Here is a 71689-nt window from a genome sequence, read left to right as displayed (position 1 = left end):
GTTCCTGGCCGCGAAAGGATGAAGACTCACTATATATTTCCTCCTCCGGCATGTTGCTGTCGTAGACTGCCGCGAACCGCCACCTTCTCCAGCGAGCCCTTCGCCGGAAAACCTCTAGAATTCTCCCAAAATTTTCAGAATCCTTCTTTACTCACCCATAAACTTTTTTAAGGTGATCTAGCAAAGGTTTGGTGAAGAAATTCAAAGAACTAAGGTTGGGAAAATGATGAAGTTTGAGGGTGGTGATGGTTCAGCTATGATGGCTAACGCTTTTCAGCCATGGAAGAGAAAGAACGATGGAGAGAGCTTTACTGGTTGTTCCATGGTGATGGTGAGGAAGAAGATGAAGAAAATAAATGATATAAATAATATTTTGTTGCTAAATTTAACAATTTTCTGTGTAGCTCAACTGCTTAAGTGTGTATTTTTCCATATCAAGGTCTTGGGTTCAAATTCTCCACCCCATTTTTCTGAATTCCGATTTTCACTTAATGACGTGTCACGCCATGTAGGATGCTGGCGTGGCATTTAAAGGCCACGTCATCCATTTTTTAACGTCGGAGTGACGGAAGGGCATTCTTTTCATTTTTGAGAAACATGAAGGGTACAAACATAGACGAAAAAAAGAGTAGGGACGACATTTGCATAAACTTGATATATCAGGGGCATGAAATGCTTTTAAGCCTTTTAAAAATGGTTGTTTTTTTAGAAATTTATGAATATTTGTCACATCGTTTTCCATATATACCCTCGTTTAATATTATGTTTCACATCTATCACCTTCAATTTTCACCTATCACAATTCTTATCAATCACTTAACCAATAATTATTATTCTCTATTTAATATGCCTTATTTTTAAATAAGGGTGTTTTAGTCAAATTTTATATCAATAAACGAGCTTTTAAGCTATGTGCATTACCTTAAGCAACAATCACTTTGGATTGAAGGGAGTATTTTAGTATCTGTTGTGCCTTTAATCATGGTTGTCTACATTTTAGCTAAGGTAGTTTTATGTGTGCCAAGATGTGGGACCAGATGTTGTAACATCGTGTCTGTGACATTTGTCCCTAAGAACGTGATGTGTGTTTGGCTGATTTAATCTAGAAGCTTTGTTGTGCTTTCGTGATTACCAAGCTAGGGTAACTGGAGAAGCTTATTTGCGCCGCTCAAGGAATATATCAAGTGTGATCAAATCGGTTTCAGGAGATTTGATTTAAAGATTAATTGTGGAAGTTTTTATCTTTTGTTCAAATCTTATGAGATCAGATTTATTGCAGATTTAAAAGATACACTTCCTGTTTTTGTGTGGACTCTTTGTTCGTTCAAGTCCATCGAAGACAAGACCTTAAGAATTGATAATTAAGAAGACCAAAACCTAACTGCATAGTGTGTTTTTTGTGTTGTGTGATTAAGGTTTTGATATTTTGAGTTCACACTTGTTCTGTAACCCTCTCAGCAACTTTATGTTCTTCTATTAGCTAAGAGTTTTTTGTGTTAGTTGTTTGATCTTGAGATTTGTCTTTGCTCTTTGTTGTAAGAGATCAATCACTATGGCAGTGATTGTGTGAGAAAGTGAGAGGGACTCTCATACTTAGGGGGAGGAATAAGTAATAACCATGGGTAGAGATAGGTAGGAAATGTAGTGAACAGGGGTTGTTCAGTTAAGACATTTGTGTACCTGATTCTCTATAATAATGAATTATCTTTCTCGGGTGAAAACCCTCCAAACGTATGTGATATTGCACCGAACTGGGTTACCAATCTCTTGTGTCTATTTTGCCTTACTGCTCTTTAACTTGCATATTTATACACTGTTATTTGCAACTTGTTGTACAAGATATCTTAGACATCGTGTAGAACATCTGTCCTACATGTGCCAGAATTTCAATATCCATTTATTTTGTGAAGAAGAGAAACATACAAATCCTCAAATGCTTGTATCATGGTTGGAAAATGTTACTTAATAACTTATTGGTTTACTTATGAAAGAATTCCTCAAATCTTAAGAAATAGGGTTTCCCTGATATGGAACCCTAAAAAAGAAGGCCAAATTTGGACCTCTCGTTTTGATCGGTGATCAACTATGATTTCTATTATTAATTTTTTTATCCCAAATTCATTAATTTATGTTAAGACTTGATTAATTAATAAATTTCAATTTAACATAATTAACCTGACCAGTAGTAACATCTTCCTCTTCTCAATCCCCTAATCTTAAGGGATTCTCGCTGCAAAGCCCTTCTTCTTGTTCCCTACCATCGAATCCCTAACAACTTCTTCCAAGTTTTCCTTCTCCCACCGTGCTCATTCCCTAGCAACCAAAATCCAAGCACTACCCTCATCGAGACCAAATTGAACCCAGATACAAACCTCACTCTGTGACCCCATTCCCCTACAATCGAACCCACCCCTCACTCACCACCCCCTCACAGAGACGAAGATTGAGAGAAGAGGACGAGATCGAGACAAAAATGATTTAGAGGAACAATAGTGAGGAGGAAAAAACAAAGGTGAGGGCTTTTTCCAGATCTGCTCGATTACGATGGGAATAATCTTTTGGGGTGGGTTAAACAACACACCAAACTGAAAATAAGCGATATTTTTGATCCGGAGCTCTTGAAGGAAGACCCAATTTGGAGATCGACCTTTTGCAACACTTGAAGGTGTCTTGTTTCCAACTGCGTTAATTTCCTTCTTTCTTTTTTTCAGATCTGTTCAATTTCAATAGGTTTTGGGGGCTATTTGAGGTTCGAAGATTTCTTTTTGAATTTCGATGATTCTGAAAATAAGTGATGTTTTTTATTCGAAGCTCTTGAAGGAAGACCCAATTTGGCGATTGACCTTTTGAAACACTTGAAGGTGTCTTGTTACCACTTGTCTTAATTTCTTTCTCTTTTTTCAGATCTATTCAATTTCTATAGATTTTGGGGGCTATTTGAGATTAGATGATTTCATTCTGAATTTGGATGATTCTGAAAATAAGTGATGTTTTCGATCCAGAGCTCTTGAAGGAAGACCCAATTGGCAATTGACCTTTTGCAACGCATGAAGGTGTGTTGTTACCACTTGTGTTAATTTCCTTTTCTTTTTTTCAGATCTGTTCAATATCTATGGATTTTGGGGGCTATTTGAGATTAGATGATTTCTTTCTGAATTTGGATGATTCTGAAAATAAGTGATGTTTTCGATCCGAAGCTCTTGAAGGAAGACCCAATTGGCGATTGACCTTCTGCAACACTTGAAGGTGTGTTGTTACCACTTGTGTTAATTTCCTTTTCTTTTTTTTTTCCAGATCTGTTCAATATCTATGGATTTTGGGGGCTATTTGAGGTTAGATGATTTCTTTCTGAATTTGGATGATTCTGAAAATAAGTGATGTTTTCGATCCGGAGCTCTTGAAGGAAGACCCAATTGGCGATTGACCTTTTACAACACTTGAAGGTGTGTTGTTACCACTTGTGTTAATTTCCTTTTCTTTTTTTTTCTGTTCAATTTCTATGGATTTTGGGGGCTATTTGAGGTTAGGTGATTTCTTTCTGAATTTGGATGATTCTGGAAGATTTTTTTACATTGAACATGTTATTTAAGAGGAAGAAATCTTCCACTTAAGAAATGCAACAATGATAATAATAACATAAATCCTTAATCAAAATAGACTTGAACTTGTTGAAGTATCATCCTTAAGCAACGATAAAAATTGACGTTGGTTGATAGAACTGGTAATTTTCCATTGAATATTATTGCTAAGAACAGTGAGATTACAACCTAGAAGCTCAATAGCAAATTGAACTGGAATCTAAGAAATACAAAGAATCTGAGATGATTTGGGGAAGAACAATGGAGATTAGGGTTTCCCTTGAGATCCCACGATCTCAACTGGTTCCACAACCAGAACAACTCCAATTTCCAGAATGACTTCACCAACAAGCTATCCCCTATTTATACTACCTAATTCTGCTAACTGTTTCTAACAACCTACAGCTGGCAACAGCTGTTTATTTAACCAACTAATACTAATTACATCTTAGGTCCCCAATCTAATTCACTTCACATTAGAACCCATTCTTCTAGAGTAGATATGCTTGAACCTATCATTGGTTCTCTGAGTTTGCTCTTCTTTTTATTCATCCTCTAGTATCGAATATGTTGAAATAATGCACTACTAATATGGTGGAAGAGATTGAGGAAAAGGATGGTGGTGATTGGTGAGTGGAAGAAGGAAGAAGAAGAGGTGGGAAAAAATAAACATAGAATAAAAAATTCCAAGTAGGATAAGTGAACTCATGGTAGACGATTATGTTGTGGCAGAAATCATGTTGAGTATGATAAATTGCAAGGGTTTCGGTCTGTCAGATCTGAAATGATGTGAAGGGTTTCAGATCTACAAGGGTGCGAAGTTTGGTACCTAGATCTGCAACGGTGATGAGAATTTGAAGGTGTTGAGTTCTAGGTGAAAAAGAAGATGATGATGTGATTCATGGGAATGAATAGATGAATTTTTTGGTTTGAGTTGTGGGGGGAAGAACATGAAAATTAAAAAAATAAACTAAATTAGTGTCCCTTAAAAAGTTTATTACAATTATTTAATTAAACTATTTTTTTAACTGAAGAGTGATACTTGGTAAAAAAGAGGGTCAAAATTGGTTCTTTAAAAAAGAGGACCACATTAGGTAGATTATAAAAAAATATCAGAAGATATTAACTATATTTTTCTGTTTTGAAATAAAACTATTAAAAACATAAAAAGAAAGAAAGGTAACACAGCAAAGTAAAACTAAATGAGGTCCCGTAGGATAACTTAAGTGGTAGGAGCTGGGGGACATATGCGTTGAGTAGAGGAAGGTCCAGGGATCAATTCCTGGTGGAAGCAATTTATCTTTCCGATGTATAAAAAAAAGTAAAACCAAATGACTATAAATTTTCATGTTGTAAAAGGATCATTGAATACATATGAAAGGTGTCTAAATTGAAAAGTGTAGAGGAGTACAGTGGCAATATCTAATCATAGAGTCACTAAGTTATTTATACTTATAAGACATTATTACTATTAGACTGTCATAAATAACTAGGTAAGTAAAGTTAAGAGAGAAAAAACTCTAAAATCTAAAAAATCAAGAAAATGAGCATATTGATAGGCAGAACTTAACCTCCTATCATTGTCACTGAAAGACAGCTGGAGATATTCTTCTCCTTATGCCAATTTGCACTGAGTTTTCTACCACATTTGACATATCTATATTAAGCAGTTGCAGATTAAGACAGCTAGCGTATAATTTTATCCATATTAATACACAGAGGAAGTTGAACGAAAAATTACAACAAAATGAAGACAATTACAGTGAGAAAAAAGAGAAAAGAGAAATCAAACTCATTGATGTGATACTCTATTTATTTCAATATATAGCATTTGTTAATTTTTCAAAATATATTTTGTTGTACAAATTCTCACAAATTACTAAACCAATAATTATCATTTTTTTCTTTAACATAATTCAACTTTAAATAAACGTATTTCAGTAAAAATCATACATCAATTAATAAAAATTTAAACTACGTGCATATTATTAAAGAACATATATTTTGAAATTGAAGGAGCATATGTTAGAAGAGTGTGTAACTGTATGATGTTGAAATAAAATTAGTAAAGCACTACACAGATTTGTTTGAGAAATTGTAAGGAACAAAAGATTTGAGTAATGATTTATGTAAACTTTACTTTCTTTTTTATCTTATTCTTACTCTTTTATCTCTCTGCATGTTCTGATATATCACATATCATATCACTAATTTCTCTATTTTTTGTTCATATTTATATCTAATGTAAGTGGAAAAGAAGTGTGAAATGGTTTTACTCATACATTCACCTTTCTTCCTGGCATTAGTGGTGAAGTTTTGTTGCATAATAAAGCACTCTACTTGCACTCCAAGCATCCATTTCTGCAGGCAATGACATCTTACCATTTTTATTGTCAAAACAGGATAAAGATTGATCAAGCAGAAGCACTCATTCTTTGCTCTATTTGCTTGCTAGCTTCAACAACACATCATCACTCATCACATGAATGAAGCATTGGAGACCATTATGGAGGTGAGGGGAGATTTCATGGTTTCACCTGCTGGTGACAGTATACCAACTCTCAGAACTGCCCATTTTATGAAGCCCATTGCTACCTCCATTGATGGAACATTTTCTGAGATTCACTCATCCTCTGTGTCACCCATGTTTCATTCCAAGTGGCCTTTGAAACTCCATTTCAATGGATGGCACCTCACTCAAAAGAAATGGGTTACTTGGGTGGATGCCCTTCATCCAAGGTATGAAGCTGTGTGGAAGAAGGTTGGCATCTTTGAAGCTATCATGAGCACTAAGTGCCACATTTTGAAAAACCTTGACTTGGTATTTGGGGTTGCAGAAAAGTGGTGTCCTGAGACAAATACCTTTGTGTTTCCATGGGGTGAGGCCACAATCACGTTGGAGGATGTGATGGTTTTGGGGGGTTACCCTGTTCTTGGGCACCCTGTTTTCACCTCACTTCAGAACCAGGAGATGAGAGAGGTAGAACAAAAATTGATTCTTGCCAAACAAGAACCTTGGAGGAGTAGAAAAACAAAGGCTTATTTATCAATTTGGATGTCTACTTTCATGAATAATGGGAGTGAAATTGAGCATGAAGCATTCCTTGCTGCTTGGTTGTCATTTTTTGTTTTTCCTCATAAAAATTTTGTGAATCAGTATGTATTCCCTATTGCTATTCTTCTTGCTAGAGGTAATCCCATTGCTTTGGCACCTGCAGTCCTGGCTAGCATATATAAGGATTTGAATCTGTTGAAAAAGAAAATGGTTGATTTGACAAAATTTCAAAATTTGCACTTGAAGTCTGATTTAAATCTTGAGTCACCCTTTTACTTAGTTCAAATTTGGGCATGGGAGAGGTTCAAAAGTTTGCAGCCACAACCCAATTTAACCAGCTGTGGAGACCCTGCATTGTTTAGGTGGCACAAGGTTAGTGCCATGAAAATTGACAATGTGAGGTTGGCACTAAACTCAGCTATGGATGATTTTCTTTGGCGTCCATATGTGAGATATGGTGGTAAGTGCAGGGCATTGTATCCAGAAAATGAAATCCAGATATCATTTGAGGTAGATTTGGATAAAGAGCTAACCTCATTTGTTATTTGCATGAGAGTTTCTGAGCTTGTTGGTTTTGACTCTACCATAATGCAATACTTTCCATATCGAGTTTCTATGCAATTTGGAATGGATCAAGATATTCCTGGTATTGTGCCTGTATTCAAAGGGACTAGAGCTACTGCATGGGAAAATTACTGCAGGCCCATTTCTCATAGGAATTTGTATTTTCCATCAAGGCTTTTTGAGGCAGATGTTACCACAAGTTATGCAAGGTGGTGGAAGCAATTAGTATTGGATGATCAGGATTTTGCTAAAAGAGTGGTGCGGAGGAAGAGAAGTGCAAGGTCATCAAAACATGGACCCCATGTAGTTAAAGCAAACATAAGTCGTAACGATGCTGATATACCACCTGAGGCTCTTCCCAAAATTGCTGGCACTGTTAAATCTTTTGATGATGGTTCAAGAAGTGTGAAGGTTGAGAATGGTGCTGATGTTCCACCTGGGTTTGCTCCCAACATTGTAGGCACTGTTAAATCTTTTGATGATGGTTCAATAAGTGTGAAGGTTGTGTATGATGCTGATGTTCCGCCTGGGTTTGCTCCCAAAGTTGTTGGCACTGTTAAATCTTTTGGTGATGGTTCAAGAATTCTGAAGGTTGAGAATGATGTTGATGTTCCACCTGGGTTTCCTCCCCAAGTTGTTGGCACTGTTAAATCTTTTGATGATGGTTCAAGAAGTGTGAAGGTTGAGAATGATGCAGATGTTCCACCTGGGTTTCTTCCCAAACTTGTCAGCAGCGAAGCAAGAGCGTCTAATGAGGGAGTAAGCCTGTCTGGGGCTCAAGGTGAAAGCCATAACTGTGAATCCGAAGTAAATGTAGTGGAGCTTAAACCGAGAGTTAGCAGATTGGAGAGGGTGATTAAAAAATTAAAGATAGCAAGGTTCGGTCACCGTTGAGAAAGTTATCTGCTCATCAAACTAAAATCCTACCTCTTGCTAGCATATGTTGCTTATTTCCTATTGTAGCTAAAACTAATGTTCAAAAAACAAATGTAAGGTAATCTTTTAGGATCTTATTGGTGGTACTTTATTTGCTTTCGCTTTACTAAACAGAATGATAGTTATTTATCTGTTCATCCTCGTACCAGTGCAACTAGGTATGTAAAACAGTGGATCTTTTGTTGCGAATTTTCATTTGTGACATGCAAGGTAGTATTTATAATCTTCTCTAGTCCTAAGATTTATTGTATCTGTTTGGAATAATATACAAGTAAGTATTAAGCTGGTTAGATGAAGAGTGGAGTTGGCTGAGATATGAAGGTTAATTTATATCAGAATGGGAAATCTGAATTCACATCAATTCTCTGATATTTCTCTTTATCAAAATAGCTATATACTTTTCAACTTGTGTGTTTCATCTTGTTGCTCAGAAGTAAATTCAATTTATGTGCCGAATTATATTGTTCCGGCTGGCGCAAAATAAGGCTAAAAGCATTACCATTTTTTTTCTTTCATGTTCCATTTTCTACCTCTTCATTTTTTCTTGTATCTGAATTTTTTGAAGCTGTTATTTGTGAAGTTCTTCTTCAATGCACATCAAGTGTATTTTGCATAAAAAACTGCCAAAACTGTGCACAATTCCATTATCTGATATTGGATTTCAGAATATGATTGGTAATTTAAAGGAAAGTTTTGTTTTTGTTTTGCTTGAAAGGGATACTTGTAGCCTTTCAAGAGATATGTGGATTGTGCAAGAGTGTAGTTCTGGTGAACTAGAGAAGTCTTGAAGCTTCTATAGTTTTGTTCTATGTTTTGAATCCCATTCTGTTAATTATTAGATTTGGAATGATGCTGACTCATGAGATTGAGCATTAAGTATATACTATGTTTGGTCTTAATTGTGTGTCTATAGAGCTGTTGTTTTATGTCTGACATAATGGTTTGGCAATGTTATATGTTTAATGATCAACATGATGGCTTGTTATTTGAAAATTTAAGAAAAAATAATTCTCTGTTTTTTCTGTGCCAAAAGATTTTCACTAAGTAAGTCATACTTCCATTCCTTCCTTCCCATCATCCTCAACATTAGGATTTAGATGATACGTTATATATCACTATAGAAAGCATTGATAGGTTCACACTCTTGTTTTTCTTACATATTATTTTCACATATTTTTCTTTTTATCTCTCTTATATTTTATCTCATCACTTATTATATCACTTATTTCTCTCTCATTTATTCATATATCTCTATTGAGGTGGAGATGTGTGAAAGGTACATTTTCAGCGATAAATGATAAACACATACTGAAAGTTCTATCATGATTATATAAAGTAGGATTATTCAATCTGCAGGGTCTCTTTAGATCAGTTTTGTGACGATTATAGAATGAGCGGAAAGGCAAAAAAGTTAAGAAAAAAAAAACTTTAATCAATAAGACCCGACCCTTTAAATATGTTATTTTTTTGTTTTTCATATTTTCTATTAGGTATTCAAATGAACTCTTCGTGAAAGTTTTATGTTCCTATTTTTTATGGAAAACAAGATATGATTATAAATAGTCAATTTGTTAATTTCTCAGATGTCACGGCTTCGTAGTAACAAACACTATTCTTTCTGAAAATGTTACGAGCTAGGGAAATAAAATTATTTACCAAATATTCTTATTTTGACCAAAGAAATTTATAAATTCTTGAACAAGATTAGAAACTAGTAGAATAATTTCTTTTTTTATATCGGAAAGATAAACTACAACTATCCAGAATTGATCATGGACCATGGATCTTCCCCTCTCCAACTTATATGTCAATCAACTCTTGTCACTTGAATTATCATTCGGAGACAATCGAATATCTTTTTTTGAAACTGAGGAAATACAATATCAAATACATCTATTGTCTTGGAGTATGCTAATTTTTTTAAAGGCGTTGCGTTCCTCCAGTCCCCTTTTAAAATGAGAGAGTTTAGAACCCTTCAGTTCATTATTTAGAATATAAATGACTAAATTGTAAATTAATTATAAAAGTTGGTTATAGAAGAAATGATGACAAATCAAGCTTAAATATGAAACTCCTCCACTTTTTTAGGTGGGTACTGGGTACTAGAGAGAGAAATTGTCTTTTTTTAAACCTCATCAAAAGTTTCTTATATTATTTATTTCTTTTTATTTTAAGGGGTATAACATTTTTTTTAAAGCTAATAGGCATAATATTGTCCTAGATTCTATTTTTTCAGGTAATCCACTCATCATACTTAGTTTTTTTTAACCAATTTATCATCACGTGAGACTAATCGCTCGTTACAATAACAAGAGTTGAGAATCAAACCTCAACCACTTGCTAAAGGACAGAGTGTTGAACCACTACGTTAACCACTTGATATCCTACTCAGATCAATCAAGGTCTGATGAGAAATTTTGATAAGAAACATTTTAATGAAGAAAAAAATTAGATACACACCAAATTCCTTTTAACGATTTGGTTAAAGCAGTGGCATTTCCTAATTAAGGTAAACTCTAATAAGACATATCCTGTATTAGTGGAATTATGTGAGAGAAGACGTGTGAAATCCTACATTGTTGTTACAGATAGATTTTCGGTAATGAGAGCCATAGTTTAACATGAATGACTCACTTTAGTTATATCTGGTTTAGCAAATTTGACCAAGTCTTCATTTCCATTCCGAACTCATAGAGAGGCCTTGAAGAAAAAACAAAGCAAAAGAAACACCACCATGCTGGATGGGAAAGATTCTCTGAACCCAGAAATCAAGTACTGTTTTGCATGGCCAATATTTGAATAATTAAGAACAACATCTTAGATAGATTTCAATGCATAAATTGTCTAGCTGTGTATAAGGTTTCTATTGCATTGGATTAAAAGGTGGAATCTGCATTCTGAGAGATTATTTGAAAAGCCAATGCAGGAAGTAGAAAATGAGTTGTTTTCCATGTTGCACGTCACAAGAGAAGATCAACAAGAAGTCATTGAAAAAGAGCATTAAGGAATACCATGAAGCAAAAGTGCTAGCCTCATTTTCCAATATCTCTTTTAAAACTGGTAAAATTTCTCATTGCTAATCTTCCTCCCAAATGTTCTATCCCTTCTGAATTGCAGGTTTCTCATCATTTTATTGTATGGTTTACAACCCAAAATTCTGCAACTTAATGGATAATGTCTTGTGCTTAAAGTTGTTTCCTTTATAAATTATTTGCATGTACTTTAAAGATTCTCTTAATATTGTGATCTAAAATGTAAATATATGTATATTTGTAAAGTCACAATAGGTTTGATCAACTCATTTTTTTGTTTGGGTGGTGCATAGGTTTTATTAACTCTAATAACAAATAGCATATAATGACAAAATGACAAGTATGCAAAATGCTAGAGTTTAGGCCTTTATAGTCTACTTCAATACATGTTTCCCTAAACCTTAACAAGTTTGGATAACAATTGCCAAGCTGCTGGTGAAAAATATGTCTGAAAGCATGTTTGGATTAGCTTATTCTTTATCAGAATCAAATCTGGCACCCCAGAAGCCACTTATAAAAAAATCTCTCCATAATTGATTTTGACTTTAGAATCCGTTTCAAAAGAAGTTAAAAACATGCACATTATAGATAAATACCAATACTGAAATTTTGAACAAACTGTAAATTGTTAGATAGCGGCAAGAGAAAGTTCATAGCAAATGAGATAGCGAAGCTTGGGAAAGGGAACATCACCTCCAAGACTTTTAGTTACCGTGAGCTCTGTGCTGCAACTCAGAACTTTAACCCTTCCAATTTGATTGGAGAAGGAGGCTTTGGGAGGGTGTACAAAGGATGCATTAAAAACACAAATCAAGTACTACCTCAACTTCACTTATTAGGAAGAAGCTTATTTAGGTTGTATTGAATGTATGCAATATTCTAATTGGTAAGTTATATGCAGGTTGTTGCTGTGAAGCAACTAGACAGGAATGGATTTCAAGGAAACAGGGAATTTCTTGTAGAGGTTTTGATTTTGAGTCTTTTGCACCACCCTAACCTTGTCAATTTGGTAGGGTATTGTGCTGAAGGTGAACAGAGGGTTTTGGTATATGAATACATGGCCAATGGCTCTTTAGAAGATCATCTACTTGGTAAGAAAATGCACTGATTATACAAAATTATTTTCCTGCAATGCATAACAACTAAAATCTAGAATTGCATCCAATTTAAGAATCCAATTTTGAATAAAAAGGAGTTATTTTAAATCAAGAGTAAGCAACAATATGACACTAACAATATAAAGTTAAAGTAATTGCTTTCTATAATTTATTTCTTGATATAGTGGCATGATAGCACCATAGAAATTTCACATTTTGAAGCATGAGTGCATGACCCTAACTTTATTTACTAATTGGAATCTAATTGTCCTAATTGTTATCTAACCAACAACAAAATGATTCTCAGAATTAACTCCTGAGAGAAAGCCCCTGGACTGGAAAACTAGGATGAAAATTGCAGAAGGTGCAGCAAAAGGACTTGAGTACTTACATGATGTGGCGAACCCGCCAGTGATATACCGCGATTTTAAAGCATCAAACATACTGTTAGATGACGACTTCAATCCAAAGCTCTCTGATTTTGGACTCGCAAAGCTTGGTCCAACTGGGGACAAAACACATGTATCCACCAGAGTGATGGGAACTTATGGCTATTGTGCTCCTGAGTATGCATCAACAGGGCAATTAACAACAAAATCAGATGTGTATAGCTTTGGAGTAGTGTTTTTGGAGATGATCACAGGAAGAAGGGTCATTGACAATTCAAGACCAACAGAAGAGCAAAATTTAGTCATTTGGGTATGTTTGGAATAGAAATGCTATCAACACTCACTTCCCAACGCTTTCCTTTTGATTGGTTGAAAGTAATGCATGATTCGCTAATGTATAAGGATCAACTCCCAAATTGATGGAGCCCTTATAGATTTCAACCAATAAAAATAGAGTATCATAAAAAGAGTGTTAAAATTGTTGATAGCACTCTTGGAAAACTTTCTTATGTACCAGAACTCATAGCATAACAACATTTCTCTCTAGAGTGAAAAATATTTCTTGTTTTCAGGCACAACCACTTCTAAGAGACAGAAAGAAATTTACACAAATGGCAGATCCATTGCTAGAAGATAACTACCCTGTAAAGGGTCTTTACCAAGCTCTAGCAGTAGCAGCAATGTGTCTCCAAGAGGAAGCAGATACACGGCCTTTGATCAGTGATGTAGTTACAGCTCTTGACTTTTTGGCAAAGAAGAAATTAGAAGGGGATGAAGAACAACATGCTAAAGAGACTTCTTCTTCTGCTCAGAATGGACATGGAAGTGAAGAAAAGGACTCTGATGGAGTAAATGATGAAGATGATGATGATGATGATGATAGCAATGATGAAGATGATGACGATGATGAAGATGATGACGATGATGAAGATGAAGATGAAAATGAGGATGAGGATGAGGATGAGGATGAGGATGAGAATGAGGATGATGAAAATGAAGCTGACAATAATAAGGGTAGCAGAGGACAATGAATGGAAGTGCAACTTCAAAGAATAACCTTCATTTTCTTTTTTTTTCTGGAAGGTTGATGAACTACCTCATGTGCTTAAAGATGGATTAGGATTCTCTCTGTAAACTTCACATGATTTATCATGTTGAAATTTTGTGTTTATCTTATTAATTAGATGAGACCCTTCAATATTTATAAAGATAGAGATAGACAAAATGTTCCACTTGACATTATCTTTACATGAGAGGATTCTAATATGTGAAAGGCTTACCAAACTCATTTTCTTTTCATGTCACGAGGGAAGATTGATTTATGAATATAATAACAATAGTAACGGATAAAAGTTCTCAATTACTATGAAAATTTAATATTATTTTTACATCAAGTCAACATTGATAGAACATAAACAAAGCATTAGGCCGAACTCTTATATGGTGTCAAAGTAAATACTCCCTTGAATATATTAAAGAGTCAACATTATCTACTCATATCTATTACATGTGAGTAGGGATAAGTCAACTCACTTAACCCCGGCAGGTGGAGCAGTGCCCATAGGGTGATTCAACTTATAAACTCGCCTATCCCATTAACCCAGTAAGCCAACCAACGCGCTGCCTTGTAACTTTTTCAATGTAATTTTTAATGTTTTTAAAGTATTTTGGGTGAGTTTCAGTGAGCAAACCCTTCAACCCGATAAAAAATAAATTTTTAATACTTTTACTTCATACTATTATTTTTTAATATTTTAATTTTATGGTGGACTGACTCAGTAGGTGAGCGACGTGAGTTGCCTACATTCAATCATTCGATCGGGTCGTGGCCTTAGGCAAGGCGATCCTTTATCCCTGTACCTCTTCGTCCTCTGCATGGAGAGATTATCAGTGATGATTCATAATTTGGTGGACTCGGGTGCTTGGCGTCCCATTCGAATCTCCCCTCAAGGTCCTCCCATTTCTCACTTGTCCTTTGCGGACGATGTGCTCCTCTTCTGTGAAGCGTCAAGGAGTCAAAATATTAGTAGTTATTAAAAGTGATATCAACATGGAGCTCGCTGGTGGGAACGCGCGAGAAATATCCGAAGTCATGGCGGTAATGGAAACCTCCAAGGCTTGATTCGACAAAATCATGTTCTCCAAACACACAGAATTCCAAGCTCTCCAAACCCACCACAAGGTCGCACAAGCCACTAGCGATGAGCGAACAAGGATATGACAAAGCCAAGCCCGAGCATCCAGGTCCTGGAAAGACGAAGCAGTCACATCAAATTGCATTAGAGACCAAATCCTCGTAGCATGGGAACAATCACGGAGGCTGTAAGACCCAAGTTTTTAGCTTAGAATAAATTAGTGAAATTTCTTATTCACGAATAATTTCGATGTAACGTGAAGTAAGGAAGCTGGATAAACGTTTATTAAATGGAATAAATGTAAGGAGACGATATTTCACGAGAAGGTTAAGGACAAGATTTGAATCGACGGAACTTATGACGCAAGCAGTATTCGCTTAAACCTAGGACAAGAACCTTAGGAAAAGATTAATTCCAAAGATCTTCCACCCTTGGAACACTATAGGAATAAATTCCAAAGATCTTCCACCCTTGGAACACTATAGGAATAAATTCCAAAAAATCTTCAGAGAAATGTTAGAACTTCTCTTAATCCTTATATAACAAGCGTTTCAAGGTGAAACCCTAGGATCTACGAACGTCCGATTCCAATCATCGGAAGTTTGCCGAAACTAAAACCCTGATAGTTCAAAACCCTAGAATCAACCGACGATGAGGACTTTTTCTATTCGGAGCTTCAAATGAAGATTCCACACGCGAACACCCATTTCTCTTGATGTTTTCAATCTTTCTTTAGAAGGAAGTTTTCTCTTCCGACATCCACTGCAAAAAGTAACTTATCGGGTAAAATAGTTTTACGCCGACTTTGCGTTAGTCACCTAAAATACAAGGAAACCTCTGTTGAGTTTTGGAATTCTGTCGCCAAAACCTATCTTAGAATTCACGGAGAATGAAGCCGGAAAAATCGTAATCACTCTTATATTTTTATCTTAACTCTATGAGTTAAATCCTCCGATATCTAGACAAATCTGTACCGGTTTACAAAATATCTATTCATCCTTATCCAATCTCTGATAAATATCTATTCATCCTTATCCAATCTCTGATAAATATCCATTCATCCTTATCCGATCTTTGATAAATATCTTCCATTTCATTCCCTATATATATGTGTAGCTTGAAGAATGAAAAACCAAAAATCTCACCCAAAAACCCACCCAAACCCGCGGCCAAGAGGAGAAGGAGGAGAAGAGTTTTTCGCCGATTCTTGCTTGATCATTCCACAGTTCGTTGCTACGCGTAGGTCTCAAGGTACTGATGCTTTTCCTTACTTCTGATCACTAATTCTGTGGCTTTTCCCTATGCTTTTCTGTGCTCTAAGTTTTGAGCTTTTTGCAAAACTATCCAAATAACTCCATCTTTCTATCTAAACTTATTCCCTGCGTGCCCCTGAGCATGTTTAGCGGATTTCATTTCGCCGATTCTCGCCGAATTGCCGCCGAATTTCAATTCTGCTCATAATACCCATTTTTGGCTAAAGTTCCAACCTTTGGGCTTAAAACCCTCGACTGAGCTTAGCGTTAGTAGGATTAGTCGTCATAATCGTCGTTGGTATCGACCCCATCTAATTGGTTTTTCGAAATTCTGATTTTGAGTTTCCGAGCTAAAAATATTGACCAAAATACCCATGCGACAATTTTCGATTCGATAATTTTTCTGAGAGTTTCCCTGGCCTAGATATCGCCTAAGAATACCTAGGAATTGATTTAAATCGAAGAAAAAGTTCGGAAACCCTATTTTACATAGTGGCCGAAACCTATTGCTTAGGGTATCATGTCCAAAAATAATTTTTGGGTCTCTATGACCTGAGCCATTGCGTAGCTCTTTCGATTGTCGAAATTTTGGCGCTGGTTTCGTGTCATTCCGAGTTATGTAGCTCGAGTTATGCTCGTTTTAGCGAACGAAGTTATGTTGTCAATTCGTGCCTTAAGAGGAACTCTGAAGCTTTAAAAGCTTTCTTTCCGGTTTCGATTAGCGTTATTAGATAGTGTTACTTCTAGTAGGGCTTGTGTTGATGATTGTGTTTCCTTGTTCTAGGTTCACAACTTCCATGCCCAACTTCTACTCACGAAGGTAAGGGTAACTCAGTTTTAGCGTGTCTTTGAGTCTTGCATGCTTTTATCGCACTGCCTGCGTTTGAGATGAAGATGTTTATATTGATTGGCATTGGATCATGATTTTTATGCTTGCAATGTTGTATGCTTGCTTATATTGACTGTTTCTGAGGCTTGTGCCAAATGTTTTCTGAAGGCTTCGGCCGAGTAAACTTATTGAGACGTGTGTCTCCGTTTTCTGAGAGGCTTCGGCCGTTTACTGGTTTCTGTCATTACTGCTTCCTAGAGGATGGAACATGTGGTTACTTTGGATTGGTCCTTGGTTGGGCTTTGTTGTTGTCTTACTTGGCATATAGGGCTTGGTCTTGAAGTGACAATGTGGTGGTGATTGTCCCACGTGATTGTCCCGTCTTTTAAGGCGTTATAAAGTGGCGGTGTGGTGGTGATTGTCCCACGTGATCGTCCCATCTTTCGGGATGTCCTTAAGTGGCAGTGTGGTGGTGATTGTCCCGTCCGTAGTGGCGTTAAGTGGCGGTGTGGTGGTGATTGTCCCACGTGATCGTCCCGTCTTGAGAGACGTTGCTGATCGATCCATTTTGGTAGTAGCATATAGTTGCATTATAGGGAACTAACACCTGACCCTATGTTGTTGGATTTTAGTTATTGGTTTATTGATATCTGAATTGATAATATACTGTTGAAGTTTTTGATATCTGATTTGATGTTATATGTTAAGTTGTTGATATATGAGTTTAGTTATGTTGCTAGTTTATTTACCATGATAGGTAATTAAATTTGAATAGCATGATTTTCTCTTTCATACATGGTAATAGCATGGAGTTAACCCTTTCTATTTGCTACTTGTTGTTTGGGCGCTTAACGCCATTAGGCGATGGAGAGCCTTCCGCTGAAGCTTAGCCGTTCGAGTTGGAGACCGTGACCGTGGGCGGTCGTGTAAAGGTGGATGAAGCAGTTGCTTCTTCCTTTTGGTGGACTATGTCCGAGTTTCTTTCCCCATCTGAAAACTCTGTTGTTTAAACTTTATCTCCGCCACTGTTCCAGTGAGCGTACTTATTTTGGAAACCTGCTTACGATATTGTATGACACTATTATTATATGTCGGGAACGGGTTGTTGAATAAAGCCTATGTTATGTATTCAATTATGTTCAGTGTTTCGAAAAGGAAAAAAATATATTGTGTTTTCTTAGGATTACGAAATAGTCCTTAGATTTTGTTAGGTAACTAATGTGACTCCTCAGTTGAGAAACCGGGGTGTTACAGAGGCAGTGAATGACAGTCTCATCCTCTACATTACAAACAGAGCAAAGTGAGGAGGCAACCATCCCATGTCGGTTACGAAGCTGGTTCGTGGGAAGAGTGGGAAGAGCTCCATGGCAAGCAAGCCAGAAAAGCACGGAACACTTGAGCAGAGCCTTTAGATTCCAGATCCAAGACCATCGAAATCCATCCTCCATTATCCCAGCATCAACCCCCAGTCTACCACGCAAGACCCAATCATACCCCGAGGCCACAGAATACTCACTGAAGAGGCATCCATTCCATCAAATTCCATCCTTGGCTCGGCGGTTCAGGCGCACGCTCATGAAGTTAACAAGGCTCACCACCTCCTCCGGAAGAAGAGTCCACAACCGATCCAGGCAGCCGCCAACCTCCACCGTCCCACACATCACAAATCTGAAGCTCTAAATCATGCACATTCTCGATGCACATTTTTATTAAGAAAAAAATGTAAATGCACTGATAATGAAATTTTTTTTACTCAGTCAATCAATCAGATTTAAAGAATGTGTCATGTCAATTAATTAAATTAAATTAAATAAATAAAAGATCAAATTTTCCACATCCTTAAAATTTAATTGGTTGACCATGCATAAGAATTACTTTTTCTATTAATCATTTGAATTAAAATGTGTTTTTTACATGATTTATTTAGAAAAATATGTATAAAAAATAAAATTTAATAAAACCCAACATTGATAGGGTTGGTTTTAGATATCATAATTTTATATCCATCTTTATAAAACCCGACCTAAATCCCCACCGCTCTTAACGAAGCTGAGGCGGTGAGATTTTTTTATTTGATAGTCAAATGTTAGTTGTTAGTAAATTAATACAAATTAAAGCATAAAAAAATTAATACAAATTATCTCTTCTTAGGGTTCGAACCCTGACATTTCACCTACAATTATCCTTAGTTCAACCATGTGAGCTTCCCACCCACTCGAGCCGGTGGGACTTGAGAGTAAAACCCGATCCCGCATGGTCCCTTTGCCATACCTACTCAGCACACCAGCTACCCCACTCACACGAATTTTTTTCCTTTAAAATATAATTTTCCTATTAAAAAAACAATATAAAGTTAAAGTACTTTGCCCTTCACAATATTATATTTTCTTCCACTTTTTGATCATTGTTCAAACTTCAAAGCTTCAAAGTTCAAAGTGGCAGGGTTTATGACCTCCACTTCCATCACCATTCTCAATCTCTCTCTATTTCCTCTCATGCTCTCACTCTTCTCTGCTTCACCACCACCACCATAACCACCACACTCACTTGTGCTTGTGTTGCAACTCAAATAAAGCCTTTTGTGTCACTGCAGCCACCAAACTGGGGAGGCTTGTAGGTGTCATTGCAGCCATGGGGGTCTCTTCCCAGAGCACCCCTTTCAGACCACCTTACTACTGCCCTTCTTGCTTCCGCTTCTCACTCTCCTCTTCCCGCCCTTTCCTTCTTCCTCTCTCTTACAGGTCCTTTTCTGCTTCATCTGGTTCACTCCACCCCAGGTTCGTTTTTCCTCCAAAGTTTTTATCTTTTGTCCATTGGGTGTTGGTTTTCGCTTGCCCCATGTCTTGAAATCATGTAATGACTCAGAAATCTTTGGTGTGATAATGGGGTTTGTTATTGAATGTTGACTTGCTTTTTTGTAATATGTCATATGTGTACACCACCATGTCTGTTGTTTTAGGAACTGTTTTGAATGCCTGGAAGAATTTGATTTACTGTGTATCACTATTCAGCTAACTATCTTGTTCTTTGCTTGATGTTTATTTGTGTCTTATGTCTGTTGTGTGTTCAGAATATTTCTTTAGTGATATGTTTGGATGAAGGATTTTGGAGGGAAAGGGATGATATTTTTATTTTTGAATTAAGAGAGTTACATAGTATTTATAAATTAATCAAGGACTAGGACATTTTTTGGTCTTGGCCAAGGTATCCTTACCGTCGGTGGCCGTGAGACTAATCTCTTGCCCTATGGTCAGCTCACTAAGCAGCGGTAGGGGGCTGGCCAAGGAGTTTTTTCCATTTACAAGAGTTGAGAATCAAACCCCGAACCACTTACTTAAGAGACGAAGTGTTGAACTACTACGCCAACCCACTTGGTTAAGGGACTGGGATATTAAGTTATGTCCTTTTGAAAATCTATCATTTTATTCTTTTTATTGTAAAAAAACTTAAATAAGTTTGAAATGAAAATTTTAGGGCTTGTTTAGATTATGAAAAAGTTTTTTGTTTTCATTTCCTGTATTCACATTTATTACAGAAACGTCAACTTGTTTTCACTTTGTTTCTACACTGAAAACAATTTTCTAGATGGCTTTATGATTTTTTGTAGCTTGATGTTTATATTGCTAACCTTTTCAAATTTGTTAGTTGCTAACTTTCAGCTAGTGATTAAAAAGTTTGATAGCAACTCAACATTGAATAGCTTTACTAGGATAAGTTCTAAACCATGAAGTAAGTGGTATGTAAATGACATGACCGAAGTTCTATCTATTGTAGTTCTATCTCTTCTGCACATTTTGTTATTTTATTTGGTTGATATTTTGCATTACTCATCAAACAAAGTGCAGGGTGAAATTGTTTTGTGTATATTGTTGACTTTTATAGTGCAGCGATCCTCTTCCTCTCTGGTTTTAAAAGGTTGAGATTGGTGACCTCTGTCTAATTCATATTGTTTAACTACAATACCACACACATGCTGATGAGGCTTTACTATTTCAATTTTTTCACTAATGATTACAGTTCCAGTTGAAAAATGTAAGGCAGACAATTAGGGGACATCTTATTGTCCTGGGATTAACTATATGTAAATGTAGATTGTGGACTATACACTATAGTGGCTAAAATGATATACTGGATAGTGGAAATGTTATATTATTATTCATGACTTTCCGAAAGTGAAAAATTGTACTATTGTACCCCACAGACCTACCAAAGGAGTTTTTTTCTTTTTTTTTTCTTCTTCTTTTGCTAGTGCATGACTGCATACATAGTCTTCTTTCCCATAGGTGCTTGTTATTTGTATTGCATCTCCAACAGGCTAGAGTGAAAAGTTCAATATGCTATTACATTTCATTGACTGGTTCCTTTCTAATCTTTGCATGATATGAGCAGCAGAAGAAAAATCCAATCAATCCAGGTTGCTAATGACGTCCTCCACAATAGCACTGGGTCTGTTAATTGTCTTCAATCTAGAGAAGTTTCATACTGTCTAAAGAGACCATCCTTTGGGTTGAATAAATTCAATGTCATGCGGCATAACCATAATTCTCCAGTACATATTTCAGCTATGAAATTTTCAACTACATCATGTAGCATGTTGGAGGAAAAAAATCAAATGACAGCAGGAGAAAATTTGAGTTCGTATTCCTATGAAAAACAAGTTAAGATGATGCGTGGTGGGGATGAATTAGGCTGGGCTATGCGTGTTAATGATTTGTCTAAAAGAAAAAAGGAAGTGTGTGCTCTGAACCCACGTTGTTCTTATCCATCTAATACAACTGCTTCTGATGATCAGAAACATGTTTCTAAGAAGAGGGGGCACAATCTTATGCTGCAGGATCTTGGTGTACCTGCATCATCTTCTGTTGAACGTTCTATATTAAACAACTCGAATGCATTGATAGACACGGAAAGAGTGAGCACCCAGTCAAATGAATCTTCATTAAATATCAGTGAAGAGAAAGTTGATGGAGTTAATGGCAATCACTGTTTGGATACGAGTACAACTACAAAAGATGCAACTAATGCAACAACTGTAACGAACGCACGGAGTGCTGATCAATCTAAACTTCGGGATAAGCTCTGTAGTATCTATGAAGACATATTGGTTGTTGATAATGTTTCTCTTGCAGAGGATGTTGCTAGGATGCTTACAGTAAATTACAGGCATCTTATTCATGCATGTGATACAGAGGTACAATTCTTGACTTTGTTAACTTGTGTTATGGTTGTGCCCTAATTGCAACATTGGACATACTTAGATCTTTTTCTATTATGTATATATCTCTGAACATGAGTTCAGTGGATTTGTCCGTTTTAACTAATACAAATTGAAATGATATAATATTCTCTTAAACATTTTCTTCTACTGTGAGCTCATTGACAGTTGTATCAGTATGAATAGCTTGGCCACTTGTATTTCACAAATGTTGAACATGTAATATCTGCCAATTTTTAATGTCTTGAAAGGTGGCCAAGATAGATGTCAAAAAAGAAACACCAGTAGATCATGGGGAAATCATATGCTTCAGTATTTATTCGGGTCCAGAAGCTGATTTTGGAGGTGGAAAGTCCTGTATCTGGGTAGATGTTCTTGATGGTGGAGGCAGAGAGATATTAAATAAGTTTGCTGAATTTTTTCAAGATCCGTCCATAAAAAAGGTAAACTTTTCTTTCTTCTGACCCTTCCTTTTGTTTTTGCAATCCTATCTATTAACTTCATGTGTAGCACATCTTAAGGGTCTGTTTGGTTTAGATTTTGATAGAATTGATTTTGTTTGGATGGTAAAATGAAATCACCCTTGAAGTATAAATTACTAGTATGCTTTTGAAAATTGTGTTAGCATGGTAGTCAAAATCACAAGTTTACGTGTAGGAGCAGATGATTGTACAACTTTTGTTTCTGATCCCATTCACACAATGGATCATTTCTTGGTAGGATTGTGTGGGATTGTTGGGTGTTAGAGATGCACAATAAACATTTAGTTATTTGATGTTAGTTTGTTCACTTGTTGCTAGTGTATTGTTAAGTTGTTAATAAAACTGTTAGTAAGCTAGCAATAGCTGTTGACAAGGCAGCTAGTAGTTACAAGTTTGTTATCCCTAAAGCTTCTGGCTTAAGCTTAATCCCTAAGATTCAGTAGATTGTAAATGTATAGGTTTCCTTCTGATTTGTATCAAGTTCACTTTTCATTTATACAGAACATAGCTCATCTTTTCTGTCTTTCTCTCAGACTGCCATTTCTGTCATTGGGGAAGATCATGAATCGCCAATCTTAGACTGGTTTAGCTGGGCACAACTATTTTTCAACTTGTTCATTTGACCTACGCTTTTGTTTTTCATCTCCTCCCTTCAACCCGAATCGCCAATAGGCACGTCTTAGACTGGTTGAGCTGGGCACAACTGTTTTTCATCTTCTCCATTTGACCTACACCTTTGTTTTTCATCTCCTCCCTTCAACCCACACCTACAACCCATTTGTTACATGCCTCAGTTTTTCATCTTCTCCATCCAGTGTCTGTTCCAGACTGAGATCAACTTCTCTGGGTTTGGTAGCAGCAGAACAGGGGAGATGTAATGGTAGATGTTATTTTGCACTAAGGAAGAGAGATAGAGTTGGCTGTAGGTGAAGCATCGGGTGCTGGTTTTGTGGTTCAATGGGTCATGCATGGGTTTTGAATTTTGTTTTCAAGGTATTTTGTATCTTCTGCTTATGAATGAATTGTAAGCATGTGCATGAATGAATGGAAATAAAAGGTGTGCGTTAGGAAGGGGAAATGCAGAAAAATGAAATGAAAATTTTGTATTTCTTGTGTTATAAATTTATAATTTATACAGTAGGAGATGATGAGTTACATGTTAATTATGATTTTATTATTTATTTTCAATTTTACTTTAAATTCAATAAAATGATATTTTCATATTATTATTATTATTAGGAACTTACAATCTGTGCTACGATCACTTGATTTACCTTTTACGTGTTTTCTCCACCCTGCCTATCTTAGGTGAGATCTTGATTTGACCCTTTCTTGTAGGTCCCACATCTAGAATCAATCAAGTCTATTAAACCAAAAAACTAAACTTGTTTGCTTCTCTCAAAATTAATTCTACAAAGCACAGTTTATTTTGAGAGCCAGAAATTTTAGACTAACAATGTTTTACTCTAAGAATCTAGGCTCGGGCCAAAAGCTAGCTCAATGGTGAAGGTTACTGCAACCTTTATAAGGACTTATTCTGGTGATATCTCTAGGACCATAACATCCTCACATGCCTAGGACTGGACATTTGCAGTGTGAAGTTTGCAGGATTAGACATCTGCAAGTGGCCCAATAAATGGGTCTAGGATAGACTCATGCCATTTTAGAATTCGGATTTAGGTCTAACACTAAGTGCAGTTCTTCTACTCTGTTTTTGCTTTTTAGATTTCTGGTGTAGTCTCTTGGCTTTGTCCAATTTGTAACTTGGCCTTGTGCCTCCACCTAGTTTATATATATATATTTGGTTTTTCCAACACTACCCCAAAAAACTAGCTTAGGGGTGACGATTATTCTACCTTTATAAGGGTTTATTTGGCCATATCTATAGTCAATGTGGAGCCTTAGCAGTTACTATACAAATTTTTGGGACACAATGTGGTTTAGTTTGATCATATCCAAACTAGCACTAAGTCAATTGCATGATTTCAGCTGTGTGAATGGTACTGCCAGAGACAAAAACCATTCCATGCCTCCTCATAATAACTTAAGTTTTGGAAATATTGGCCCTTGATATGATATTAAGGCTATGTTTGGATTGCTAGAACATAATGGAATAGAGCGGAACAAAAATCACTTTTCATTGTTCGGATATTTTATGATGGGACGAAACAAATTTACCACTCCACTGTTGAGTAATCAACAGAGTGGTATGAATTATGATTGTTGTAAATAAGGAATTAATATAAGAATTATTATTAGAAGATTATATTCAGTATTAGGAGATTTATTCTCTTATTAGGAGATTGTGTACATAATTAGTTATTTCCTTATTTAGGATTAGTCTTCTTCTATATAATGTAATTACCCTTTGTATTCTGATTAAGAAGTAATAATACAATTTCTCCTACTTTCAAGTTGGTATCAGAGCTCCCGATCTTGGGAGTTCTGCTTCTGCGAAAAAAACCCTAGCCGTCTTATTACGGCCCTTTTATCTGGTAACGTTTCCTGTTTTGCCACTGTTGGCTTATACCGTTTGGAGGCCTGTGCTCTTCATCACCGGCCTGCCATCCTCTGTTCGTTACTCCGATTGCACAGAGAGGGTTCCCCGTGCCTTTTGGTCTTGTTCTGAGGGTCGTTTCCTCACTTTGTTGGTGTTTTTTCTTGAGAAGCCTTTGGTTCTTCCATTCAAGGAGAGTGCAATCTTCTCTGTTTCTGTTATTTTTCCTCTTGTTTCCCTTCTACAGTAACATCTCTCAGTATGTCTGGAGACGAGATTCCCATACCTAAGGAGAAACTCACTTCTGGAGTGAAAGTCTCTCTTCCACCTTTGACCCACAAAGATCTCCCGGTATTACAAGGTTCCTTTCGCTTGGATGGGCGCAACTACCTCCAATGGTCTGAGCTCATCCGTCACACTCTCATAAGTCGCAAGAAAATCAGTTATATTGAAGAAAAAGCCCCTGCTGAAACTGATCCACAATATGACACATGGCGTGAAGAGAATTCTCTTATTATGACCTGGTTTTGGTACTCCATGATTCCGGAAATTAGCCGGAATTATATGTTTTTCCCTACTGCTAAGGAGATTTGGAATAATCTGGCACAGGCATATTCTAAGAAACAAGATCTCTCAGCTTGTTATGAATTGGAAAATAAAGTTTTCAATTCTAAGCAAGGAACTCTCTCCGTGACAGATTACTATGGGACCTTGAATGGTCTATGGATTGAATTAGATCAGTATCAAAATCTGAAGATGAAGTGTGATGCTGACTCCACAACATTGAATAAATTTATTGAAAAAGCGCGAATCTTTAAGTTTCTCTCTGGGCTTAACTCTGAATTTGATCCGATTCGGGTCCAAGTTTTGGGTAAAGAGCAACTCCCTTCTCTCTCAGAGGTGTTCTTTATAGTTCGTGGTGAAGAAACTAGGAGGACAGTGATGGTGGAAGAAAAATCAGTTGATGGTTCAGCCTTAGCCTCTGGAAAGGGTCCCATAAAAGGATCCACCTCTTCCGGACACCCTAACCGTGATGATCGCCCCAACCGTGATGATCGCTTCAACCGTGATGATCTCTTCAACCGTGATGATCGTTGCACTTATTGTAAGAGGTCTGGTCACACCAAAGAGTACTGTTTCAAACTTTATGGAAGGGAAAACGTCCTTAGACGTATGAGGGGGTCCAAAGGTGCTCCGCAGAGGCGCGCAAATCACACAACTTCTGACATGGAAAATGATGGTGAAGTCCCACCTGTACCACCAGCAGAAGATGTCCCTAGCCTTAGCAAAGCAGAATTGGAGCGTCTGAGAGCTTTTATGGACTCATTGAGTAAGCCCTCTGGTTCTTGTTCTCTCACAATGACTGGTAAGAGTTCTACCTTCTTATCTCTTAATGCTTTGAGTACTGAAAATGACTGGATTATTGACTCTGGTGCTACAGATCATATGACACCTCACCCCTCACATTTATCTTCTTATTCCACTTACCCTGAAAAACACTATATCACTGTTGCTAATGGATCCCAAAACCAGATTACGGGATGTGGTAATATTCACCTTAGTCCATCTCTTCCCTTAAAGCATGTGCTTCATGTCCCAAAACTTTCTAACAATCTTTTGTCCATCCATAAACTCACTCGAGACTTGAACTGTGCTGTAACCTTTTTCCACTCACATGGTGTTTTTCAGGATCTTGCCACGGGACAGATAATTGGGATTGCTAAGGAACAGGACGGGTTATACTGTCTACGGCACGAGGAAAGCAAGTGTCATCAGACGAGTTCAGAGTCCTGGAATACTTCTCAAATATGGTTGCGGCACAAGCGTCTTGGGCATCCTCCTTTTAGTATTCTTAGGACCATGTTTCCCCATTTATTTTCAAAAGTGTCAGTCGAATCTTTTCATTGTGATGTTTGTCAGTTTTCTAAGCATCATCGTTCAACTTTTCTTCCTAGTAATAATAAATGTGCTCAACCTTTTGATCTTGTTCACTCTGATGTGTGGGGACCTTCGTCCATTTCTAATGTTTCTGGTGCAAAATGGTTTGTTACTTTTATTGATGATTGTACTCGGATTACATGGGTTTTTCTTATGAAAGATAAGTCTGAGGTGTTTCAATTATTTGTTAACTTTTTCCACATGATTAGAACACAGTTTGGGAAACCTATTAAGAGGTTAAGGTCAGACAATGGGAAAGAGTATGTTAACAAGAATTTTTCTGAATTTCTTACAAAAAATGGTGTGGTTCATGAGTTGACTTGTGTTGACACCCCACAACAAAATGGGGTTGCTGAAAGGAAAAATCGTCATCTTCTTGAAATCACTCGAGCTTTACTCTTTCAAATGAATGTTCCTAAGTTTTATTGGGGGGAAGCTGTCTTGACTGCTGCTTATTTAATTAATAGGTTACCTTCTAGGGTTTTATCTAGTGTTAGTCCTGTGCAGGTTATGACTAGCTTCTTTCCGTCTGTGCCCATTAAGTCAGGTCTTCAAAGTCGTGTATTTGGTTGTTCCGCCTTTGTCCATGTTCACGGTCGTCATCGGGGTAAGTTAGATCCTCGGGCTATTAAGTGCATCTTTATAGGATATGCCTCAGATAAAAAGGGCTACAAGTGTTATCATCCTCCTAGTCGTCGTGTCTATATATCCATGGATGTTACTTTTCAAGAATCAGAGTCTTTTTATCCCAATCCTCAGCTTCAGGGGGGGAATACTCAGGAAGTTGAGTCTCCAGAATTGTCTGTTATTCCTCTTCTACAGGATCCCTTGATGCCTTCCTCTATTCCTATCACTGAGGACAGTGATGATGATGACAATGGTCCTGAACTAGTACCAAATCAGAATGATGACAATGGTCCTGAACTAGTACCAGATGAGAATGATGACAATGGTTCTGAAGTAGTACCAGATCAGAATAATGTTGACAGGTTCAGGATAAAGTACCAGCGGAAAGTAAAACCCGTCCTGATCCAACAACAAGTCCAATCGTCTGATCCTGAGGTAAGTGTTGCGAACCCTGAGCCTAGTAATTCCTATGAGCATAACCTTGATGACTTACCTATTGCCTTACGAAAAGGAAAACGTTCTTGTGCCAAGTACCCTATATCCCAGTTTGTGTCTACTCAAAATCTTTCTGTGCAGCATCAGAGTTTTATTTCAGCTATTGACTCTATTAGAGTCCCTACATCAGTACAAGAAGCATTAAAAGATAAGAACTGGATTCAAGCCATGAATGAAGAGATGCATGCACTGGACAAAAATGGAACTTGGGAGATTGTTGAGAAGCCAAATGACAAGAGGACAGTAGGTTGCAGGTGGATTTATACCGTGAAGTACCGATCTGATGGCACACTTGACAGGTATAAGGCGAGGCTAGTTGCAAAGGGATACACCCAGACCTATGGAATTGATTATGAAGAGACATTTGCTCCGGTAGCAAAAATGAACACTGTAAGGATCATTCTTTCCTTAGCAGCTCATTTTGATTGGGAGTTGCAACAGTTTGATGTTAAAAATGCTTTCTTGCATGGAGATTTGGAGGAAGAGGTGTATATGGAGATTCCACCGGGGTATGACCCTACTTCAGGAAGAAATAAGGTGTGCAAACTGAAGAAGGCCCTATATGGGCTCAAACAGTCACCCCGAGCTTGGTTTGGGAGATTCACTAATGCTATGGTGTCTCTGGGTTATAAAGAAAGCCAAGGTGATCATACCCTCTTTATCAAACATACTCAAAATGGTAAACTCACTCTTCTGTTAGTCTATGTAGACGATATGATCATTGCAGGTAATGATGAACTTGAGAAGCAGAATCTGAGGAAACAGTTGGCAGCCCAATTTGAAATGAAGGATCTTGGAAAACTGAAATATTTCCTAGGTATGGAGGTGGCATACTCGAAGCAAGGGATTTTCATATCTCAAAGAAAGTATGTCCTTGATCTTCTCAAAGAGACTGGTAAATTGGGTTGTAAGCCCATTGGAGTGCCTATAGAGCAAAACCACAAGATTGGAAGTAGTGAGGAGGACCTTAGGGTTGATAAGGCTCAATATCAGAGACTTGTGGGGAAGCTCATTTATCTATCTCACACTAGGCCTGACATAGCTTATCCTGTTAGTGTTGTCAGTCAATTCCTGCATGACCCACAGGAGAGACACTTACAGGCTGTGGATAGAATCTTGCAGTATCTGAAGGCAAGTCCAGGGGGAGGTCTGCTGTTCAAGAAGAGTGAGCAGTTGTCTATGGAGGTTTATACTGATGCAGATTATGCAGGGTCAATTGTTGACAGGAGATCCACTACAGGATATTGTATGTTCTTGGGTGGAAATTTAGTTACATGGAGGAGCAAGAAGCAGAATGTAGTTGCCAGATCAAGCGCAGAGGCAGAGTTTAGAGCCATGGCTCAAGGAGTTTGTGAACTGTTGTGGATGAAGATCATACTGGATGATTTGAAAATAAAGTATGAAGCTCCCATGAGACTCTTCTGTGATAATAAATCTGCCATTAGTATTGCTCATAATCCAGTCCAACACGACAGAACAAAGCACATAGAGATAGACCGGCACTTCATCAAAGAGAAATTGGATAGTGGTCTAATATCTACACAGTATGTCCCCTCAGGACTTCAGTTGGCTGATGTGCTCACCAAAGGACTTCCCTTGGAGCGGTTTCGAGAGCTTACTTGCAAGCTGGGAATGATAGATATTCATTCACCAGCTTGAGGGGGGGTGTTGTAAATAAGGAATTAATATAAGAATTATTATTAGAAGATTATATTCAGTATTAGGAGATTTATTCTCTTATTAGGAGATTGTGTACATAATTAGTTATTTCCTTATTTAGGATTAGTCTTCTTCTATATAATGTAATTACCCTTTGTATTCTGATTAAGAAGTAATAATACAATTTCTCCTACTTTCAAGTATGATTTTTTTATTCCTATATCGCCCTTGATTTTAAAACACCAGTATTGAATATATAATATAGGTAGGTATGTATCCGATCTCATTCCACCCTCACCATCAATTCAAGCCTCTGTGAACAAGTGGTCAAGTGCATTGAAAGAGAGAAAATGAACTAAATCAGATTTTGCTATTCTCTGTGATTGGGTACATCGTATATTTAAAGATAGATTCAGCTATAGCTTTACAGAACCAACTCCTACTATAACAGCTCTGCCTCTATTGCTAACTAACTAAAACTAATCATAAGTGTGTAGGATCCCGTACAATTGAGACACCTTAACATACATTCTCCGATAAGTGCCATCCTTTATTCTCCCTCTCTTCCAAATTAAATTAATTTCAGCATAAGATAGTGCACCTTGCCTCTTATATGAACTCATGACTAACTACTAGCTTAAAATTTTGGATTGAGTTGGTATTGACTGATACCTTATTAATTATGATCATGATATGCAACGTTTATCTACTTGGTGACCCGAAATTAACCTTGGATAATCTAGATTGTCGTATCATATTAATAATTTAATGCAATCAAAGTGTTGTAATTAATGTTTACTTGATGGGAATAGTTGTCCATGTTTTATGTGCAGAACAAAGAATGTGCATCTTGTTAAAGGAGCAATATTTAATAAATTTGGTTGTTAAGGGCCATTTGACATTCTTATCTCTTTTTGTTGTAACTTAAACAGAGAAGAGCCCTACCTTTTTCAGGGTGTCAACTATTGCTTAATTCCTCACTCACGCACACCAACTTTGTTAATGGCGGATGGTGGAGATCCAAAAACCCGCCATATTTGACAAATAATTATGGTGGATGGCAGGATATTGGCCATGGCAGAGAGCTAAAAACCCAAAATGAGATTCCACCATGGCGGATATTTGATGACACTGACTCACACTAACACATTGAGGATTAAATGTTGACTATTTGACTTGACTTCCAGTTTCATCCTAGCCACCTCCAAACATGCTAATGATCAGTGTCTTCCTCTTCATTTTATAATTTCTGAATTGCATGCCTTTGTATATTTTCCCCACAATGGAAACCTATAAATCCTGTCCTGGGTGGTGCTTGATCCTCTCTATGGACCAAGTGAGTAAATTATGACAGTTGGGCTTGGTCTATGCCTTGCAACTTGCAAGTACTGATTCCTTCTTCTGCAACAAACTAATTTGTAATAGAATTGTTCCTTGTATACTTTTACATACAGAAAGAGGCCTACCTCTTTAATGAAGTATTTATCAGTGATGTCATTCCATCAGCAGTGACAAAATAACGGCCCATTTGTGTTTACTTCTCTTAAGAGGAAATTACAGGTTTTTAAACTAAAAAATGTCTGAAGGATTTTATAATGAGTGGACTTCAGAGAGGAAAAGAAAAAGCCCTAAAAGAAAAGTCAATTTTAGTGTTTCTCTTGAAAGCTAAAAATTGCAGCTACTGTTTAAAAAAAGCTATATCATAAAAAAATTTTATTAAAAAAGCTTATGCATTTGCACAATTCTAACTTCATAAAGCAATAATGACTTCATGTCACTGGATTTGTCTGCCATGGGATTTAAAATAATTTTTAGAATAACAAAGACATGGTGCTTTCTGTAGGTATGGCATAACTATAGCTTTGACTGTCATGTTATACAAAACTATGGATTCAAGGTTTCTGGATTTCATGCTGACACAATGCACATGGCAAGACTATGGGATTCATCAAGACGTTGGGTTGGTGGTTATTCTCTTGAAGCACTTACAAGTAACAAAGTGGTCATGTCAAGGGCTAAGCTGAACTGTGAAAAGGATTTGATCGGTAAGGTGTCAATGACAAATATATTTGGTCTGAAAAAGTTTAAGAAAGATGGATCTGAGGGTAAAATGACTACCATTGCTCCTGTGGAAGTGCTGCAAAGAGAGGATCGTATACCTTGGGTATGTTATTCAGCCTTAGATGCTAGAAGCACTATGAAGCTTTATGAGAGCCTTAAGGGTCATCTATCAGATATGGACTGGAAAATTGATGGAGCACGTGTTTTACACAAAAACATGTATGATTTTTATGAGGAATATTGGCAGCCATTTGGTGAGCTTCTAGTAAAAATGGAATCTGAAGGAATGCTAGTTGATCAGTCATATCTTCAAAACATAGAAAAGGTGGCCAAGGCAGAGCAACTTGTAGCGGTTAATCGATTTAAAAAATGGGCATCTAAGTATTGTCCTGATGCCAAGTATATGAATGTTGGAAGTGATGCTCAGTTGCGTGTCCTTCTCTTTGGTGGCACTGTGAACAGGTGCACATTATTTAAATCTTTTGTGGAGCATTTGTTTCTTACTTGATCATTTGGAGGTTGAAGTTGATATCATATGATTCATATCATGCGGTATTAGTTTTACCGTAATATGCTTTGTATAATCTCCATTATGCTAATATCATTATAAATTGTCAAGCACACGTTTTAATTTAATTTGAAATGCTATGCTGTTATATAAATTATCTCTTGTGCAGAGTGCTAATTGCATATGTATGTTGCAGGTTGATTTTTGGATCTGAAGGGATTTGTGGTTTTATACTGATGCTCTTATTTATTTTGCTTTTAAAACATATTTTTTTATGTTTTCACGTGAATTATCTTTTTTATTCTAATTTGGAGCGTAAGTGCTTTTTTGGTATTCTTTTTCACTTGAAACAATTCAACTATATTTCCAGTTCTTGTGGTTGTCATGAAACTGTGATGACCATGTCATTGTATTCTACTCTCTTCACTTAATCACTATAATGAATTCCGCAAAAAAAAGGAAATAGCTTCTAACTTTGAGCTTTTTTGCCTGACTGAGTTCAAGATACTTCTAATACTACATTGGTTAGTATAAGGTCAGCCATTGGAATTTCTTTAGTTTTTACTTTGTAAATATTGCTTATATTCTTTGTTAGTGTAACTGTCAATCGTAATCTGGCCGCCATTGATCTTTTAAACCCATTCAACTAGTGGGATGAAGGAATTGTGTTCTTGAGGATCTATTCTATTTGTTTTAATATCAGAATCATAACTATGTGAATGTTACTTTGATATTTTTATATGATGTTCTGGCTGAGCTCATGACCAAGTTGCAATCTAATTCTATCTATGGAACATGTTTTTCTCAGATATTAAATGAAATGATGCCAAGTCTATGTTTGGAAGTATAGCTTTTATTTATCCTGCCCCTTTATTCATTACAGTAAAAACCATGATGAGGCAATTCCAACTGAGCGGATTTTCAGAATTCCCAATGTTGATAAAGTGATTGAAGAAGGCAAGAAGGCTCCCACTAAATTTCGTGATCTGAAGTTGCATAGCATTGGCTGTAACCTTAGAACTGAGATGTACACTGCTAGTGGTTGGCCCTCAGTTAGTGGTGATGCTTTAAAAGCCCTGGCTGGCAAAGTTTCTGCTGAATATGACTTTAATGAGGCTTGTAACTTTGATCTTGATGATGAAGATGGAAATCCTTCTCAATTTGAAGTTGAACCTGTAGAAATAGACCAATCTGCTTATGGAACAGCCTTTGCTGCATTTCCAACAGAGGAAGAAGGGAGAGAAGCTTGTCATGCACTTGCTGCTTTACGTGATGTCTGTTCAATTGACTCTTTGATCTCTAACTTCATCCTTCCCCTGCAGGTAATTATTCTTTTTCCCTTTTAGCATTTTTTTTTTGAACTTCATCCCTGTTCTGGTTGTGTTTATTGATTTTAATGCTACCCCTGTAAACAGCTTTCCCAATGTGATGGGCAATAGTAATGTCATTCATAAGTGCATTTGAAACATAGTTGGGGCTGTTCATGTTTGTGGATGTGAAAGTGAGGTTAGAATTTGGAGCACATGATTAATCCACTGGCTGAATGAACTTAGAAGGATGATCTTGGTCTAAGAAGCACAGACACAGCTGAAAGGTCGCCATAAAGGTGACACAGCTCTAGCACAATCTTAAAATCCCATGATTTTACGCTTCTGCACCCCTGTTCCAAGCTGAATCTGTTGTGTAATCTTTTCCCGTGGGATCTGGTAAAATCTTAGATTCAGGTCGTAAGATTCCACGATTTTACGCTTCCGCACCCTTGTTCCGAGCTGAATCAGTTGTGTAATTGGCTGAGTAATCTCTTTCTCGTGGGATATGGTCAGAGCTTCTGATAGGTGCTGGAAGTTTTTCCCTCTGTTAGTGAAAATTTGGTCACTCTTACTGGACATTTATTGTTTTCTTTTCTTCTTTGGTGTTTTACTTTCATGTTAGCATACATCTTGTGGTTATGGATTTTGTTTATGACTTATTATGGTGTTAATCTTATGAATTTTTATTTCGACTTCAAATTAATGATAGTATTTACATGATATGTTCTCTGTCTATGCAATTTTTATGGATATGTATGTGTTTAAGTGTATTTTTTATCTATAGTAGAATCTTACGATCCGATTTACGACTCCATGGTTTACGATCTTGCACCCCCTTTCTGATCCCATGTAGAATCTCGATTTTCATAACATTGCTAACAAGGACATGCCAGTGACACCCTCGGATACATATCTGTGTGGTGTTCTCTTTTTAGTCAGATTGTTCATCACCAGCTTGTCAGACATAGCTGTGACATAGACGGGCACGGTGTTTGTTGTCATCACCAACTCATCGATGCTGAGATTGACAGCCACACTTACAGATGTAGAGTTGCTGATCTCTTGTTTTTTCTCAGCTTGCAGGGAGATGGCTTCTGCGACACTGCTTAGGCTCTGATTGGTTTTGAATTTCGGTTACGAATTATGATGACTCCCTTAAACCCTACCATTCCTCTGTAGTAGTCTAATAGTCTTTATTTAAGAAAATAGAACTGCAGTCACCTAGTGTAACAGAAAACAGAGTGTTATGCTGTAAAGTGTAAACTTTGTAGAATAGATGATAAATTTAATAATAGAAAATATCAAGTAAAAAGTATTAAGATATTATACGATAATTTTTTTACTATCAAGTTGTAAACTTTGTCATTTTTACTGTTATAGTTTATCAAGTAAAAAACATTTAACTAATACATGAAAAATTTAAAATTTTAATATTATTCTGTTATGGATTATCAAAATTATTTTTCACATTCTATAATATCAAATCAAATTATTAATCTAATATTTGACATGAATATTAAATATTTAATATCTAAAATGGGAGACTATTTATCGTAATTTGTACATATTAATTTTACTTTTTATGATTTGCTTAGGATACTCGTCTTGGATGTAGAGCCCGAGAAGAGATTGATAATACTATTTCTATTGATTAATAGCAGCCTTGGTGAATAATTAATATTGATATAATAATTTTTCTTCTTTTTAGTAGTTTTATTATGCTATGATTTTTTATATATACAGTGCATTAGCTACATACTGTCCTATTATTTTTAGATTGAGTCCAGTCATGTCAGTGTCATATTCGAATCCAATTTTGTGCCCGTGCTTCCTAGATTTTGGTATATTATAGATTGCATTTATATTGTAAGTTTGTAACAATTAGGTTGTTGATGTCTGCTCTATGTTAGCTTAATCTGTTCTCAATGGCAGGGACATAATATATCAGGAAAGGATAACCGTGTTCATACTTCCCTCAATCCCAACACAGAGACTGGGCGCGTGTCAGCAAGTAGGCCAAGTCTGCAGGTTATTCCTACATGCATGACATATTAGTTGTTGGTTTAGCTGCAATTTTCTAAACGCCTTAATTTTTTCTGTCTCGTATGGTCATCTGTACATGTATATTTACTGATGGTAGTATGAGAGTGACCTTCATCTGTTCATAATCTGTTTATGTACATTTAATCATTTTTTTTGTATTAATCATATCTTCCTTCCCCATACAGAATATTGTATGAGTGCAGAGATTACATTGAACTTTCAATTAGAAGCACTCACTTTGGTCTTAATGCATTATCTCTTAATTTTGTAGTTATTTGAGCTCACGAGTGTTTATACTTCAATATGAATTTATGTGACTTTTAATTTGAACTTTTGACATTCAAATATGTGAATTACATTTGTTAGATGAATTGTTTGATTTTGAAAGTTAACCGATTTATTCGAATGTTGTTAGGGCAGAATGGGATGGAAAAGTAGTTAGGGAAAATTAGTTACTGAATTATAGGGGATTAATAAGGTTCGAAGGGTCATATTTGTTAGCAAGGCAAACAAAGTAGTAGCTCAGTTCTAAGCCCTTGGAGTTAGATCTCTCTCTCTCTCTCCTTGTTCTGTTCATTTTTCTGTTGTTTACTAAAATCATTCTAATCTTTTCTGTATTTCCATTGTGGATTCCTGACAACATTTATAATTTATAAATTAGAATCAACCTGCTTTGGAGAAGGACAGATACAAAATCCGTCAAGCATTCATAGCTGCTCCTGGAAATTCTCTTATAGTTGCTGATTATGGACAGGTTAGTAGTTTTTAGATCTTCCTAATTGAATTAGTTGCAAGAAATTCTATTCTGTTGATGGAGCTATGAATTGTTACAGCTGGAACTTAGGATTCTCGCTCACCTTGCTGATTGTAAGAGCATGTTGGAAGCCTTTGAAGCTGGTGGAGATTTCCATTCAAGAACTGCAATGAATATGTACCCATATATTCGTGAAGCAGTTCATGAAAAGCAAGTGCTTCTTGAGTGGTATCCTCAACCTGGTGAAGACAAGCCCCCAGTTCCTCTTCTGAAGGTAAATTGTCTTCTGATGGGAGTAACTGATAGGTTTAAACATGTGTACTCTAGGAAAAGGACCAGAGTGTGAACTGGCTAAGAGTTTAGGGACTGGAAATGAATAAACAATTAGTTAGTTAGTGCCAGCTGTTGCCAGCTGTAGGCAGTTAGAGGTAGTAACCGGTTGCAGCTATGCAACTGTTAGTATAAAAAGGGAAAGCTAGCTTGCAGATGAAGCTATCAAAGATTAGAGTTCAGAATTCTGGTTGAGGAACCAGAGAGAGATTGAGGAATCTCTAGGAACCCTAGTTTCACTGTTCTTCCCCTTTTCCCCAATTTTCTCTGTAATTTTCCAATTCCCCGAATCAATTCTCAAATTGATTCCAAGTTGTAACCTCAGTTTCAATTCAATAATATTCATCTGATTTACCAGTGTTATCACTGGTATCAGAGCACCATTCTTGGTGCCTGAGGGTGAAAACCACGTGATTTCTGCAACTCTGAATGGTATCAACAAGAACGATGGCCAGAAGCGATGGAAGCTGGAATCAAGAAAGGGATGAATTGCGACAGGAAACAGAGGGTTTGCGTACCCGATTGGAGCTATACGAGGCGCGCACCAAGGTGGCTGAAGAGCTCATCGCGTCGCTGCGAGCCAGAGTGGAGGTTCGCGATCGTGATTTCGCCGGAGAAGACGAAGCCGAAATAAGCGGTAACCGAGAGGCTCGAGAACGTGTTCCCAGCAAGAATCGATGGAGGAAGTTGGAAATTCCAATCTTCTCAGGTTCTGATGCCGTTGGTTGGACACAGAAATTGGAGCGATATTTTGCTCTGAGAGAAGTGACTGAGGAAGAGAAGATGCAGGCAACCATGGTGGCTTTGGAGGGACGTGCACTAAGCTGGTTTCAATGGTGGGAGAGGTGCAACCCTTCACCGTCCTGGGATGCATTCAAGCTGGCTGTGGTAAGAAGATTCCAACCTTCTATGATTCAAAATCCATTTGAATTGCTGTTAGCTTTAAAGCAAGTAGGTTCAATAGAGGATTATATTGAAGAATTCGAAAAATATGCTGGAGCTTTGAAAGAAATTGATCATGATTTTGTGAGAGGAATTTTTCTGAATGGACTTAAGGAAGAGATTAAGGCTGAAGTGAGATTGTTTGAGCTTAACACTCTAGCAGAAGTTATACAGAAGTCAATTCTGATTGAACAGAAAATTTGCTAGCAACTAAGAAGAGTGGTGGATTTGTGAGGCCTAACAATGCTTATAGAAGCAATAACTATAACAGGACAGTTACAGTGGAACCTGTTGGTAATACTGAGAATAAACTAGGAAGCTCTAGTGGAAATAACAAGGCTGGACCAGCTCTTGAAGGGGGAAGACCCAGGGTTGGTGAGTATAAGCACTTGACAGCTGCTGAGATGAAGGATAAAAGAGAGAAAAACCTGTGCTTCAGGTGTGATGAGCCTTTTAGCAGGGACCATAAGTGCAAGAATAGACAACTTAGAATGTTAATCATGGAGGAGGAAGATGATTTGGAAGGAGGTGAGTTTGAAGATGCCTTATCTGGGGAATTTAACTCACTGCAATTATCCCTCTGCTCAATGACAGGATTTACTTCTCAGAAATCATGGAAAATGAAGGGAAGCATTAATGATCAGACAGTGGTGGTCCTCATTGATTGTGGGGCTTCACATAGTTTTGTTTCCAAGGAATTGGTGGGAAAGTTGCTGCTGCCAGTGGACTACACCCCTTCTTACCCAGTGGAAGTAGGAGATGGTCATAAAATTAGTTGCAGGGGTAAGTGCTCTAAACTGAAGCTTATGATACAAACTTTAGAGGTCATTCAGGACTTCTATCTATTTGGCCTCAATGGAGTAGATATGGTGCTGGGTTTGGACTGGTTAGCTAGTCTTGGTGATATAAAACCCAATTTCAGCAAGATGAAGTTGTCTTTGAAGAGAGGGGGGCAATGGATTACTTTGGAAGGGGATTCTGCTCTGACCAGAACTGAGCTATCCTATGGGGCACTCATGCAAATTTTGATTGAAGAGGGAGAAGGATTGCTAATCCACTGTGAGCAAGAGAGCATTTCTGGACTGACAACCAAGAATGTGCCAGCACAGCTAACTAAAGTTTTGGATGCTTTTGCCTCAGTTTTCCAGGATCCTGAGGGGTTACCTCCAAGGAGGAGGCATGACCATGCCATCCACTTGAAAGAAGGGGCAGAGATCCCAAATCTAAGGCCATACAAGTGTCCCCATTACCAGAAAAATGAGGTAGAAAAACTGGTGGCTGAAATGTTAGAGGGAGGGGTTATAAGGCCCAGTATTAGCCCTTATTCTAGTCCTATAATTTTAGTTAAAAAGAAAGATGGGGGATGGCGCTTTTGTGTTGATTTTAGGGCACTCAACAAGATCACCATACCCAACAAATTTCCAATTCCAATCATAGAGGAATTGTTGGATGAAATAGGTGGAGCCAAGGTGTTTTCTAAGCTGGATTTGAAATCTGGTTACCACCAGATTAGAATGAAAGAGGAAGACATAGAGAAGACTGCGTTTAGAACACACGAGGGGCATTATGAATTTCTTGTGATGCCTTTTGGTCTCACTAATGCCCCCTCTACATTTCAAGCTCTTATGAATGAGGTCCTCAAGCCTTACCTTAGGAAGTTTGCTTTGGTATTCTTTGATGACATTCTGGTATACAGTCCAGATTTGTCAACTCACTCCTCACATTTACAGCAAGTTCTGACTTTGCTAGACCAGAATTCACTCAAGGCTAATAGGAAGAAGTGCACTTTTGGCCAAGACAGTCTAGAGTACTTAGGACACATTATTTCTGGGGATGGAGTTGCAGCAGATCCATCTAAAGTTGAGGCAATGAAGAATTGGCCAACTCCTATGGATATTAAGGGATTGAGGGGTTTCCTTGGTCTAACTGGTTACTATAGGCGATTTGTGCAGGATTATGGGAAAATCGCCAGACCCCTTACTGATCTCTTAAAGAAGGATGGGTTCAAATGGACTCTTGCAGCTACAGAGGCTTTTGAGAGCTTGAAGACAGCCATGGTCAATCTTCCTTTACTTGCAGTACCTGATTTCTCCAAGCAGTTTGTAGTGGAAACTGATGCATCCAGTAGAGGACTTGGAGCTGTTCTCATGCAGGAAGGAAGACCATTAGCATTCTGGAGTCAGGGGCTATCTCAGAGGGCACAAATGAAATCAGTTTATGAGAGGGAGTTAATGGCTCTTGTGCAGGCTATTCAGAGATGGAGACACTACCTCATGGGAAGACATTTCATTATCAGGACAGATCAGAGGAGCCTCAAATTTCTGAATGATCAGAGGTTGTTCACTGATGAACAATTCAAATGGGCTGTAAAATTGGTAGGAATGGATTTTGAAATCCAATACAAGCCTGGTAGTGAAAATTCTGTTGCTGATGCCCTCTCTAGGAAAATGATGTATTCTGCCCTCTATCATTTCTCCAGCTGACAAAGAGGAATGGAAGTCTGCGTTGCATCAAGATCCCAAGCTTTCTAAGGTGATCCAAGATCTCATTATCTCTCCCTCATCTCATGATGGTTTCAGTTTTAGGAAAGGATACTTGTATTATAAGGACAGATTGGTGGTATCTAAAAATTCCAACAAGATTCCTATGATCATTTCTGAATGTCATGCCACTCCAATGGGAGGTCACTCTGGCCATTTTAGGACTTACAAGAAGATTGCTAGTTTCCTATACTGGGAAGGAATGAAATCTGATATCAGGAAATTTGTGGAGGAGTGTGGCATTTGCCAAAGGAGTAAATATTCCACCTTAGCTCCAGGAGGGTTGCTACAACCTCTTCCTATACCAACTCAGGTTTGGATGGATGTGTCCATGGACTTTGTTGGAGGGTTACCTAGAGTTAAGGGCAAAGACACCATTTTGGTGGTGGTGGATAGGTTGTCTAAGTTTGCTCACTTTTATGCTTTAGGCCACCCTTTTTCAGCTAAGGATGTGGCTTTAGTATTCATCAAAGAAGTGGTAAAACTCCATGGTTTTCCTACAACCATTGTTTCTGATAGAGACCCACTTTTCCTTAGCCAATTCTGGAAGGAGATGTTTAGGCTGGCTGGAACTCAATTGAAGTTAAGCACTTCTTATCATCCTCAAACAGATGGACAAATAGAGGTTGTTAACAGGTGTTTGGAGACCTACCTCAGATGTTTTGTTGGTCCTAAGCCTAAGCAATGGTTAGAGTGGCTTTCTTGGGCTGAGTTTTGGTTTAACACCAACTACAATAGTTCTGCTGGGATGTCACCTTTCAGGGCTTTGTATGGAAGGGACCCTCCTATTCTGTTGAAGGCTGGAGCTATTCCCTCAAGGGTGGAGGAAGTTAATCAGATGTTTCTCCATAGAGATGCAGTGCTGGAAGAGTTAAAGTTCAATCTGGCCAAAGCTCAGAACCAGATGAAAGTTCAAGCAGATAGACACAGAAGAAATGTGGAGTTTCAGGAGGGGGATTGGGTCTACTTGAAGTTACAGCCCTACAAGCTCAAGTCTTTGGCTTCCAGGCCTTTTGCTAAGCTGGCCCCAAGGTTCTATGGCCCTTATCAGATCCTCAGCAGAGTGGGACCAGTTGCTTACAAGTTGCAGCTCCCTCCACATGCTCGGATTCACTCAGTTTTCCATGTCTCACTCCTGAAGAAAGCTTTGAAGCCAGAACAGCAGCCTCAGCCTCTACCTCCAATGCTCAATGAGGAGTTAGAATTAGAAGTAGCTCCTGCTGATGTGATAGCTTCCATGGAAGATGCCTTTGGCAACTTGGAGGTGTTAGTGAGCTGGGATACCTTGCCTTCTTGTGACAATTCTTGGGAATCAGCTGCCAAGATTCAGGAACAATTTCCTTTGTTTCCCCTTGAGGACAAGGTCAAACTTTTAGGGGGAAGTATTGATAGGTTTAAACATGTGTACTCTAGGAAAAGGACCAGAGTGTGAACTGGCTAAGAGTTTAGGGACTGGAAATGAATAAACAATTAGTTAGTTAGTGTCAGCTGTTGCCAGCTGTAGGCAGTTAGAGGTAGTAACCGGTTGCAGCTATGCAACTGTTAGTATAAAAAGGGAAAGCTAGCTTGCAGATGAAGCTATCAAAGATTAGAGTTCAGAATTCTGGTTGAGGAACCAGAGAGAGATTGAGGAATCTCTAGGAACCCTAGTTTCACTGTTCTTCCCCTTTTCCCCAATTTTCTCTGTAATTTTCCAATTCCCTGAATCAATTCTCAAATTGATTCCAAGTTGTAACCTCAGTTTCAATTCAATAATATTCATCTGATTTACCAGTGTTATCAGTAACCATGCCTCTAGGTGTTCAAAAATGTCTTTTTGTTAGTTTTGTATATATTCTAACAGTTTGGTAGATCAGAGCGACTGCTTTCTATGTACATTTGACATAGTTCTCTGACTTCTCAACAAAAGTACAATTAAGATATTAATAAACTGACCCTCTAACAATCTGAAATATAAGTCTTTAATGAGAGGCAGGAGGAAATATGGGAAATATATTTTTATAGAGAACTTAAACTTTATCACATATTATGTTGTTGTGGTACCTAAGATGAGACTTCTAAAATTTTCAAGGTATTTCAATTGATATTTTCTTTCCCTGAATAAGGAAGTTGAAATCCCGTCTCATAAGATAAAGTTTCCAAGATTCTACTTCTCTATTGTGGCTATCCATAACATTCTGTCCTTTTCACCCTTCCCCTTAATTCTCTTTTCCTGCTACACCAACAAATCCATGATGTTTCTGAGACTGATTGATCTCTGGCATTGATATTCAACATATTGAAACAGCTCCCTCAAATCCCTTGCTGACAACCAACTTAAGAAATCCCTCTACCACCCAAAGTCTTCACATATTACTTCCACATCCTTTCCACTTATATTATCTCATTTTTCCTCTCATGCTTTCTGAGGATATTTATTGAAGCCATTAATGAATATGAAGGTGAAGATGCACTCCCAAGTTTCTTCTTTGCTTTGTTCTGTCTTCTTGTGAGCTATCAATTTTTGCCTTGATTATCGTAAATACACATATACATAGTTGAGTTTTTTTTGTGCAGTTCATATCAATTTTTGACTCTTTTTTTTCTAGGATGCCTTTGCTTCGGAAAGAAGGAAAGCCAAAATGCTTAACTTCTCAATTGCATATGGAAAGACCCCAATTGGGCTTTCTAAGGATTGGAAGGTACTGTGAATTCTATTACATATTATGAGGGGCTTTTAATGGGTGACAAGCCCTCATGATTGTTGATTTGATTGTACAAACAAGTTTATACATATTTTTCTGTCAGGTTCCTGTCAAAGATGCTAAGAAAACACGTGACCTTTGGTACAATGATAGAAAAGAAGTGTTGAAATGGCAAGAGGAACGTAAAAGAGAAGCTTGTGAATACCACTGTGTTTACACTCTGCTTGGCCGAGCCCGGCGGTTCCCTTCAGTAGATCTAGCTACCAACTACCAGAAAGGTCACATTGAACGAGCTGCTATAAATACTCCAGTGCAGGTCCTTAATTCTTTGAAATACATCTATGCAATTGTGTGCCGCCTTCCCTTCATGTCTTTCACTATAATCTCAAGTTTCCCTTCATGTCTTTCACTATAATCTCAAGACGTTTGATGGTCACTTATAATAAATTTAAAATATAGTGATTTCTTTATCCTAATCCTACCATAAAAAAAGGTGACTGGTTCTTACTGGAGTGGACCTATGATATAATCAGTTACATTCAGGTTTTTTGGAAGATTCTGTCTGTCTTTCCTTGCAACAAGCACCTTCTTTAAAAAGATTATCCGCTTGCTTTTAGAGATGGTTGTGGAAAGTCACTGTTATGTTTAGTTGTTGATTAAGTCGCATGTTTAGATCCCTCTCCCTGCCTCTATCAATTCACATAGTGTATGATCCATTCCTACCTTAAGGACCTTTCTTTTATGGTTTTCTGATTTTTCATGTGCAACAGGGTAGTGCAGCAGATGTTGCCATGTGTGCCATGTTACAAATAGCCAATCATAAACAGTTGAAGGAGCTTGGATGGAAGTTACTTCTTCAGGTTAATATTTATATCAAGAATTTTCCCATTCTGTCCTCTCTTTATGTTCCATTCAATTAATTTTGCCTGCTTGTGGTTTGATTAAAATGGTTGTAATCCGTTGATTTTGGGGAGAATGAGGTAAGTATAACTAATAAAAGAGAGCTGGCTGTTGATTGAAAAGTTACACAGGGATTCATGACAACTTAGTTGGTGTTTGTTCCTTTCTTAACTAGTACTCCCTCCGGTCCTATTTATAAGCAACAAAAAAAAAAATTCGCATAGTTTAAGAAATGTAGTTAAACTAGATAAAATGCATTAAATTTGTCTTAAATTAAAATGAACTTCCAAAATTACCCTTTGTTATTAGTGTTGGAAAGTGGAAAAGAGAGAGAATAATTAATGAGACACATTTTACAAGTTAGAATTAATAAGGGCATCATTGGAAAAAATTAATTAATATAGCTCAAACTTTCATTTGGTTCTTATAAAAATGACCAAGATTTTTCTTCTCTTTCATGCTTATAAATAGGACCGGAGGGAGTATTTTCCATTTTGTCATAATACTCTACACTATATACATGATGGGAATTCATCTTCCATAACATGGATGGTTTGGATTATTTAAGTGATACATTTTGAAACTCTCATATTTTTAATTGACTTGCTGATTTTATCATCCTGGTTGTATTTTTTCCATATCTCATTTTAGTTAAAGTTGCACTACAAACATCTTAGCTTCAGTGGATAATTCCATCATACAAAATTCTGTGGTCTATTTAAAAGCTTTCTTGCTACATTTTCATTAAGATTTCAGATATGACAAAGCAGGTTCACGATGAAGTCATATTGGAAGGGCCAACAGAGTCGGCTGAGGTTGCAAAGGCCATAGTTGTCGAGTGCATGTCAAAACCCTTTAATGGCAAGAACATTCTTAAAGTCGCCCTCTCTGTGGATGCCAAGATTGCTCAAAACTGGTATGCTGGAAAATAGATTTCAGCCACACAGCATGAAAGGCTGCAAAAGAATTTGGGAGATGTTTTCTCATTCAGATAGAATTTGATGCTTGGTTTCTTTGGTGACTGTAATCAAAAGAAGCTGCTACTTGAGGTGCTTTCTATTTTCCCTGGAAAAAGTGATGCCCTTGTTGAAGTCATGTGCATTGTGATTTATTTAGTGAGCATAGTATTTTTAACTATGAAGGAGCCCAGGGCCAAAATCACTTTGTGAGGTGTATATCTCTTTGTTTTGATGTGTAAATATACACATTTCATGTCCTACAGCATTGTGTACCAACGTGGACTCTTGGCTTGATACAAGCAACTGTATCATTGTGTATAAAATGGATCCTGAATTTCTATCTCATTTGCCAACGATTACAGTTGGTTGCATACTTATATCTCTGGCGAATGTATGCATTAATAAGAACAATGCTCGTTAATACGAATGCGAAAACTTGTTTTCTTACATTTCTTGCGTGTGAACCTCCTTAACAAGTAGCAGTATTGAGTCTTCTGACATTAATGCTTGCAGTTTTTAATTACTTTTCCCTTCACAAAAATAGCTTCTTTCTTAATCACTTTTCCTTCCAATGTGGCAGCCCGATGGTTTTTCAAACATACAATAATTGTCTACAATAATTATGATACGGCTTTAAAGGTGTTGCTGCTTCCCTTAATTTTATCTATTTATTCGGATCAAAAGAAAACTTAGGTTAACAAATATAAGTAGTCTCTTGGAAATGTTCTTAAACTTATTTGTCTCTTGTTTTTCAAATATTAAATAGTTAAATTTAGATTATATTTGACAATATTAGGTGGATATAAAGATGTAGTTGAAAAAATTATTATAATGAATAATTAATTCTAACACGTGTAGGAGTTGTGGGTATTATTCGGATTTGAAGATGTAGCTTCTTCATGAAAGCTATATTTAATTGAAATTGAGGGGCATAACTTTTCTCACCATCCGTTTTTCTTCATGCACCATCAATGATAGAGTGATAATGAACAACAATAAAGTGATAATAATATTACATTTCTTTAGTTATCAATATAACAAATATTATCTCAAACTACTCATGCCTATTATCTTTTTTCCAAATTTAGGTTTCTGTGTTCTTCAAATATGGATTTCCGAAACCAATTTAAAATCAGAATAGATGGTGTGCTTCTCAATATCAATAATGCAGGGTTTGTCTCAAGTATCCTATAAAGCATGATCATCCTCTACTTTTTACGGTTGACTAGTGCAAATGGTACAAAGGAATGTAGTGATCGAGAACAAATTACATATAATAATTACAAGGAAGATTTGTTCATTAATCTCAATTTGCACAATGTTTTTAAGCAGCCTAGTTGGACGCTTGATGAACCAAGATGCAGCAGAGAAAAAGGAGCATGAATTTGTGTGAAGGCTTAAGACCTGGAAATGATATATATTTCAAACCCTACACTAAATACCATCCAAGTAGAAAATCAGAACAATCAAAGGGTATCACCCCCAATCAAAAATCCAACATATGAGAGTCTAAAACTAGCATAATTTGTACTAAACAAACTATTTGTCATGCTGTTGTAAATCAATTTCCCATGCTGACGCCAACTGCAATAAAAGCTGATGTGGTGGAACACCTTCCCAGTCCTCAGTTGTATCTGTTGAAGCTTCATGTAAATTCAGCAAGAGGTCTTTCTTCACTTCCAAGGAAACGCCAAAAGTATCAGGGCCATTTTCCAATACTATCTCCAACAACTGTACCCATGAATTAAATATTTTAAGTCAGATGAAAGACATAAAGCAAGCCAAAAATGTAAAGCAAAGGGAAGCATATTACACACAAGAATTTTAGCAGGCCAAGAATGTAAAGGGTGAACTCACTTTTGAATTTTAGCAGGTTAAAATTATGATACAATTTAAATTAAACAGTCAATAAATCCCTGGTCACACATTAGATAGAAGCTCACTTCAGAGGGGCCTTATCTAAAAACAACGCTTTAAAATCTGGACCATGTACCAACAGAAGAAAAAAAAAGCAAGCATGCAAGAGTGCTGATCACATCCAGAATTGCAGATTGACCACAACTGTGTTGTGCCATCATGCTAATCCAGGCAACTGCACAATAGCCCCTAAAAATGCTTTAAAAGTATTAAAACCACAGCACAATGACTGCTAAATTGGTTCATAAATTATGGCCTTGAGCAATCGCAGTGATCTTCAACAAGGCGGGGGATCTATGTCATTGGGACTAAAGTAAATTGTCTAGCTTATAATATACATAAGAAACAGGTTGTATCCAAGTCCTCCAACTAACATGACTCAACAAAACATCAATGGCTTCCACAACTTGAGATCTGTTAGGAACCCAGGAGTCAGAAGTGAAAGAACATTTCCCCTTACAACTAACCCGTTGCTCCATTTTCCCAACGTGTACAACTTTATCGATGCCTCTCCAATCTCACATCCCCCTATTTATTAATCTAACTAATCAACTCCTAATCTACTAACTAACTACCACAATAGCCCCTAACTAACTAATCCTCCCTTCTTTTACATCCTAACAAGATCTATCACTTGTAATCATCAGGAGATTCAACACCAAATCTTGAAACGTAGGCAAGGTTAGTTTCTGAAATAATTACACCCAGGAGTAAATGAAACCCTTCAAAATGTTAAGTCAGTTTTGCAGATGAAGATCTATACCAGCAATTGCCAATCTCAGGTACTTTTGACTTAGACAAAATGAAAAGAGAAGTAGCAATATCATATATTTCTATTGTACTATTTGGGAAGTGAGAAACGTTATTTTGAATGAGACATTTCATGCAATGGCAGAATCTACATATCCCGACTTAAAAAAGGAAATTTAAACAGAAGAAAAGCCATACCTGTTGAATCCAAGACAAGCAGATGCCATACAGGTTCGGCTCCAGTAAGAATTGCCCAATGGTATACAAGACCTCACATGCAACCTCATTTGAAAGTTGGTCAATTACCGGGCCCGTTCTATCCATCAGTTTTAAGAGCAAAAGATCATCTCCAGTGGACGACACTTCTGCAAAAGCAGAATCTACATCACCTGCTTGAAGGGCATCCATTGCATTACTCCAAGAAGTCCAGATGGCTTCCCTATCTTTGCCAACATTGTCATCAGTCATAGCTTCTGCAGTCATTTCAGGGATTGCTACTCTTGTTGCTCTAGATGTTCCATTGTCTTCACCAGCAATTCGAATTGCTTCCAAGGTAGCTTCATCCTTAGAAGCTTGCCAGACACTTCTTGCAGAGGGCCCCTCACCTAGCCGGATGGGCATTGCTGCTTTCTCCCAAGCTCTCCTGCTGCCCCCTTGATCACTCTCATGGGCTGACTTTGGTGATCTTCCATCAGCAGAACTACCAGTAAAAGCCCTCCTTGAGGAAATCTGGCCATTTCTAGAAGCACCATACCCAGAAAAATCCCATCCATCAGACATGTCAGATCTCCAAGATGGTCCTCTTCCCCTCATTCCTAAAGCATTTCCATCAGACTGGGCAAATCTTTCACCAAATTGGATACGCCCATCACCACCTCTTCCATACTTAGCACTGGAGTAATCATTAAAACCATTGTACTTGCTAGAAGGCCTACTTGATGATCCTTCAAACCCAGTAAAGTTATTACCTCTACGACCTGATGATATGGATAAATCTCTAGACATGTCTTCAACAATTCTCTCAAGACCCCGTACTCTGTTTTCTAGAGTCACCATGCTATCATGAGATCCACCCATGAAATCCTGCAAAATTGTTAGCATTTATCACTTACAGAGAACATATATACCAGAAGTCCAGAACTAATTTTTTTGGGCCATACTGAACATACCTGCAGCATGTTCATCAGATGAACTTGTTGCCTTTCCATCTGCATTAACTGCCTCTGGATGGCCACCCAGTTTCCTCTGTTATTGGAGAAGGAGACTTCTGATTGACCATCAGTTTTAGAAAAACCTGCAAGATTGGCAGAGCTCTGATCATTTTCAATCCTGTCATCAGTATCATTTGCTTTCATCCTCAGTTCTTTTGCATTTGCTCTTTTTTCTGAGTATCTGTCATGGGCATGGGTAAAATCATCATAATTCCTAAGTTTGGAATTTCCATCATTGCCTCTTTGTTTGGAATCATCATTTGGGATGTTTCCAATGGAAGTTCTTCTTTCTTTTGAATCTTTTGCACTTGCCTCTGATTCTTCCTCATTGTTTGAGCTTGAAGAATTGAGGCATCTACGAGGAACAACTACTTCCACTGGTAAATCATCTGAGCCCCTTTTTTCAAGTTTTTGGAAAAACTCTGGGTTTAGTTCTTTATCGCTCAAGACAGGAGCTTTCTTTTTTAATATTACCACTGCCTTCTCTGAGATGCCAGCCGGTTTGGCTTTAGTAGTCAAATCTGTGTTTGAAGAACTAGTTGATGGCTCCTTTACTGATGGATCAGACTTCCTCTCTTCAAGATTCACTTTTTTCAGGTCACTTGTTTCTGACGAAACAGCTGGTTCAGGATTCCCACCATCTAAAGCATAAAAACAATCATCACTAAGAAAAATCAGGACAAGGGAGAACAACAAACAAATCAAATATGCCTAAAAGAAGACAAGGGATTTGAACCTTGAGGAGATCCATCTCCTTTCCCTACAATCTTTTTCCACAATTGCAATGCCTCTGTCATGCTATCTCTCACAAGTTTTATCTGTAAACAGTAATACATTAATTTTTAAGAACTTAGATGATGAAAAAGCAAAGAATCAGGCTTCCAATAATGAAGTTTCAGCGTACGACAACTCTACTATTCTAGGACACATTGGTCAGCGCTGACTTAATGAGAGAACAATATATGTACACATGCTAGACCAGTCACAAGAATTGTACTATCAAATCTGTGGGCGCATAATTCTTTTAGTGCACTTTAAATGATGAGCAGTAGAATGTGAGCAACGAAGTAAAGGGAAAAAAACTTGTTTAATGTGGCTACTGGCTACCTCCTTTCATTTTTTGAGGACTTGATCACTTGATGTCTTTACCCTATATTGAACTAACTCTATTTTAGAAACAGAACATTTTATTAAAATGAGAATTGTAGGAAATGGTAGAACCATGTGGCATTTAGAATGATAGAATCAAGAAATAAAATGACATGGCCAGAAGCAATTTAACAAGCTATGATACAAGTACTACCTTGTCAAACCGGCAGGCCTCAAGTGCTGCTAGTGTGGGCCCCGTTTTATCAGTAACCAAGCTGCTTGAATGCAAAGCCAAGGAACTTAATGCCTCAGCTGCTGCTTTACGTGTTGCCCAATCACTACTGGTAAGGCACTCATGAATGCTAGGTAGCAAATGTTCCAAGCTTTGGGGTGCAATTGCTCCAACCTACAACAAAATTCAATTAACTCTTAAAGAATTTTTGTACTAGTTCTTTTCTTAATGTATTTTCCGTAAAATGACAATTTGGTGATCTATAAAGACAGAAACCCAACAGCGGCCTGCCAAATTGAACAAACACAACATGAGATTGGCAGAACCAAATTGAAAGGACCACCACTGATTTAAGAAGAAAAACAATAGACCTAAAATCTGATAAATAAATTAAACGTGTCAAGTCTCCTACTGCAATTTGCATCATTAAAGGTACTATAGTCTAAGTAGTTGCCAAAACTGCATCTCAACATCATTCTCATTCAAATAGCCCGTGTTGAATTGAATTTTCCAAATTTCACTATTCTAAGACCAACAGGCCTAACCAAATTTTCCCTCTGTGATAATCCTAATGAATGATGTGCAATAAATGAATGCCCCACTTTCAAGTTTCAACCATCAATCCAAACACAATTGTTATTTTGGTTTTAAAATTTACAGGTTCAATATTAGTCTAAGGCAGTATTTGGAAGATGTATTAGAAGTTAGAACATGCCAGAAACCAACATGAACTCTATTTAATTTGATTCTAAAATTAGAAAGAAACAGACATGGAGCAAAAAACATAGTAGTATGTTTTAGTTCCTCCTTCCATTTTAAGGGTGGAACCAACTACCAAGAAGAACATAACAGATCCATACAGTTCAGTACAGAAGACAACATGAATTCTACTCAAGGTCTTGCGCATTTAAAAGTATAACAGAAACAAACACAAGCCTAAAAAGTAGTACATTGCAGTTCTGCTAAAACAGGTGGAACCAAAAATAACATAACAGAACATGACTATCCATCCATTCGATAACCATTTTGTTCTCCTGCATCAAAGGCTCCCTAATGACCATATAACTCTTCAAACTTAACAACCCACTTCACAAATCATATCAATTTATCAACAATTGATTTTCATTTCATCTAGCAACCGAAAACCAGAACAGGACTATCCATCCACTCCATAACCATTTCGTTCTCCTGCATCGGAGCTCCCTAAATTCCAAACGCGAATGACCATAAAACTCTTCAAACTTAACAATTGATACTACTAACTAGTTTATCAACAATTGATTTTCATTTCATCCAGCACCCAAAAACCAGAACAGACAAAATAGCAGTTGGCATGAGCAGCAAAAGTAATAACACAAAGCAAGCAAACCTGAGACAATCCAGCAACCACAGGCAAGAGTGCAGCCTTAGCCAACAAATTGGGGCTGGCGAGCAGCTTACAGATCCTGGGGCATAGCTTCTGGAACGCCGCCACCGGCGCAACCCCACCATCACCCTCCCCATTGCCAGAAGCGCAGTCTATAATCTTGGCCATGCAAGCCGCAGCACCAGCCTGCACAATCTTATTCTGCTCGGACATGGCCTCAAACAACGGCTTCACAAACAGCCCCACAAGCGAGCCGCCACCGGCATCCCCACCACCACCATTGCGGAGGTAGAGTGCGGAGAGGGCACCAACAGCGTTGCGGCAGGCGTCGCGTGCGGCGGAGTCAGGGTCCTTGAGGCGGCGAAGCAGGTGGGAGATGATCTTGGAGAGGTGGGGAGCCGCGAAGTGGGGGTGGGCGGAGCATACGGCGGCGAGGAGGCGGAGGGATTCGTTTTTGACGGGGGGTTTGGGGTCGGAGGAGGCGTCGTAGAGGCAGTTGAGGAACATGGGGATGGCATCAGGGGAGAGGGTTTGGATGGTTTTTTCGAGGTCTTCGACGGCGATCTGGTGGGTGTCGCGGTCAGCGAGTTTGGAGAGGGAGGTTAGGATCTTGTGCTTGAGTTCCACCATTGCGAGGTGGGAGGATACAGAGGATGATGAAGATGAAGATCTTGATGGTGATGGAGATGGTGTTTGGGAATGGGGTTTTGTGTTCTTCATGGTGGGAATGTGGAGTGAATTGAAAGGAAAATGTGAAGTGATTTTGAGTGATGGAAAGGAATGCTAGATCTGCGGGTAGGGGAGTGAGTGAGGGAAAAGAGTGGAAGTTTTGAAAAACAAAAAAACCAGAATTGAAAATGATGGGACAAGGAATGGGGGAATTTGTTTGGTTTTACATACAACTTGAAATTTGAAAAGAAGGGAATTGGGGAATTTTTCGAATTGTTGGATGGACATTAAAAAACTTATAGTTTGCCTATTTAATCTTAGTAAAATTGATTATGGTAAAATTGAGTATTACACTATTACTATAAATGTGACTATGAAATGTGTTTTATTATTATGAGTGAGGATCGAATCTTCAATCTCATATGTTAAAGAATGAGATGAGCAATTATCACGCCACACCACATAATTATGCATGTTAGGTTGTTGTTATTCAATTATAACATGACATGTGGGTTGAAAAATGAGAAGTTAAATAGAGATTTCAGTTGTATTTAAAGTTGTTTTTTTCTAACAAATAACAATAACAATCACTTGAAACTTGCGAAAATTGAAAGGTAAGGACAAGTATAAAGTATTTGTCCAGAACATCATTATTCCTAGCCAAAGTAGTGTGGTGGGGGTGTGGGTTAGGAGTGGATCTCAAAGGGGAATTGTAATTTGTTAAAATGATTTAACATATAATTATTAAGAGAAGGAGAAAGACTTCTATAAATTGTACTACTTTGTTTCTTGGATTTCCAAGATATGAGGGAGGATCCAAGATATATATATATATATATATATATATATATATTGTAGACAGTCATAGAACACCTATTGTGAGAACAAGAGGTGCAGGTGCAGTAATTCTCACTACATGTTTTGGGCTGAATTTTAATTGCAATCCGAGTCCTATTGCACCTTTGATATATCGCAAAACTCTCATGGCTGCACGAATGAGCAATGGTTGGGGTGGGAAAAAAATATTGAATATTTTTGTATGGAAAAAGGTTATGTGTGGTTGGCGATTGACAATATACACTAAACGTATTGTGTAACATTCCGATTTAAAGACCAATCTCATGGTAACAATCTGAGTATTTTCCGCACGCTTTTTACTCATACATGTTTATTGAGAAATCTTGCACTTTATTGTTATGAGTAGTAATCATCAAATCTTATAAGTCTTCTTCAACAGTATAGTCTCATAATTGTATATATACAATCTTTAAATACCTATGTTTTAGTACGTTTCACTCTATGCTCTAGTCAATTTAATTAGTGTCACATGCCCATCAGCTTGTTGGGAAGATGGTTGGAGCCCAAAGAATGAGACTATGTATTAATAGGCCATTGCTGAAGACACCAAGAGATTTGGACTCTACGTCTTTACCCAAAGCCTTAATAAATTGAGTTTATGAGATACATTTCTTATAAAGTCTTCACTTCATCTACATTTAACCAATGTGAGACTCTAACTCACACTTAAATCTTCAACACAACTTCCACTTGGTTCGTCTTTTGACCATCACACCGTATTGACATATGTTAGTTGCGATGCTATTTGTAACAACCCAATATGACACATGGTCCCGTAATAACTACACGAGTCTTTCTAGCGTATTTTAAAGTCGACAAAGTAGGTGAATATGTTAAAGATATTCGTTCTTTCGCGCTCAATAAAATCCCAAGAGGTCACCAATTTCAAATTCTCAAATATAAACATACTTCACATTGAAGTTTTTATAAATTGGCCCCCGGAAAAGAGTCTTGTTGTTATGAGCAATAACAATCAAATCTTATAAGCAATTCTCAATTGTATTGTCTCATACCTATACAACCTCAAAATACCTCCCATTTGGTGCAAATTTGTTTCATTCATGTATTGTGTCGCATAAAAACATTGTCAAGAGACGCTCACTATCCTACATTCTCATTACACCGACAATTGATTCAATTGTGATTATGTGTCATGTCATAAAAAAAGTTTTCAATTTAAATAAAATAATAAATCATGTATCTATTTAACCATGGTATGAATCAATTGTATATCGGTTTAAACATTAATAAGTTTTACACTAAACTACACATCAAAATCAAACTCAATTTTATTTATTTTCCAAGAAACAAATTGAAATTCCCCATTTTTTGTCCACAAAAAATCAACACTTTCAGGGTGGTGCTGATCCAACAGACAAGATCCATTGGGCCTAAAAGTGCAACAATGGATCCCTCCGACCCGGTTCAAAACAATCTGAAAACCATGAAGAACAAACAACACAAGTAGCAGCAAAACAAAGAACCCTTTCTAAACCCTGCTTGCAAATCCTCCTTCACCGCTAGCAACCAACCATGTCACCCAGCTTCGTCTTCGAACCTCCCAGCGATGAAGAAATCGAATACTCCGAAGAAGAAGTAGAAGAAGAAGAAGAAGAAGATGAAGAAGAAGAAGCCGAGTCAGGATCAGAACCAGAAGAGCAAGAGCGCAAGGAACTGCGAGCTTCGAAGGCGAAGAAGCAGACACAGTCTCCATGGGACTTCGCCAAGTACTCGGAATCAGTGGCGGAGGAACACGCTCGCAGGAGCACAACATCTGTTGACGAGAAAATCACTGCCCTTAGACTTCGTTCCACGCCGCTCATTCATGCCCCCGACCCAGAAGAAGATAATAGCTCTGAATCCGAACCTGATCAACAAGTAATCATGGGGTTTTCGTTTTTTTCATTCATGATGGAAAATAGTGGATTTTTTTTGTTTGTTTATTGTGTTTGTTTGAGAAAGTTATTACAGAAGAGGTGCCAATTTGTTTCAGAAGCTCCTTTCTGATTCATGATAGAGAGAAAGTGATATTTTTGTACAAAAATTGCTTTATTTTCATTTGAATTATTTGTTGGGTTTGTTTAGAAAGATTATGGTAAACTTCTTATTTGTTTCATAAGTTGTCCTTTAATTCATGATAGATAGAAATTCATATGTACCCAAGAGTTGTTTATTTTTTATTTGTGGGGTTTGTTTAGTAAGATTATAGAAAAATGCGAGTTTGTTTCTGAAGTTTATTTTTGATGCATGCTATAAGAAAGTACTTGTTTTCTTTGTAAAATTGCTGTTTTATTTATTATTTATTTATTTGGTTGGGGTTTTCAGGAAGATTATAGACCGGAAGAAGAAGAGGAGGAAGAGGGCAATGCTGGTGATAACAAGCCTTATTTTGCTTCTTCTGATGGAACCTCTTTCCATGCTGATTCCTTCATGGAGCTCAATTTGTCTCGCCCTTTACTCCGGGCTTGTGAGGCCTTGGGGTATTCTAAACCAACACCAATTCAGGTTCTTTCTTTCTGTTTTTCTTTTGTTTTTTTGAATTATTAGCATTTTTGGTTATACAATTCCATACTTTTAGGATCCTATGTCTTGAAAATTTTACTTTGCTTTACTAATTGAGTCCTATCATTATTGGAATTGGTTTTGTAATATCATGCCGTGTAGGATACTTTGCATTGGAAATTTTACAATGTTTTTGACATGTTTAATCTTAATGATAGGCGGCTTGTATACCATTAGCATTATCTGGGCGTGACATATGTGGAAGTGCCATTACCGGGTCCGGAAAGGTAGTCTACTGTTACTATTTTGATGATTAAGAATTTGTGATATTGTGCTTCTGTCGTTTGGCACCTGAGTTTTTTTAGAATGCTGTTTCTTCTAATGCCCTTTGTTTGTATCGTGCTACTTATGTGCAGACAGCTGCGTTTGCACTACCCACTTTAGAGAGGTTGTTGTTTCGTCCAAAACGCATGCACGCAATAAGGGTCCTTATTCTTACTCCAACCAGAGAGTTGGCAGTCCAGTAAGTATTTCTCGTAATTGATGTGTGTGTGTGCTTTTTTTTCCTTCCATTTTTGGATCACATTTATCATGTAAAAGCATTCCAAATACATTTATTCCTAATTTTTTTTTGGCAGAGTTCACAGTATGATTGAGAAGCTTGCTCAGTTTACTGATATAAAGTGCTGCCTGATTGTTGGGGGTTTGTCAACAAAGGTTTGATTACTGTTTCAATTTCATGATGCCTTAATTTCTAAGATGTGATTGCTGGCCAGGATAGAGTTATGTGCTTCTTGGGATACTTTCTGTTTGCTGTTTAGTTTACTTCTTGGACGATATCCTCTACTGCCCTATGTCTTTTATACACTTCCATCAATATATTCCTGTCTGTTTGACATCTCCTCCCTACTATCTAGTTTGTTGGTAATTCAGACCGAATCCTTTGCTACTTATGCTTATAAAGAAGTTATTTCTCATTCTAGGTGCAAGAGGTTGCCTTGAGATCAATGCCAGACATTGTTGTGGCTACTCCTGGACGCATGATAGATCATTTACGCAACTCTATGTCAGTGGATTTGGATGATCTTTCTGTTTTAATCCTTGATGAGGCAGATCGTCTTTTAGAGCTTGGATTTAATGCTGAAATTCATGAACTTGTGAGTTTAGTAGCTCTATAATTCAACAATCATTATGGTTATGTGTATTACAACCTTATATTAATTTTGATTTTGGAATAAAATGTCACAAAATATTGATTTTTAACAGGTTCGCATGTGTCCCAAAAAAAGGCAGACCATGCTGTTTTCAGCAACCATGACTGAGGAGATTAACGAACTCATTAAACTTTCCCTGTCAAAACCCTTGCGTCTTTCTGCTGACCCATCTACAAAACGCCCAGCAACTTTGACTGAAGAGTAATTTCTTTATTATTTTTCTTTCCTTTGATTATTTTCTAATTTTATCAATGATTTCAATGGACTCTTCTGTACGGTATGGTAGTTAGCTGTATGTGATACGTTAACGATAGAACCTCATGTTATCTTGGAAAATAAATCATTGAGTAATACTTTTTGTGCCCCCCCCCCACAAAAAAAAAAGAAGTGTGCCATTTGGTGATATGAACCAGAATTTAAAAAAATTGAGGAGTGTGTTACCTGTGCGGAGTGATTTTTTAACCATAAACCTAATTATGAAATGCTTCGTAAGCCTGCTGATTTTCGCATCTAATAAAATCCATTGAGCTTTGTCAACTTTTGTTTTTCTTGTTCAGGGTGGTTAGAATACGAAGAATGCGGGAAGTAAATCTGGAAGCAGTTCTTCTTGCAATGTGCTCCAAAACTTTTACTTCTAAAGTGATCATCTTCAGGTTTCATTTCATCAATAATTTATTATTTATTATGCTCACATGCAGCTTCTGATTGTTGACTTCATTTATTGTTTGCGAATTCTTTTATATAACTACTTGATGTATATGATCTGCAATAAATAAGGTTGACTTAGTATGATCCCAGTTTTCATATTAATTATGCCTCTTATTCCAGTTGTTGGTCATCACATTGATGGTTGTAGCTCTCTATTTAGTTGCACAGAACCTTTTTATGACTATCATATGCTGAAATGTCTTCTATTTGAGAGTTTAGGTCTAATTCTTCATTTGCACTGCTTGTGGATTATTCTTTCATTTTTCATTGTACTATCTGTAACTAAATAATTTGTCCTATTGATGTGCAGTGGAACGAAGCAAGCTGCACATAGATTGAAGATTATATTTGGATTAGCTGGATTAAAAGCTGCTGAGCTTCATGGAAATCTTACTCAAGCCCAACGCCTTGAAGTATGTTGCTTATCTTGTTCTGCGTTATTATTTTTGTATTTTGGCTCTTTGGTCCCCTTTGAAGTTATGTGACATTTTCGAGATACTATAATTGTTACATTTTTTTTTAATTTCCGGTTGAAAGGATTTGCTTGATCTAATGTTTTTGACAATAATTTCCTCATGTAAGTTATGGTCATTGTGCAGGCTTTGGAACAGTTCAGGAAACAGCAGGTGGATTTTTTGGTGGCAACTGATGTGGCTGCTCGTGTAAGAATTAATTCTTGAAGAGTTGAAGTTTATTCCTTCTTTTATCACTTTGTTAATATCTCAAATACTCACTTTAGTCCTATATATCACGGGACACAGGATCAGGATAGTGAAGCTACACTAGCTTAATAGGAACATAAAAATTATTATGTGGAGTAGTTCCCCTCCACCGCAATTTTGGATGTAGATTGACAATGTTGCCTATAATTTTACGTATAGGGTCTTGACATTGTGGGTGTTCAAACCGTTATCAACTTTGCATGTCCACGCGATCTCACCAGGTTTGCTCTGTGACACATAGTTTTATTTTACATCCTGATGTTTTTGTCACTTCCCTCCATTGCTACTTAAGTTATGATCTCTCGCACTTGATAGATGACATGTTGATCTCACTGACAATTCCTGATGATTTAAATATTTTTCTTAACTCTGAAGCTATGTTCATCGAGTGGGTCGTACTGCAAGAGCTGGAAGAGAAGGATACGCTGTCACATTTGTTACCGATAATGACCGGTCACTTTTAAAAGGCATTGTGAGTATTATTTGGAGAATTGCTGTATCTGTTCCAGTTTTTTTTTAATGGATGTCACACTTCATGTATTTCCTTGCACACTTTTCCTTACCAAAAAAAGTCATGCCAGGTGATTTGGATTTTGGGTCACAGTTACACAGATTCTGTCAATAAACTTTAGTTAAATTTCACAAGACATTTTAGGAGAAAGTTTCTATATCAAACATTCATATAGCTTCCTTTATAGAGAAATATCTCTGCATATCTACCAATTTTACTTATCCTATGGTATGGATTACACTGTCTTTTACAGCTAATAAGCTTATAATAATATTACAAAGTAAACCACAATAGCATTGTCCTTTTCACAGGTTGCTCTATGTTCAATTCTACCTGTAATTTGGATTTCCCTTTTTGAAAAGTTTATCGATCCTCTGTTAAAGTAAAGAACATGTAAACTGAAAAAGGAAATAGAAAGTTGTTGTTTTAAATTTTAAGTGAACCAGTATATAATCTTCCTTGTAAATCTTGATTTTCAATTAATTAGGCAAAGAGGGCTGGTGCAAAGCTGAAAAGCCGCATTGTTGCAGAGCAATCTATACTAAAGTGGTCTCAAATAATTGATCAAATGGAGGACCAAATTGCTGAAGTACTTCAAGAAGAGAGGTTTTGATCATATTAGTTATTAAGGCTCAATATTTGTCCTTTTCTTTCTTTAATGATGTGCTGTGTTTTTATTTATTTATTTTTCAATTAATCCAGGGAAGAAATAGCCCTAAGGAAAGCTGAAATGGAGGCCGCAAAGGTATTGATCAGTTATTCTTTAGTTTTAGTTGCCTTGAATCCTGGTGTTCGTTGGGTTACACGAATGTATTTATGATTAGTGGTTGTGTGTTAATATATTATTTAAGAAACAGCAGTTCCAACGTTGTGTCACTTATATTGATTTAATAATACTTTATTATATTCTGTGACTTTGGAACCCTGTGCTGATTATTTTTATTTTCTCATTCTTAACATTTTTCCTTCAATAAATCATGCACTTGTTTGTATAATATTGGTAGGCCGAAAACATGATTGCACATAGGGAAGAGATCTTTTCCCGCCCCAAAAGAACCTGGTTTGTCACAGAGAAGGAGAAGAAGCTTGTTGCTAAAGCAGCAAAGGTATGATATTGATTCATCCTGCTGATGTACCCCAAAATATAGGAATTTACTCTCCCCTTTTGCAGCACCTCATTATAAATTCATAGATCAATCTGATTAGGTATCAATAGGGTCAATTTCAATGATTCAATCCTAATTATACAAATATACTATCCTAAATTAGTTTCTTAAGGTTTCTTCTAATAAATTATATCATATGTACATAATATACAATAAATATGCAAGTCTTTCTGAAAATTTACTTCATGTGGAGAAGGTTGACTATTGCCCTTCTACGTTCTGCAATCTCCATCTGCGATTATGATAGGCCAGTCGAACTAATGGTTAAATGACGTTTTAGTTCAAATTCTCCTAATCTTTGGTGAAATGTAGTCTGATATTGATAAGAAATGAAATGGCTTTTAATAGGACTCCATGGATACGGGAAAGAGTTCCAGGAAGGAGGTAATTAGTGCCCAAGAAGCTGAAGACCTCAAAATGAAGGAAAAGAGGAAGCGAGAGCGAGAGGTAGGAAGTGTTCCTCAATGCCGTTTTGTGTTCAGATTTGTTTTCGTTATGAAATGTACTATTTTGTGTTGTTATTTGTTCAATTGATGGGAATGTCTTTGGTGTAGAAAAATTTGCCTAGAAAGAAGCGCCGAAAGTTGGAGGCGGCTAGAGAGATGTTGGAGGACGATGAGGGTTATGATGAAAAGCCAGTCGAAGTAAGCAATCCTTTGCTTTCCTATTAACTTTCTCTATGCAGTGAAGGTTGGAAACTGGAATGTACTCTATTGTTCGTCACTTTGTTGCACTGAAAATGAAATGATTAAAATTGTAGGGTAAGGGGGCAAATAAGAAAGAAAAGGCTGGAATATCACTTGTCGATATTGCTTACCGACGGGCAAAAGCAGTGAAGGCTGTCAAGAGGGCACTAGATTCTGGCAAGATTGTGAAGAAGGTTAAACCGAAATCTAGTCATTCTTCGCGAAAGACTCCTTCAAGGCCAGAAGAGATGCGCGATCTATTCCAGACTGAGATAAAGGATAGAAAACCAAGAAAAGGAGGTAGTGGAGCAGGAAAGAAGCCCAAGAGTTCATTCAAAAGCAAGTCAAGGTATTAATTAAAAAATCTAACTCATTTCTAAAAACTACTTTGTTTGAAGCTAAAGCATCTAATGTATTGTTCATCTTTGATTGAGCATGAAAATGTTCATCTGCTTCTAAAGTTTGTTTTTCTGCATCTCAACTCTTATTTTACATTGTTTACGCGATGCTAGTAAATAAAATCTTGTTCAAATTCCCTTTCAGGTATAAGCGCAAGTAGTCTATGAGGCTATTAAACCTTGTCATAACTTTTATGCATGGAAGGACAATAAATCTGCAACAGGTGTCATTGCTTTGCTCATACCATATCTACTCAGTTATTGGAGGTCATTAGATGAGCTCCCACGGTGAATTGCGGCTGATTCCTTCGGTGTTTTTGGGTGGCCATGGTGACCGGTGTGTTATCAGTGACGGGAATGATGACAGTAACAACCACTGTCCAATATCTTTTTGTTTTTCCCTTGGTGATTCCTTTTGTATTATCATGCCACCTTGATTCTTATTTCAATTTTGCCTTGTGATATAGTACCATATATCTATAGCTGCTAAATTTGTAACTTAGCATTAGATTGAGTTCAGAATGTTACCAATAGGAAATATTTATTACAGCAACTCAATAATTTTACTAACGTTCGTTTTTGCATTTTCAAATGTTACGAAAAGAGTCATCTATATATATATATATATATCTATATATATATATAAGTAAAGGAGACTTGAGTTTTTGCATGCATTAAATGCATTAAACCATAAAAGTTCACATACCTTTATATTAAATGCATTAAAAAATAACAAAAAATATTAAATAAATTAAAAACTGAAAAAAAAAATTATTATAAAAAACAATTCAACTACTTATAGACTTAAAATTGACTTGAGCTTTGAATTTGACAAATATAAAAAAATAAAAATAAAAATAAATAATATTTATTAATAAAATTTTAGATAAAAAAATTTTAATTTTTTTTAATATATATATATATATATATAAAAATATAATTGAACACGTAAAGAAATAATAAATGTATTTTCTATTAAAAATATTAAATAAAAAAATGAAAACTAAAATAAAAACTACATCCACTTTATTTTTCATTATATTAATTATTAATTGCTAAACTTTTCAATTTCTCATATTTAAAAGTAAATATTAAAATTTAAAACTTTTCAATTTATCTTATTTGAAATTAAATATTTAAATTATTTAAATTTTAATTATTCATTACAACTTTAGGTGAAGTTTTAAAAAATAATAGTAATTGAAATTGACTACCTTTACATTAATGACAATAATAGATTGTTAATAATAATTATAAATTTTATTAGTTATTTATCATAAATTGAGAAATTAAAAAAAAAACAAATAAAACTTATTAACTATTTCTTACTTATGAAAAATATTTATTAATAAATAATGTCGAAAAAATAGTTGAAAATTTAAAAAATATCTCTATAAGATATTTATTATTACTATATTGAATGTATGTATTATTTGAAAAAAGATTCTTTAAATATGATTTTTGATCTATTATATAGTAGTAAAAATAACTTGAGGAAGCATAACAGAGAAAAATAATTATAACAAAATTTTAATAAATTTAAATTTACTAAATTTTACGATATTAAAATTATAAATTATTATAATTTTTAAAGTTAAAATTATTTCATTGTTGATAAAAAATATGTTATCATAACTTATATTAAAACAACATTACTTGATTCAAAATATTTCAAATTCACTTACGGAGTTTTCAAATTATTAAATAAATAAATTATTAATTTGGTTTATAAGGGTGAGTTGTGATTGAAAAATAGAACAACATCTGGGGACAATATTTCTCCTAACTTAGTATCCATGTTTATTACCGGATATATGACAAATCAGCCCGCCAAAAACAGAGAACCTAAATCAATAGAATAGGTTACAACCAAAGTTTTTAAAATTAATTTAATACTAATACAAAAGAAATTTAATTACTCCATAATAATTTTTATACTATATTTAAAAAATAGTGTAAAGAAACCCGTGCAACGCACGGGTATTATTTCTAGTATATGTGTAAAGCTCACTTGAGCTATAAGTATTAAATGCATTAAAGAATGAAAGTTAAACAAAATTGTATTCAACTTTCAATATACATCCACTTATTATTAATTATTAATTAGTAATTATTAAACTTTTCAATTTCTCATATTTGAAATTAAATATTAATATTATTTAAATATTAATTATGAATTACTACATGAGGGAATCTTTAAGTAATAATAATAACTAAAATTGACTTACTTTACATTAATAATTTTTTTTGATTTATTTGTGCTTCCTAAGAAAATTAGATAGTTAATAGTAATTGTTTTTTTTAAAGCAAAAAATATTTATAATAAAAATGAATAAATTTGTCTAAGGCATTAGCTATTTAGATACCCACTAAAATGTATAACTCAATTGAAATTTTATAATAAATACAAAACAAAATTGTATTATATATACATTAAACAACTAAAAACTGATCAATAAATTTTTTAGATCAATTAGTTAGTCAACTTATTTTCATGTTTGTTGTATAAGGTAGAATAGAATATGACAAAGGACTCCTGAAACATAACACCTTAGTTCTCTAAAAAAGAGTGAAAAAAATGAAACAAGACGCTCTAATAAAAAAAAACTACACTTTTATTTCAGGCAGGAAGGTTAATCAAGTTAATATAATGATTTAATAAAATATTTAATTAGATACAAAAATATTTTAAAAAAATATATTAGTCATAGTCATTTATTTTTTAATTTAATTATCATAAAAAATTTAATTAAATACATTAAGTAGTAAAATATTCCTACCTTTGTAGTAAAATAAAGGAAGCAATAGCAAATTTCTTTGTAAATAATATATTAAATAATGAAATTTAAAAATGACAAAAATTGCATTCTCAAAAGTAATTCAACTATCTAAATTGAATAATAATATTCATAAACATAAAAATTGACTTGAATTTTGCATTAGGGAAAAATAACTAAAATTAAACTTGATTAATGACAAAATAATGTTATCAATAAATAATTTAGATAAAATTGTTTAAATTTTAAAATGAAGCTATAAGGTATTTACTATTAACTATAACGTATGTGTGCTTTATTTGAAGAAACAATCTCAATATAATTTTACGATCTTATTATATATTAGTAAAAACGATTTTGACCAAGGTTGATAGAGAAAAATGTTATGACCAAAGTTGAATAAATATAAATTTACTCCATAATACTTAATCTATTTAATATATATCTTATTATAGTTGAAAAAGATGAAATTACTTTATTTTTCTCGATTTTAACATGTGTAAACCTGTTTGGGAAATTGAGATTTCCCTTCCCAAAAAATGATTTTCTCGGTAAAAAGTACAAAAAATGGTAAAACAACTTTTTTGATGGCATTAAAAACTTTTTGCTTAAGCTTTTTTCAAATGGACTATATTATTTTCACATTATTAAATAAATAAATAATTAAAATTTTAAAATGATCCAATGTTGATTACTACTATTAAATATTAATTATTGAATTTGAGTAATATTAATTATTTACAAAGATAACTCCAATACTATTTATTGAAAAGTATTTTTTTGTAATTATTGAAATTTTGAGGATAATTATTATTATTTATTTTAAAATAAAAACTATTTTCATATTTATGTAATAATTTAAACTACAATCATTGTTATTTAATGTTAAAAATGTTGTAAACAAACTCGTGCAACACACGGATATAATATCTAGTTTAATTTATTTTTATATCTCAAATTGCCTTCAATTTAATATGTATAGATGATTAGCAAATGTAGTTAAATGTTTGACTTGGATTAAAAGGATAAAACTAAAGCAAGTTAAAATTGTAAATAAAGTAACTAGTTAAGGAACACATCTTGCCTCAAATTGTATGTTAACCGTGAAGGAGCATATCTTGGAAGATTAGTCGGACCCGTATTTGAAGATTCATTGGATGCTAGTTATGAGGTTTTTTTGATACAATGCTAGTTAAAAGTTCCGGAATTCTAGTACAAGTAGGATTTGAACCCTCGAATGCTAGCTAGTTGTAAGTTAACAACGGTTTATCAAAGACCAATATATTAATGAAAATCTTCTCCATGTTTTCCCATTTGGCATAACACAATGAATTGAAACATCAAAAGATATTTTGCATTTGCAATTTTTTTCCAAGCTTCTTACCATGGGGTATAATCATATCAGTTAAGCTTTTTTTAAAGCTTAATTAATAGATTTTTTTACCATTACAATTTTTCAGTACACAGAGCGAAAGACAAAAAAAAAGAACTAACACATCAAGGTAGGAACCCCTTGAGAATCTCTACAACTAGAATAACACCATGAGGAGCCCTATCATGAAACAACAAGTCCGTAAGGAGGATGCTCTTAGCTTCGCAAAGAAATCTGCAACTGAATTACCCTCTTTTTGAATATGTAGTTATGTACGAAACCTACCACCCAAGATAAGAGGCACAAACGCCAAATGCCCTAAAGAATAGGAGCATAATGATGTAATCGTGGAGCCGTCTAACGAAGAAGCTCTAACGCTATTAAAGAGTAGGCAAAAACTTTGATCCTAGAAAATCAGCATCTTTGCAAAAAGTAAGGCTCTAGAAAATATTAGACAACTCATCCTTGAAGATTTTAGAGGACGGCTATTAAATACGAACAAGGGAAATTGTGAAACGTAAGAATCCTCATGTGACCACATCTCGTTGTCATTGGCAATGTTCTGAAAACCGGACCGGACCGGCCGGTCGGACCGAGAACCGGATATCCCACCGGTCCGGAACACTGCTAAAACCGGGGTATTATCAAACCGGTCAAAACCCGTAAAAACCGGTTGAAAACCGGTAAAACCGACGGTTCTGTGGTTCAACCAGTTAGTAAAAAAAATTATTTTTCCAATCAAACCTGTCCGTTTCTGCTCTGATTTCAAGCTGGTACCCCCTTGATTTTCACATTCTAGCCATTAATATTGGGTGTTTCCATAAAAAACTGCTGTGAACATTTATTATTGTTTTGAAATGGAGCATCTACCTAGTTTCAAAAAAAGAAATAGAGCATTTACTACTACTTACTCCATTGACTAAAAAAACAAAAAGAATATAAGCATACTGTCAGATTGTGCAACGATTGTAAAATAAAATGCAATGAAATACTTTGAAATGTAATGGAATCATCACCTAGGTAGTTTAAAAAAAAAACTAAGTGGGGCTCACTATCATTTACGGAAGTTCTATTTTTTTAAAATATAACTTTAGTATTTAAATTGTCATATTTATTATATTAAAAAACTTTTCAAATTAAGTGGTACTATATATATACAATACAGTAGATGTAACCCAAAAAGTGTTATATATAGTATATATTATATTTTTAATAGCATTAATAATTAATATTTATTTTTTAAATACTATTTAAATATAACCGGTTGGACCTCGGTCAGACCCCGATTGAACCTTTAAACCTTAAACCAGTGCCTTCACCGGTTTAGTGACCGGTCCGATTTTCAGAATTGGTGCTTAGTGTAATAAATGGTTATTGACTATAAAATCTCAAAGGCAAAAACAAGGAAATGCAATGATAGTTTAAATTCTTACTTTTAGTTTTGTAACAAACCGCAATTCTCTAACAACAAATACTTTGATCAAGTGCTTAGGAATTAACACAACCCAAAAAAACATCTCACTCAAGATAAAAATTGGGGTAACCAATAAGGAAGTCAACGAGTCGGGTCAAACTCGGATTTTGTCTTTCCCAAACCCAAACCCGAACTCTCATACCCAACCCAAACCTGATGGGTTTCGGGTTTACCCAAATCTGTTGTCGCCTCAAACTCACGTCCTAACCTAACTTGATGCATATATTTTTTTGCAAAACAAAACGCAACTTTTATTATATTGTTGTGAAAAAACAATTTTATATCTTATTGCAAATAAATATGGTATCTTGTTGTTCAAATATAACCAAATTGTTAACATGGTATATATACGAGTAGTTTTGTAATATATATATATATATATATATATATATATATATCTGTAAAATGATAAGTAAAACAGTGGGAGTGCAGACAACACACTCTTAATAAGACAAATGCGGCCTCCAAACGATAAAGATTTCCGGCGCCATAACGATAGTTTATTCTTGAACTTAGAAATAACTGGCTTCCAAAACTCAATCAGTCGTGGATTCCCTCCAATTGGCAAACCAAGATAAGTAAATGGGATCACCATCTGCTTACAATTCAGAAACCTAACAAAGCTCCTCAACACCCCCCATCCACCGCAATTCCCCACAACTGCTTTTCTTGAAGTTGATTTTTAACCCAGAAGCTAACTCAAAACAACGCAAGATACACTTCCAAGTGCGAACAGTCTCAAGCGATGCCTCTCCAAAGAAAATTGTGTCATCAGCAAACTGTAGAATTGACACCTCCACCTCCTGATTCTTGCCCACCTTGACCCCAGATAGTTTTTTCATACTGGTCGCCTTCTTAACCAACCCATTCAAACCTTCCGCCACAATTAGAAATAGAAAGGGTGCTAGGGGATCCCCTTGTCTTATTCCTCTTTCCGGAACAAACTCGTCGCTTGGGCTTCCATTCACCAATACAAACACTGTAACAGACTTCAAACACCCCATGACCCACGATATCCACTTCTCACATAGCCGCATTCTCCTCATCATATACTCAAGAAAGCCCCAATCAATTGAATCATACGCCTTCTCGAAGTCTACCTTGAGAACAAGGGTTGGCTTCTTTTTACGTTTAACCTCATGAACCACCTCGCTTGCCACAACCACACTATCGAGCATATTCCGACCACCCAGGAACGCTGATTGATCCATATCAATTACCTTTGGCAGTACATTCTTCAATCGCCTCGCCAATAATTTAGAGATAATTTTAAACATACATCCAATGAGGGATATGGGTCTAAATTCATTTAAGCCTTGAGGAGAATCAACCTTTGGAATTAAAGTGATGAACGATGCATTGCAACCCTTTGGCCATGTCCCAAACTGATGAAATACCTTAATAATCTCCCAGAATGTCTTCAAGAAACTGAAATTATACCCGTCTGGACCCGGGCTTTTGTCACTGTCACACTCCCAAACAGCAGCCTTTATCTCATCCAAGCCAAAACTAGCACAGAGAAAATCATTATCTGCCTCGGACACAGTTCTGAATGACACACCATTGAGTTGTGGGCTCTTTCCATGTTGCCCGTGGAACTTGCCCTGAAAATACTCCTTGACCCCCCTTTTAATCGCAATCGGGTCTTCACACCAACCACCCCCCAAATTCAACCCTTCAAAATTATTTACCCTTCTCCTCCAGTTAACAGTAGCATGAAAATATTTTGTATTCGAATCCCCATCCCTAATCCACCGTGTTCTGGATTTTTGGTGAAGGATAGACTCATTTAACATTGAGATCCTCCAGTATTCAGATAACAGAGATTGTCGCAGCTGTACCTCCTCTACACTTAGCCCTTCATCCTCCGCTTTCAAATCAATCGCACTACACGCGGCGGTGAGCTCCTTCTTCTTGTCATTGACATTGCCAAAAACTTCTTTATTCCATATCCTTAACTGTCCTTTCAAAGCCTTGAGCTTCTCTTTGAGAACCGACGCTGCCCGACCCTGAAACTGTAGCTCTCCCCACTTGTTAGCAACAAACTCCTTAAACTTGGGGTGTTGCAGCCAGCAATTTAACACCCGGAATGGTTTTGGGCCCCAATCCTGACAAATATTTCTCAACAATAGAGGGCAGTGGTCAGAGACTTCCCTATCAAGGACTAGCTGAGAGCTGTTTGGCCACACATCGAGCCATTCTTGACTCACTAAAAATCGATCTATCCTGCTCATTGCTGTCCCATTTGGACGATACCATGTATACTTCCGTCCAAGCAGTGGAATATCAAATACATCCATCCTGTCGATGAATTCATTAAAGCCATCGATTTCTCGCCTCCCCAAAGCCACATCTGTTGACCTGCCTCGCCTCTCCTCGGTACATCTCACTGCATTAAAATCTCCTGCAATACACCAAACTGGACTACTACTATTGGTTTTCCATTGTACCAAACCCTCCCACAACGCAATCTTCCCCTCCATTGTGCACGGGGAATACACATTTACAATAACACTAGTGTGACTCTGATTCTCCCAGGTACCCACCAGACCAATAAAACCAGGACCCAAACATACCTCTTCCAGCTGGAATGCGCCTTCTCTCCAAATGCAGAGCAGGCCACCACTTCTATTCACAGCAGGGACAGCTTTCCAATCACACAGTACATCCCCCCAAATGGCAGCACACACCCTTGAGTCCACTGTAGCCAACTTAGTCTCATGGATCAAAATCATGTCCGCCTTCTCCCTACTCACCATCTCCTTTATCGATCGCCATTTCACCCTGCTGGCGACCCCCCTCGCATTGAAACTTATTATCTTCATTGACCACCACCACTAGCCCCATTTGTGTCTGGATTCACAAGTATCTTCCAGGCACCATTGTCCCTCTTCTCTAACTCAACCAACTTCTCAATCATTTCAATATCTGGTCCAGCAAAAGTTGCGCCCAACTCCTTGCCTAGTTTCCAGATGTTGCTTGACTCCGCCTGCATATTCCTTAACCACTGGTCCTTGTCGCAATTCATCTCCCCCGGGTCCATAGCAGAGTCACTCAATGAGTGGATTTGTTGCCTCACCTTTCACCTAACCACAACAGCATTATTAGGTAAAGAAGAATGTTGGGTTGTAGAGATGTGGCTTTGTGATGATTCGGTCACTTCATTGGTTCCCTTCCAATTCAATGAGTTACCCACTCCACCCTGCAGTTCGCCATCACCCAACTCCCCTCGTTGCGCCAGGACCGGCGCTCCCCTAGCTTGGTCCGCCCCATTCTGCCACTATGAATCGCGTGTGTGGTCTGCACTCGAGTTGTTTATCTCCAAGATATTATTGTTAACACCTGGAAGATGGTTCACATTAATTTTGATAGCAGACCTCTCAAGTTTGTGATGTTGTTTGTTTGTTGCTGGACCCCGCGTGCCATGGATCCTTGGTTGACCTCCGGCTAACCCACTCAAGCCCACCGCCTCCCCAAGCCCCTTTGGAGGAGCTATTGGGCCTGCCTTCAATTGGGCTTGCCTACTGCCCCCACAATGGACCTGCCGCACCCCTTCTCTTTCTTTTTTAATTTCCCCATCATTTTGTATAGCTCCATCAATGGTTTTGATCCCGTTGACTAGGCCCCCCTTTGACCTCACATTTAAATTTTGTATTCCACCTGCCAATGATTGCTGCACTAACGGTTTTTCATGAAAACCGCCTTTGTCCACTGACTCAGTTCTCCCATTTAATTGATGCAATAATGTCCCATTCAGAATGTTGTCCGTTTCATCCACCCCATTAATTACGCCGACATTCTGTCGAGCAACCGGCGGTAGCCTTTGATCAACATCATCACCAATATCCGACCACCCAGAACCTGCAACAGAGGACTCAGGCACCTCAGATGACATTGCCACTGATCCCCACCACCTCCCAGATACTTCCTCACCTATCTCCTCCATCACACGCACCCCATACACACAATTATTGATTTTCACCTTCCGGAAAACTGCGATTGGATCTAACGCCGACGTTCGTATCTGAATTCTCGCGCAATCCAGTTTTTCAAAGTTCTCTGTTCTGCGATCAAGAGATATTACTTCCCCCACAGGTATCACTATGTGACTGAAGCATCTTCTACTCCACAGATTCAGTGCTAGACCGTAGCATCTCACCCAAGCAATTCTGTGTCCAGGAACTATAGTGGGATTCCACCAGGATAGAGATTCAAAAATTTCATTAATCCATTCCTCATCTCCTCTCAGGATCTCCGCTAGGTTCTCCTCACCGGTACCCGAAATCAGCATCATGTAATCTCCCATGTGCCTCACCTTAACAGACATGAAGCCATGTAAGATAAAGGACTCCTGAAGCGATGTAATCAAACCTGGATCCCGCAGTGTACCCACTAGGCACTTTTGTAGCCATGCATTTCTTGCCTCTCCGTCCAGTACATCAGCATCAGTCCATTCCTCTATATTATTCCCATCTGACAAACCCGATGTTTCTCTTCTGACTTCTCTCCAACCTTGCTTTTCCCTTTTCGCCCGCCTAGCCTCCCGGTAGTCTGGTGCCTCAGCCACAATCTGCGCGTAGGACTTTCTACTTCCTCCCTGCTTCCCTTCCTCAAGTCGAGCTGGGTTCCATTGCACTTGAGGTGGCTCCTTCGTGTGCGCCCACAGTTGTGCCTTGGCATAGGTTTGCGTATGCACCACCTGAGTGGCAGGATATCTTGGCCTATTAACCTGGACTCTCAGACTCCCAATCAGAATAGTATTCAGTGCATGCTCCAATCCTGCATGATTATTCTCATCCAAGAATCTCACAAAGCCAAACCTGTTGCCCCCTTTGTCCCTCTTCCTAGGGATGAAAACCTCCCAAACCCTTCCATATCTCTGAAATACGCCCCACATCTCCTTTTCCCCAAAATTTTCGGGGAAATGTGTGAAGTAGAATGAGGTGACTCGTCCATTATGAGTAAACTGTTTGTCCTCCCTTCGGCGATCATTCCCTTTGTCGGGAAAGTTCACATGCTTTCCCTTTGGCCACTCATTTCGTCTGGTTCGCCGGACTTCCACCCACTCGTTCTCCCCTCGCTTTCTCCCCTCTCTCTCACTCATCTCTGATCATGAAAACATAAAAAAATACACACAATGTCTCTGATTTGCTTGTGATTAGCATCAATTGATTCTGATTCTCTTCTATCTCTTACATCTTAATGGTGATTGAACCCTAGTATTGATTATCATAATCAATACTGTGAAGCTGGTT

The 71689-nt window shown here is 36.9% G+C and overlaps 5 protein-coding genes across 7 annotated transcripts; 4 read left to right on the top strand and 1 right to left on the bottom strand.

Moving 5' to 3' along the window:
• The first annotated feature begins 6143 nt into the window (after positions 1-6143).
• LOC130725961 (uncharacterized) lies at positions 6144-8328 on the top strand. The gene has a single exon (XM_057577158.1). It carries the CDS (start codon positions 6157-6159, stop codon positions 8089-8091), a length of 1935 nt encoding a protein of 644 aa, XP_057433141.1. The 5' UTR covers positions 6144-6156; the 3' UTR covers positions 8092-8328.
• Positions 8329-10807: 2479 nt separating this feature from the next.
• LOC130726911 (probable serine/threonine-protein kinase PBL23) lies at positions 10808-13938 on the top strand. Its single transcript, XM_057578233.1, has 5 exons — positions 10808-11193; positions 11798-11979; positions 12067-12256; positions 12570-12961; positions 13224-13938. Exons 1-5 carry the CDS (start codon positions 11070-11072, stop codon positions 13680-13682), a joined length of 1347 nt encoding a protein of 448 aa, XP_057434216.1. The 5' UTR covers positions 10808-11069; the 3' UTR covers positions 13683-13938.
• A 5338-nt stretch (positions 13939-19276) lies between these two features.
• Positions 19277-45261, top strand: LOC130723411 (DNA polymerase I B, chloroplastic/mitochondrial-like). Of its 3 annotated transcripts, none has more exons than XM_057574454.1 (12): positions 19277-19645; positions 21261-22059; positions 22335-22526; positions 31625-32304; positions 33234-33672; positions 35593-35688; positions 36365-36457; positions 36537-36731; positions 42858-42950; positions 43057-43269; positions 43724-43813; positions 44624-45261. In XM_057574454.1, the coding sequence occupies exons 1-12, from the start codon at positions 19500-19502 to the stop codon at positions 44783-44785; spliced, it is 3198 nt and encodes a 1065-aa protein (XP_057430437.1). In that variant the 5' UTR covers positions 19277-19499; the 3' UTR covers positions 44786-45261. The 3 variants fall into 3 exon arrangements, with proteins under 3 accessions (XP_057430437.1, XP_057430436.1, XP_057430438.1); XM_057574453.1 differs by having other exon boundaries at positions 21258-22059; XM_057574455.1 differs by having other exon boundaries at positions 21258-22059; positions 44610-44737.
• An 801-nt stretch (positions 45262-46062) lies between these two features.
• LOC130724242 (microtubule-associated protein TORTIFOLIA1-like) lies at positions 46063-52357 on the bottom strand. The gene is made up of 6 exons (XM_057575435.1): positions 51381-52357; positions 49994-50185; positions 49427-49508; positions 48649-49331; positions 47678-48562; positions 46063-46543 (listed from the first exon to the last, which is right to left on the bottom strand). Exons 1-6 carry the CDS (start codon positions 52095-52097, stop codon positions 46352-46354), a joined length of 2751 nt encoding a protein of 916 aa, XP_057431418.1. The 5' UTR covers positions 52098-52357; the 3' UTR covers positions 46063-46351.
• Positions 52358-54364: 2007 nt separating this feature from the next.
• LOC130724243 (DEAD-box ATP-dependent RNA helicase 28-like) lies at positions 54365-61395 on the top strand. The gene is made up of 19 exons (XM_057575436.1): positions 54365-54782; positions 55230-55409; positions 55625-55693; positions 55823-55929; positions 56045-56123; positions 56390-56563; positions 56673-56821; positions 57178-57273; positions 57639-57741; positions 57928-57990; positions 58210-58271; positions 58426-58522; positions 59049-59167; positions 59264-59306; positions 59566-59667; positions 60076-60174; positions 60282-60371; positions 60488-60762; positions 60957-61395. Exons 1-19 carry the CDS (start codon positions 54438-54440, stop codon positions 60970-60972), a joined length of 2268 nt encoding a protein of 755 aa, XP_057431419.1. The 5' UTR covers positions 54365-54437; the 3' UTR covers positions 60973-61395.
• Positions 61396-71689: the final 10294 nt, after the last annotated feature.

The sequence above is a fragment of the Lotus japonicus genome, chromosome 6 (genome assembly GCF_012489685.1).
Source record: "Lotus japonicus ecotype B-129 chromosome 6, LjGifu_v1.2".
Lineage (NCBI taxonomy): Eukaryota > Viridiplantae > Streptophyta > Magnoliopsida > Fabales > Fabaceae > Lotus > Lotus japonicus.
The sequence above is the reverse complement of the archived record's forward strand: the minus strand, read 5'-3'. Positions and strand labels throughout refer to the sequence as shown.

Excerpts from the sequence above, each read along its gene's own strand:
- LOC130726911 (XM_057578233.1), top strand. The coding sequence starts at position 11,070 with ATGAGTTGTTTTCCATGTTGCACGTCACAAGAGAAGATCAACAAGAAG. Across the intron at positions 11,980-12,066 it reads GCATTAAAAACACAAATCAA|GTTGTTGCTGTGAAGCAACT; the intron begins GTACTACCTCAA and ends AGTTATATGCAG. Across the intron at positions 12,257-12,569 it reads TTTAGAAGATCATCTACTTG|AATTAACTCCTGAGAGAAAG; the intron begins GTAAGAAAATGC and ends AATGATTCTCAG.
- LOC130724242 (XM_057575435.1), bottom strand. The coding sequence starts at position 52,097 with ATGAAGAACACAAAACCCCATTCCCAAACACCATCTCCATCACCATCA. Across the intron at positions 49,509-49,993 it reads AGGCCTGCCGGTTTGACAAG|ATAAAACTTGTGAGAGATAG; the intron begins GTAGTACTTGTA and ends TACTGTTTACAG. Across the intron at positions 46,544-47,677 it reads GCTTGTCTTGGATTCAACAG|TTGTTGGAGATAGTATTGGA; the intron begins GTATGGCTTTTC and ends TCATGGGTACAG.
- LOC130724243 (XM_057575436.1), top strand. The coding sequence starts at position 54,438 with ATGTCACCCAGCTTCGTCTTCGAACCTCCCAGCGATGAAGAAATCGAA. Across the intron at positions 54,783-55,229 it reads AATCCGAACCTGATCAACAA|GAAGATTATAGACCGGAAGA; the intron begins GTAATCATGGGG and ends TGGGGTTTTCAG. Across the intron at positions 56,822-57,177 it reads CCAGCAACTTTGACTGAAGA|GGTGGTTAGAATACGAAGAA; the intron begins GTAATTTCTTTA and ends TTTCTTGTTCAG.
- LOC130725961 (XM_057577158.1), top strand. The coding sequence starts at position 6,157 with ATGAAGCCCATTGCTACCTCCATTGATGGAACATTTTCTGAGATTCAC.
- LOC130723411 (XM_057574453.1), top strand. The coding sequence starts at position 19,500 with ATGGGGGTCTCTTCCCAGAGCACCCCTTTCAGACCACCTTACTACTGC. Across the intron at positions 22,527-31,624 it reads AAGATCCGTCCATAAAAAAG|GTATGGCATAACTATAGCTT; the intron begins GTAAACTTTTCT and ends TGCTTTCTGTAG. Across the intron at positions 32,305-33,233 it reads TTTGGTGGCACTGTGAACAG|TAAAAACCATGATGAGGCAA; the intron begins GTGCACATTATT and ends TATTCATTACAG.